Source organism: Primulina tabacum, chromosome 5 (genome assembly GCF_025594145.1).
Source record: "Primulina tabacum isolate GXHZ01 chromosome 5, ASM2559414v2, whole genome shotgun sequence".
NCBI classification, from domain to species: Eukaryota; Viridiplantae; Streptophyta; class Magnoliopsida; order Lamiales; family Gesneriaceae; genus Primulina; species Primulina tabacum.
The window spans coordinates 40,355,921-40,428,009 of NC_134554.1; the positions used below are offsets into that span (position 1 = coordinate 40,355,921).

Here is a 72,089-nt window from a genome sequence, read left to right on the forward strand (position 1 = left end):
CGGAAATTATCAACTCAACTTATCTATATTATCTAGTGGGACCAGTGGGTTTTACCAATCTTGTTTTAACTCCGTCCCGTCCCACCATTTTGTCGTCGGTCGACCCACCTATAATTTTTGACGAGACGATCCGACATGCAAAGCTAATTTTATTTTGACATCTCTATATACTCCGAGTTTGAAATATTATGGAGTAAAGTAACGTAACGTGAGCACTAAAATTTGGCAAAATCATCAAAGTTGCTATTACCTGTTTATGTTTATCCTCTTTTTTTTCTTATTATAAATTTTCCTTTAGATGTTGGTTTCTTTGAGAATTTGTTGTCTGTTTTTTGTTTTGTTTATGAAAGCATGACACTTGAAATTCTTTCAGACTTGGTGTAACCTTCCCATGGCTTTCTTCCAAAACCAGGAAATATATTTTTTAGATTTTGGAGTTCGTCGTGATTGAATCATGTCTTCATGTGTCCGTCTACATAAGAACACAGAGAATTACATAATCCACGAGACTTGGTTCATGCAAGTATCGATAGAACTGAATCAGGGATGCGATTGATGGCGCCATGGTTGAGTTATTGACAAGCTTGGTTGCCATGAACTGCTATTAATAAGTTCAGTAAGTATTAGTCATTTATCTAACCCTTCCATACATGGTAAAATCGAACATTCGTAGTTTTATCAAAAGTTATAGCTAGTGGTATAGATACAGCTCTAATTTGTTCAAACTGTACAATAATATAAGGGTCGTGTTTCCATCTTCCTCCTAGCAGGAGTGATTATTCATTCTTAGCACATGCTATTCCTTTATCAAAACAAGCATGCATTCTGAAAGTTGATTCTCTTCATTCAAGTTAACTTCTATTCATTATATTTTTGCCATTTATGTTCTCATTTTACCACATACAAACACATAGTGCTAATGCAATGTTTTTTGCTTTTTCAAAAAAGTATTTTCATTTTTTAAAAACACAAACAAATATAAATACATCTTTTTTTTATCCATTCCCCAAAAATACATTTCTAATTGCTTCATCCCCAATGCAAAACTATTCAGGATTCAAAATTTCTACCATAATAGGGGAAAAAAAAAACTGACAATCCAGTGTATTATGACATGAAATTGATGTCTACAGTAATAATAAATCTTCCCCTGTTTTTGGAAAATATATACTTCACAAATTTCAATTTATTTTTCGTTTCAAAAAAATAGGAAAATTACAACTTTGGTCGTGTATGTTTGCTTTTTCTTCGCAGTTTTGGTTATCTATGTTATTAAATTTATATCTCGTACATTGTAGCACCGAATGCTTACCGCTTTTACCAAAAACTATAGCTAGTGGTAATGGTGCAACTCAAATTTTTTAAACCGCACAACAGATCAAACACCACGTTTCGATCGCTCCACCAAACAGGACCATTTTTGCACCCAACAATCATATATCTTTCGATTTTTTTTCCAATTTTAATATTTTTATTCTATAATGTTGATATGACTGTAAACATGTCATGGCACATAGCTTTAAATGCCTACATCGGTGCCACATTCAACACCACGTAAAAAAAAATACTAAAATTACTAAAAAAAATCTAAAAATAACAAACAAAATTAGAATTTGACAAAAGAGAGTCAAATTTTCAAAAAGATAAATATAGAATATGTAGAATGCAAGTTTATGACAATGGAAACAGTGAACCAAACCTTATTTGTGATAGAGCCTTGGATTGTTAAAGAAAGCCCAATCACATAAATTGAAATAGGAATGTAAAAACAATTTAAAATATAACATCAAAATTTGGTCAATTATTAGTTTTATTATTACTGGAGTATGGCCATTTTCACTACAACTATTTTATTTTAGGGAAATAAACAGTGTGACATTAATTCCCTCATTTTAAGGTAAAGAAAATAAATTTTTTTTTTTGGGTTAGAGTTGAAATTATTGACATTATATTATATATTCATAATCTAAAAGTGACAGATTATAATTTTATCCAAAGTCGTAATATATCTCCTTGAAATTAGGCTGCATTTCTTGAAATATGCAAATGGTTGACGTCAGCATAATTTGAAGAAACTGCATTTGTTTGAACTTAGTCCAAGAGTCATACCTACATACGTATATAAATGATCATTTATTACTGATTTCAAAAAAAAAAAAATCATTTATTACTCGAAAAAAGAATGATAATTTCATTTAAAATATTACTTTTCAAGCTTCTTGTAAGGCCCGAGAATTTTATCATATTAATCTGAAATGATTTGAGAATAATTGATATGATTATAGACGGAAAGGATCGGACCGGGAAAGACGAGATAATGCATGAAAATGTGCGAGGAACAGTAGCCCTTGCGCATATGCGCGGCACAGACGTGGGCAGAGGACCTCGCGCATATGCGCGAAGTGAGTCGCGCATATGCGCGAGCCTGTACAAGCGAAAGATCCTTCGCGAGGACAGAACACCTCGCGCATATGCGCGAGAAGGGGCGCGCATATGCGCGAGGCAAGTATTTGGGGTGATTGCCGAGACAGTAAGTCTCGCGCATATGCGCGAGACATGACGCGCATATGCGCGAGCAGGTGTATTCAAGAATGCCGAGTCCAGAGAGTTGGGCGCATATGCGCGGAAATGTGTAGCGCATATGCGCCAAAAGTTGGGAAGACACACGCCGAGACTTAAGGTCTCGCGCATATGCGCGAGACGTGTTGCGTAAAGGATGTGCCATTTGCCTTCTTGCATGTTAGTGTATGTATATATATATATATGCACGAATTCTTCAGAAATTTAGGAATGAAGAATCGAGAAAGGGCCGAGGAAAGAGTGAAAAATCCTTACGCCTTTTGTGAGAAATCCGTGTATCTGATTTTGAATCCGACTTCAGTACTGTGTTCCTATCGACGTAGGCTACAACTGGACGTAAGTTTTGCTACGTTTTGATATGTTTTGAAATGATGGTATTGTCAGAATCTGATATGATTCATATATGATGTTATTGTCATGTTAGACATCGTATAATCGAAACCGGACTGAAGAATAGATACCATATGGAATTGTTATGATTTTCAGAGTTAAGTTGATTGAAATTTGATATCAGAATTGAATTATTACCGATTATGATATGTTAGAATTGATATCTGACTGAGATGATAGTGCTAGGTATATTGAGACTATGACGTTGTGCTGTTGAAACAGAATTTGATTGAATTCTGATTATATCCAGTATTGTTTGAGTGGTGTACTGATACCGTACCCTCGATATTGTTATTGTCAGATTGAGTATTGACAGGCTTTGAGTTTGAGACTTCGACAGAGTCAGAGTATCAGAAAGAAAGGTATAAATTAATGTTGAGTTGGGATTGCACAACTCGAGTGAGGTTTGACTCGAGTTTCCCTAAATCACATACTTAGTTTATTGCATTGATATTTGTAATTGATGAGATTGATGTTTGTAGTCTATTTATTTATAGCCACTGCATGTATTGACTACTGATTCGCTAGTCATCGGCTGATTCGCCTAGTTACTGTATGCATGTATTGACTGCTGATTCGCTAGTCATTGGCTGATTTGCCAAGTTACCGGCTGATTCGTCTGGCTATCGGCTGATTCGTCTGGTCCCTGACTGATTCGTCTAATTATTGGCTGATTCGCTTAATCCTTGACTGATTCGTCAATTCTGTGGCTGTTTCGCCCAGACACTGGATATATGAATTATATCGATGCTGTTTAGGGTTGATTCATTCCTATCGACTGAGATTCGATATAATTATCAATATCCAAACATTGGGATCCCTAGGTTAGAGATTGAGTCGAGTCTGAGACGACGCGTTGTTTGAGTCGAGTCTGTGACGACTAGTTGATTTACAGTTTTGATATCATACATGTTTGTTGATTGGCTGCATGTGAATGATATTTGGTATATGCTTTTGTATATGTTTTTATATGATTGCATGTTTACATTGTTTATACTGGGATTTATTCTCACCGGAGTTATCCGGCTGTTGTCTTGTTTTGTATGTGTGCATGACAACAGGTGGGACAGGTTCAGGGTCGAGGAGATGAGGAAAGATCGTGATTAGAGTGGAGGCTCCGGACTTGGATTAGAGATAGGATTGGACACTTGATATTAGCTGTTAAACCTTAGTTGAATAAATGTATGTAGTACAGGACTTGTACTTTTATACTGAGATGTATATATGTTTTATTTCACTACGTTCCGCATTTAAAAAAAAATTTAGATCCCTGTTTTATAATTGATTAATTAGTCCCAATTATGATTAATAACATGATTAGCGTCCGGGATCCCCACACTTCTTTTTTATTTTACATGGAATGAAAAATTAACAAATTTTTTCCCAGAAAATAAGATGATAATAAAATTTCAAGTTATCAGTACCAACTCAACAAATTTCAAAATTTTGAATATTTATCAAGGTTGTTAACAGTGAATTAGGGTTTGTAAATAATTAGTGTTACCCCAATCAATAAAATTCAAAATACAACTACTTCACAATAAAATTCAAAATACAACTACTTCACACTTCATTCAACCCATTTGGGAATAATTTAATAATTTATCAACCAAGCAAACCACTTTAGAATAAAATAAAATTTGGTCAATTTTGATATATTTTTCAATATTTGAATTTAAAAAATACCGGGAATATATGTCTGCAAAAGGTATTAAAAAACAAGCACAGGACAGAATGCTTGAAAATCGGGATAATATTTTTTTTAAAAAAAAATGTTCAAAGAAAATGGAAAAAAGCATAAATGGACACATAAGATTCAGAAGCTATCTGAATTCGTTTGTCAATGCTTTTGGAGGCAACTTAATATTTAAAATAAATTTGGACTTTCAAATTTTGCAGTATATATATATAGACACACACACACACACACACTAATCTAGAGGCTCGTTTTACCATGTTTCTTGTTTACTTTCATTGTTTGAATTATTATTTATTAAAAATCTCTATAATAGATATTACACAAAAAAAAGTTGTGAGACTGATCTCTTAATTGAATCACTTATAAAAAATGTTATTTTTTATGTCAACATTATTACTTAGTATTGTAAATATGAGCAAAGTTGACACATCTCACGAATAAATATTTATCCAATTCGTGAGACGGGTCAACCCTGTTCATATTTTTGGTGAGACGGGCGAACCCAGTTCGTATTTACAATGAAAAAAATAGGGTATACTGTACTATTATTATAAGAACAACAATAATAAATGCTGAAGTCCTAGAAATGTTTGTAAAAAGTTTGGTATGTGGCATGAACATGAATTTGTGCACCTTAAGAAAAGGTTAAATATTTTTTTAATTACAAAAGGATAACTAGTGTTGGATACACTAGAAAAGTGGAACTTTAGATAAAGCACAATGAACCAATTAAAATCTTGAATCATGCACTATATTTGAATATAATGGCCAACCCAAATTTACAACATATGCAAAAAAAAAACTTTAAATGATGGTACAATGAAATTTGAAGTTTTCAATTTAAATATAAATCAAAAAGTTATTTTTTGGGAACTTTTTTTTTTGATAATATTATCAAATTAGGTGGATAATAAAATGTAACAATTTTTCTAACATTCACATGTTTCTCTAGTTTAGATTAGATTCTTCTTCAAATTAGGTGGACAATTAAATTAATGGATAATAATAAACCACATCACAAGGAGACAACTTTAATATTCTTTTAGATTTTATTTAATTTCGAGTAATGGTCAATGTGTTTTCCACATGCCATACCATACCTAATTCTAGCTAAAAAAACTTAAATTTAATGAAAAAAACTATTCTCAATCCACAAAACTATTATGAGATAGTTTCACGGATCAATTTTATGAGATGTATTTACAATTTGATTTGATTCATTAAAAAAAATTACTTTTTATCGCAAAAATATTGTTTTTCATTTTAATTTGGATCGGATTTTTCCATCTCACTAAAAAATATCAACGAGACTATGTTACGAAATATGTACTCTTCTCAATCATCATCATCATTTATTTGTATTTATGTACCCAAACAGTTGATGGGCAATGCATACTTAGGATTTTTTTTTTTAAAAAAGGTAAAATGAATTAAATTATATAATTTAAAATTATTTTCTGGACAACTGTAATTAGTCATTGTCGCCCTCGCGTCCCCCATTTAAGACAAATAAATATATCGAAATATTTTTTTGACGGATTAAATATATCGAAATATTAATGTTAATAGTATATTTAATGTTAATAGTGTATCATCATCAATGGTTTTTTAAAAAATCCTTAAATTATAAATCATGTTCCGGTACGATAATTGTCTATTCTAGCTTTCTAGGAAAGAAATTATCATTTGTATGGAAAAAGTTCATATCGGTACCGTACCGACACCGAAAATTTTGTCGAAATACCGAAAAAATGTCGGTATACCGAAAACATTTTCGGTATACCGAACTTAAATTTAAAAAATAATAATAAAAAAAATTATTTTCGATATTTCGGTATATACCGAAATACCGAAAAAAAAATATTTCATACCGATACCGATACCGAACATTTCGGTATACCCATTTTTTCGATAAGTTCGGTATTTTTTTCGGTACGGTATTTCGGTATTTTTTTCCACCCTCAAGAAAAGAGCCTAAGCTAGTTCAGTTCCATCGCCTTCCTGTGTTTATGTTTGCGATCCAGTTATAGAATTTGCTTCAATGTTCAAATATGTTTTTAGTATCTTGGTGTTTTTGAACTTTTTTAAAAAGCAGAAAATAATTAATTTTACTACAGTCCAAAAGCAGTACTTTTGACTTTTGAATTGTCTTCAGCATTTCAACAGTCTCCTAAAACTACTTCAAAATTGCTTTTAGATATTAGGTCAAGTATATATATGTTTCAAATATTATTTATAAAACTTAATTAATTTCACTTGAAAAGCATGTAGTTAATTACTGGTTGAATACTAGGAATGTCAAAATCAGACACGATCTACTAACTCGACACGGTTCAACCAAAAAAAAATCATCTTTGGGTTTGGGGTTTTCAGATTCGGGTCAGATCTGGTTGGACTCGATAGCTGACTCGAAAAAAATAATCGGGTTATGTTGGGTTGGGTTCGGGTCAACCCGAGTTGACCAGAAAATTTTAATTTTTTTAAAATTATAATAATAAATATTTCCTACATTTTTTATATATTGTATGTCTGAAAAAATATTTATTGTATATTTATATAATAAATTTTCATAATTTAATTTTTATTTTGAATATTTTTTATTTTTTAAACAATTGTTTATTTGATTTAGTAAATATATTTTATTTTTCTACAATTAAACTTTCAAATTTAAATCATATATATGTGGGAGATTTTGTTATTATGTGTTTAAATTAAAATATTATTATATTTTTTTGAATTTTATTTAATTTTCTTTAAAAAAAATTCAAAATCAGGTTAATCGAGTTGATCAGGTTGATTCGGGTTTGGGTTCGGGTTGGCTCGTGTTCGGGTTGAGCAATTTTTGAATAGTACTATTACTCAACCCGACTCAACTCACCCAACCTACTCGAATTGACACCCTTATTGAATACAAAGTTAAAATTGCCTTTGATAATTAGCAAAAATTATTGGCGCGACCCGCACTAATTAATCATGAAGCACCTCTTACACACACACACACACACATATATATATCGAGGGCGACCCTGGTAATGGTATGGTCAAGGAGGTGCTTGTGAAAACTCGAATCAATTTTGTCTTGCATTATTCCATGCATTTTGAATAAATGTACAGAATGTGTTCCCTCCATTTAATCACCATCATTCTAATTTCAATTAGTCGAGTTGTAACAGCACAATAAAAGAGGATTAAAGTCCATTTGATTCATTGTTCAGCATCTTTAAAATACAAGTCATGTAGCCTTCAAAATTGAAAATTTAAATGGACATAAGCAGCTGGTTTGGAGGAGTTGTAACAGCTAATTTAAGGTCCATTAACAGTCATTATTGAGTGGTAACAACTGCTTATTCAGCTGATCATTTCACCTATAAATAGTGACCAAAGGTTGAGGGGAAACACCACCAAAACATCATCAAATCCTTGCAAATTTCGAGCATCAAAGTGTGTTATATTTCAAACAAGAAGTGCTGCTGGAATTACGATATTTCAGCGGTATCTTGAAGCTAAGTTTATTCCATCTTGAAACTTTGCAAAAAACCAAGTTCGAGACAATCCAACAGCTTTCGTGTTTGACTTTTTAGTTATTCTCCCCTCATTTTTTTGAAGATAATAATCAAGTAATTGAGCTTTTGTATTAAGTTTGCACGCTTATATTCTTTTTAAGTGGGAATAAAGTTTTTATAAAAATTCAATTACATATGATTTCGAAAATTCGATTGGCATGACATATCTGTTCCTATTTGATATGCTATCTTTGAAACCCATTTGTTACTTGCTATTAACTATGATATTCGAAACATGTTTGAATTATTTGAAATGCACTGTAAGGAGTCAAGCTAGAAGTGGCAAAAGAAATTTCGATGTTTGATTTGATATGGCCCTGATGCGGCGAGATATAATAAATGTTTATTTGGCCTCGCCCCTTATAGGAGTAACATATAGGAGACTGATAAGTAGACCATGGAAAAAAGAGACGATTTTCAGTGTTATGTTCGTATTTTGTTTGTATTGAATTCAACATGCTTATTATTGAAATAATGATAATTTATTTGTATATGTATCCTTGATAAGTGTTATGCACGATCGACTTCCATTTACTGAGTATTTCTCCAAATACATACCATTTACTTCCTACTATCAGATAAGAACAAAAAACAAATTGAGGAAGAAAAACAAGAATACTTCTGGGGATGGTGAAGATGTCAAGTCATAATAAGACCAGTCATGTTAATTCGTTTTATTATTTTTATGCTTCCACATTCCGTTCAAGTCTTGTAAAGACAATTATATGATTTATGTAATAGACTGACTTTTGGATATTTTATATATTATGTGGTTTGTTGTTATACGATTTTAAATTGTTAAACAACATCGATGACACATCTAAGTTTCGGGGCGTGACAATGCTGCCGCACAAGCCTCCGTTGGAGTTAACAATTTTTCATAAACTATTTTTCAAATAATTAATAGACTGAGTTGTTAATATCAGACACAAACTAAAAGAAAGTTTAATTAAGTTTCACAAATCTAATGTTCTAAAAAGTAATAGGCAGGGTAGCCATTCACCATGTAATTGCTAAAGACTTAGGCAGCCGTCTAGACATTTTTTTACATATATATCTATTTTTTCTTACGTCATATACTAATATCATACTTTCAATATTTTGTACCGATTTTCATATTGAAATTTAAATTTTTCATTAATATCAGTACTTGTTATATATATTTGAATACTCAAAAATCATATATTAGTATCAAACCTGAAATAGTTGATACTCAAATATCATATAATAATACCGATTTTTTTGTATCGATTTTCATCAAATAAAATAGATGTGAGCTCAGAGAATGCAAACATTTTGTTTTTGTGGATCAAATAGTACAGACACGTAATTTTCTGTTAGTGACTGAATGCACATTTAAGTTAGGTTGGGGGGATTTAAAGCAAAATTACTGAATTAATTTCATAACAATGATTTTTTCTTTTTTTATATATAATTACAAAGGGCTCGAATTTTTTTTTCCGCACAGGACCTATAGAACCTAAGATTGGCCCTTATATATATGTATAAAATTTTGATATGTTGTACACTCACTATACATATTTATTTAACCACCGTTGATGTGACATTCACTAATTAATATGCAAATGTTTTATTACATCCAATATGTGAGTGACGCATCATTAATGCTCACATAAATGTGTACTGTGAGTGTATATCATATCAAAACTATATATATACATGTGTGTGTGTGTGTGAAACCTCTATGAATAATAAGGGCTAAAAATCATATGAAAAATGGATATCAAAGTTAACTTATATTTATATAAAAATATATTTAAAAAAGTGTTTATTTACCAAGCTATGCATGGAATTTATGTAAAATAAAATACAATTTCGTTGTATAAAAGATACTGTTAGCAAAATAACTTTTATATACAAAGGTTGTTACAAGGAATTTTGTTTAAGACAAAAACTTGTGTGAGACGGTCTCACTGGTAGTATTTTGTGAGACAGATATCTTATTTGGGTCATTCATGAAAAATATTATTTTTTATGCTAAGAGTATTACTTTTTATTGTGAATATCGGTAGGGTTGACCCGTCTCACAGATAAAGATTCGTGAGATCGTGCCACAAGAAACCTACTCTTTGTTTAATAATCTTGACAACAATGAAATACTATGGTTTTTTTTAAAAAAACTATATATTAATCCTTCGACCTACAAATACATAAATATTATTTTTTAAAATTTTAAAATAATTGGAACTTATGCCCGTCAAATATCTTTTCAAATTATCCGCCCACAGCCACATGAAACTCAATAATTGAATATATGGCTTTGATAAATTATATGAAAAAGGGCCACCTTTCTTTATTTCGTAAAAAGAACTAAAAAAATAATATAGCATAGTTTTTTTTTTGCCAAAAATAATCATTTAACCCTACCCATCAAATATAAATTTTTAAATAAAAAAATTAAAATAAAATTTGATATATATTTTCTATAATTATTTTAAAATTAAAATAATTCCAACTCATGCCCCCTCAAAGTATCTCAAATCTTGGACTTTTTTCATATTGCAATCTTTGTGAAATCATCCTCCCACAAACTCAATAATTGAGTACTCCATTTGGCTTTCAATCCCCAACCAAGAACGCTATGTTTCTACAAAATGGATTTATTTTCCAAACTTTCAAAAATTGAAGAAACATTTACTTTCTTGAAGAGGGATGGGCACAATAAATGCGACCCTTAATCAAATCTATAATTGCAAAATAATATGAATGAATTAACTTGCCTCTATAGAACACAACACCTCATAAAAAGTTAATAAAAAGCTTCTATTCAATTTTGGAAATATACTTTTACTTTCCCAAAATAAAAAATCGTTTTAGTTCCATTTTCGTTTTTTTTTTTTTTTGGAATTATATATTCACCAACTTTCACTGTGTCATGTATAAAAATTAGTATTTTCAATTTAAATTTTCATGGTTCTAAAAAACAATTTTATTGCAAAATTTATTTTCTACCAGCGATTCTGTTTATTTTTAAATAAAAATATATATGTTTATTTTTAAAATCAGACATATCACCCATTGCAAATTGTGTAAATATGCTTTGGTTTTACAACCACACCCATTAATAAGTGGGTTAGGACCGAGGATTGGTTTAGATGAGGTGAATAAATAATCTAAGCAAATTCTCAAAATTTTTCGGTTGAGTTAGCAACACAGGAATGTAATTCTTGTCGATTGAATAATAAATAAGTCAGCAATTTGTCACTGTGCGAAATTTAAGTTTGAACACTAAATGACTAAAGTGTGTGATCATCTAGGTTATTAAAAAGAAAGTTATGGTAGAATAACTGATAAGTAAATAACATAAGTTTGTTTATAGATGTTCACAGACTTCAAAAGTCTTACTTTCAATTACAGAGATTTCTCAAAAGAAATTTTAAGCACATTCGATCCTTAATGATCATATTACTGAATATCATCATGTGCTTATTATGATAAGTTAGGCCCTTGAAAATTACTTTGAACTCGAAAAACTTTTCTTAGACGCACATAAATATTGAAGCGAGAAGGAGAGTTCGTAAGTATGCATGAATGATCTATTTATAGGCATCGCCTGCAACAATCGTATTTTTTAATCTTGAAATCCGTTACAAATACAGACGTCGTTGTGTCATGTCATCGTCCTTTTTAAACATATAACACACTTAGGGTAGTGCGCATGAACTCTGAGATTCAACGGACTGAAAAAGCTGTTACGCGAGATCTTATGCTATTATTAGCTGGCCTCTGCTCTTTAGGAATGATCAACATGTTTAGGGAATGTCCGTTGTTTAGACTAACCGATCTACCGAGCTATACTTTTTCTATCGGTTGTTCTTTGGTCATTCGGCTTTTGTCAGCTACCATCCTTTATATCAATTTGACTTCTATCATTTATCCTTCACCATTGATTAATACACTACCAATTTTGCTTAAACAATCGGCAGTGTTCTGATTAACAATTTTGCTTCCAAAATATATGTACACATGAATAATCAATTTTCTTCTTGAATTCAGTTCGACTAAGGTATGTAATTATCCGTTGGATCAAAAGATTTTCTAAATCTCCAAAACGTAAATGTTCTAACAAGTGTGTTTGATATTTTATAAAACAAAGATGTAAATTCCTATTAGTTTTTTGTATTGAAGATTTTGCTCTCTCTTTTTTTTTTTTTACGAGTTCGTAAAATGATATTTTCCTAACATATATACGTAACAATTATTCTTTTTATTAATCACAAAAAAATACGTATCCACACCACATCACGTGTATGAGAAATAACAAAAGGGTCCCATTATTTATTTGTCTCTGTCTTTCCTTTTTATATGTGCTTTGTTTTTCATGGCGTTAGCTTCCCTGTGGCCCCATGAGGCACGTGAATTTTGTACTTCTTATGCGTAACAGCTCATACATCTTTCAACCTTCAACCCCTTTTATTTATTTTATTTCATTAATATCATATTATATATTTTTATCGTATTATATAATCATCAAAGACAAAAACTTATGTGAAACGATCTCACGAGTCGTATTTTGTGAGACGGATCTCTTATTTGGGTCATCCATGAAAAAACATTACTTTTTATGCTAAGAATATTACATTTTATTGTGAATATCAGTATGATTGACCCGTCTTACAGATAAAGATTCGTGAGACCAGTTCACAAGAGACCTACTCATCGTCAAATTATTCAATATAGGACTGTGTCAAAAATTAATCTATTAATCCTTTTCATAATCTTATAAAGTACTATAAAAAATTTAATTCAGAAAGCGATATTTGGACTAAACATTGTTCGTTTCAAGATCTTTTGCCTCCCTAAACATTATTTGTATAGAAAAATGTATCAAGAAACGCCCCGTCACTTTCACTAACAAATCCCATGTACGCAAACAATGCAAGGTACATATAGGTTTAACCATTTGGTGTATTTTCTAATTTTAATTTTTTGTTGCTTTTGATTTGACCATGAAATTTGCAAGAATCAGGCACGAGGGGGACCTACCATTAAATTTTTTTCCAAGATTAAACGCGGCATAAGTTGATTTATAACCATACTATACAGTGAAATTTTTTCTTTCCATTTCCTCAAATCATATGTTCTTGCAGTCTTTTGGTTTCTGTGCTTGGATTATCTCTATCTTTTGTTATAGAAGAATCAGAGTCTATATTGTGTGTAAAATGGGTAATTTCTTTCTAGTTGTGGGTTGAAAAGATTCGAGTGGTGCAGCTCATGCTCTGGTTCTTTCATGTGAAGGTCGGTAAAGTTTTTTCCTTTGAAACCCATATTTTTTTCCTTCGTGAAATTGCATTTTGAGCTTAAATGATGCGTTTTCTTGATAATAACGACGTTTTAGTTTGTGGGTATGGTTTGAAATTGAGTTTTGTATGGTTTTTTTTTAGTTTTTTCACTGTTTTTGAGGATGGATTGGAAGAAGATTGCTTAAGCCTTAAATCTGGTTCTTTTGGTGAAGAACTTAGTTCACATAAATCGTGATCTATGATGCATGTAATATGATTTTACTGTTGTTTTTTGGTATAAAGTTTGCAACTTTATTGTGGGTTGTGTTTCTTAAATTATCTTATTTAGCTATGTTGACGTATAATTTATGTGATAGTTTCTCCATATTCTTTGGGTTCTTAGTATTCTTCATGGATTAATTTAAGGGAAGTCATATGGTTATTGAAATGATTTAGTCTTTTTTCTTTTGATTTAAAGGAAATTTACTAAAAATATTGGTATTTTGTTGGCAAGATTCTGGATTTAAGCAGGTTTAATTTTGGTGATTAGGTTTGATCTAGATTTTTTTTATTAATCTGTATACAGAATGATTTTCGTTGATAAACAGGAACCTACTGTGGAGAAATTGTCAAAAGTCATTTTCTGTATTTAATTATCTTTTTGTTATCTAAGAGAGGTTATGTTTTTATAAATTTCAAATTGTTTGTCACGCATATAATAATCATTTTCATCAGAAGCAGGTGCATGGAAATTCATCAGCTAGAGTTTATTGACTATATTTTGAAACATGAATCGAGTCCGGTCGCTCTAATCGAGATTCAAACATATTTCTTAGCTGTTTTGTTTTGATTTTCTTTCAAATCGAATAAAACCAACTGATTTTGTTGTTTTGTTTCCAGATTGGTTCAGGGATGAGTAATGTATTAGGTTGCTTGGATCTAAATTTTACATCAGTATATAGTAGAAGCTACGAGTGAAAAGAGCACTTTTTATTTGATTTTGAGTGATTACCTCTCCCTTGAAGCTATAAGACAGAGCATGAGTATCGACCTGAGAGACAATGGGGAAAACGAAGAAAATACTATGATCTGTACTACAGAAGATCTTGAATTAGAAGAAGGGGGGATTCTTGTATCACGAAAATGCTGTAGAAAACCAGAGCCTGAGCAAACTCTGATATTAAACATTCAAAGTTCATGTATATATGCAACACCTAGTAAGTTCTTCTTTCAAAACTTTCATGGATTACATAATAGTATTCCTAAGCATATTACAAACTTTGATGAGAAGTATGCTCTTCGTTGCCTCGAGTCAATACGTAAGTTTGCTGCTTGGAATATCGCCTCAAAAGTGGATACATTGTCCTGTGATGCAAGTAATTTAACCAAAAGTATGAATAGAAGTTCGTGTGAAATGGGTAGATTAACTGTTGAATCTCCGTCTTTTGCGTTTGGGACTGATGTTGTGGCAAACTCAAGTGGTGAATGGACGTTTAACCCTGTTACCCGTAGCTCAAGTATGATCAACATCATGAAAAGCCCTTTGCTTCAACGATTTGGGTCGTTAGATAATGGTGTCGAAGATGGGAAAGTAAGTTTACATGTTGATACTGAATCGGTTAATCCTTATCTACTCGCCTCTACTAATGAAATAAACAACAAATCATCTCATAAAGTAACAGTTCCCGATGACAAATATGTTTCTGAACCTGTGCACAAAAGGGCTGTTTCTACATCAAGCACAAACTCAAGTAGCTCAGATCAGTCGTCTTGTTCCACGTCCGCTACCATGTATCAAGGAATGCTAACATGTGCATGGAAGAATGGGCTACCGCACTATGTTTACACCGTGGATGATAGGCCAGAGGTCTATGTAGCTGACTTGTCCAAGGTCGAATCTTTAGATGATAAAATTTTGGATTGTGTTTACACTTTCCATTCAAGGAAAGGGGGCAAGAAAGGAAACAATTCCTGTGAAATTTATTTGGAAAAAGTTGGCACTATGCGAGTTTCTAATTCAATCACATTATGTTCAGATAACTCGGACGTCATTGAAACTCGGTTTGTTCTTTCTGTTTCCAACCACGATCATCATGGGAAGATACAAACCTCGAATCACACCCTTAAGAAGAACAAGATGCTGGCTAAGAAAGTTGTGGATGTTTTTAGGTCTAGTCGCTCTTATAAGCACAGAACATTCTACAAGAATGAGGCACCTCGTGCTATTCTTGAAGATGCATCTTCAAACCCTTCTCGAGAAACACAGGAAAGTTTCGATCAATACGAGGATGGTGCAGAAAGTAAGCATGTGCAAGATATTGAGTCAGCTGCCATTGTCGTGAAAGATCATGTCTTTGGCAATAGTAAGGTGGCTGATTTTGGAGGATGGGGAATGAAGTTTCTCGAGAAACCCGGAAATAATACGTCTTTAGTGACCTCTTTAGAGAACTCGATGCCCTCCAAATGTACCCAAAATTCTGTGCAACGCTCCACAACAATTGACGTTCTTATTCCTGCTGGTTTTCATGGTGGACCGAGAACAATAAACAGTGGTCCTTCGAGTCTTATCGAGCGGTGGATCAATGGTGGCCGGTGCGACTGTGGGGGATGGGATATTGGCTGCCCGCTAACAATTCTCAACACCAAGTCGAGCTGCACGGATTTATCCCGCTTATATGATGATTCGCAAGAATGCAACTCAACTGATCTCTTCATACAGGTATGCTAACTCTTCCATCTATTATCTTCTTTCATGAAATATCCAAAAAATTTGAATGTTTTTATCATGGACTGAGTTGGTCATTCTTGCAAAACGAAAATAGACGCATAGTATTTCATAGTTAAATTCAGTTAAGCTTCATTTATTTGCTGCTTATCCTACGTATCAAAGAGATACATGATATCAATTTGACTCCGGCTTACCATTGGAGCAAATGGCCCGAGTGAAGAGGTGTAATGGGTTGGTTCAAATATGTAAAGGGGCCCTACATGACATTTTGTTTCTCACCATATTACTTCGGAATCCATGTTGATCTGTATAAGAAGTTCGAATGGCTTCATAAGAAATTTACTATCGACTATGTACCTCATTTATTTTGTTACTTTTTTTGCGAGATTATCACTTTCGTCAACTATTGAGAGTCCTTTAAACGCATCAATCAGCAGTTCTCATGCAGCAACGCACAGAGCTAACCATTCGGCATCCTTTTACAGGGTTCAAAACAGACCATTCCCGTCATGAAAATGGTGAATATTCACGACGGCTTGTTTTACATCAATTTTCAGTCGAATCTCTCAGTTTTGCAGTCGTTCGCCATTGCTGCTGCAATCATTCATTCGCGAAGTCCGGTTCCTCAATCCAAACTGCACAGGAGTTGAAGTGTGTGTTGGCTTGTTTGTTGGAGAATGTATGTATAACCACAGGCGACAAAAAAAAAAGGTTAAAATTCATAGTACAGTATACATTTGTTCCAGGAATATATTCCCTTTGAGTTGGATTTGCCATAGCTTTGCTCACTTGAGCATATTAATTAGGATAAGATATGTTAATTAAAGTACCGATGCATGTTTTTTTACGAAAGTGAATATTATTAGTTTTCTTGGCTTTTTTGCTTATATTATAATATTGAATCGACGCACGTGCTGCATGTACATACATATATATATATATATATATATATATATATATATATTATATTTATAATTAATTTGATTTATATTTAATCATAGGTAATTGTTGGGACATTGAATTCTCGCACCCAAGACGCAGCAGAAGTTTAAAATTTTTCTTGGACGTCGTATGTTTAACAAAATATTCATATGGCGTTAAGCGATTATACCTGCACGTATTAAACGCTGGACTCCAAACTATTCCGATATGAGCGAGATAGTCCTTCTTGTAATTTCGAACGAACAGATCTCCTTTTGTTTGTCTAATCAGGTACATGATTAGAGATTGTTTTTCTCGTTTAGTTTGCACTATAAATCCAAACGATTTATGCGTTAAGACTGTAGCTTCTGAATTTCCAAGATCCGGAGACGGTGCAGCGTCGATAGCGCGGTGGTGGAAAAAATAGGAGGGCCGAAATTTTTGTCTCCAAAAACTTGGAGCGGCCGTGGGTTTTTCTTCCAAGGGAGGGAGAGAATTTGTGTGCAAGATTATCTTTTTAATTACGAGTCCTTGTGTTGTATGTCCAGAGGTTGACTCCTAATCTCATTATAAGTCTCTCTCATAAGGACTCTAATAATTTCATTATATTTAAAACTTTCATATAATTAGTATATAATTTATTTATTAACTTTTAATAAAACATGATATAATAATAATATCATATACACATATTTTATATCATTATATAAAATATATACATGTATATGTAAATCAAATTAAATAACCATTATTTAATTTATAAATTAACTCATTGGTTAATTTAATTCTAGACTCCTCTAAAACATTTATAGGAATTTGTACATGTTAGTAGTCACTACTACAAGCACCAACATTTAATTATTAAATTCCAAATTCACTAAATAAATGATTCCGAGCTCATTATAACCCCGATCGACGATCCGAGAACGTCGATGTACCAAGGATACAAGTTTTGTTCAAATAATGAAAATCGAAAATTTCGAGGAAAATTTCGAATATCAAAATTTTTACTTACCATATCGGGCATCTGCTTAGTGAACTCTAGGGGTGTTCAAACTTCGGATAAAACCGAAAAAAATCGAAAATCCAAACCGAAAAAACTGAACACCGAACCGAACCGAAAGCCGAATTTTATAATTCAGATATAAATGTTAAAACCGAAGTTTATTTGGTTCGGTTTTGGATTATATATCTCAAAACCGAAAAAACCGAAATTTGATTAAATTAATAATTTTTTTATATTATATATTTTTATATGATATTTAGTTAATGCAAAACCATTTCGAACAATTTTTAGTTGATTGTTGTTTGTTTAATTAATTTAGACTTTATATTTAAATATTTTACTAAGAAACATATAGAAAGTTAACATATTATATTTTACAATATATTTATATTATTAATTTAAATAATTATACCAAAACCGAAATAATCGACCAAAATAACCGAACCGTTTTGGTAGAAAATCGAACCGAACCGAAGAAAAATGGTTCGGATTCGGATTATATATTTCTAAAACCGAAAACCGAAAAAACCGAAATTAAAAACCGAAAACCGAACCGAACCGACCGATGAACACCCCTAGTGTACTCTTTCACAAAAAACAGGCAATTTTACTCTTATTTTTTATTTAGCAAACATGCTAACTACAATTTCTTACATCCTATGGAATCAGCTCATAAACTCCTTTATAATCTTCTTTTTTTATTTCCATCAAACTATAATCGCCAAATTTCAACTCCTTGAAATTTGACTATCTCAACGGGAACAAAGAATCCGATACTTGTGTGACTCTCAATGGTTACGGAATACAGCTAGTCGTGGGTTCACATCTCCATGTGATTCAAAATAATATTTATTCTTGTTCGGGTTTATCTTAGTTGACCACATTCTTCTCATCAACTCCTTGATCAAGAATGTCAGAACTCATTTCTGATTGTACCAATCGGATCATGGTAAGAGCGTCTAGTAGCATCGCCCTATGATCCCCTAGGTATCTGTGGGGACCCGGACGCTAATCAGTTCTTAATCGTCATCAGAATCAATTTACTAATCAAGTAATTAGCGTCATAAAATTTTTTTCCTTTTTAATGCGGAATATAGTGAAATCAAACTAATATACAACTCAGTATAAAATAAAGTAAAAGTCCTGTACCGTCTACAAATCAGTAAAAACTAAGGTTCAACATCTAATTATTAAGTGCCAAAACCCTATATACATCAAAGTCCGAAGTCTCCACTCTATCACGATCTCTCCTCATCTCCTGGACTCTGATCCTGTCCCACCTGTTGTCATGTACACATACAAACAAGACAACAATCGGATAATTCCAGTGAGAATATAATCCCAGTATAAATCAACGAAACATGCAATCATATAAACAATATAAAGCATGTAACATATAACAGTAATATGTATCAAAATCTGAAACATAATCAATATCAGACTGTCGACAATACTCGTAACTCTACAATTCAGACTAGACTCAATCCTAGTATAGGGATCCCGGTTTCCAGAAGTTGGCATTCCATATCGATCACCAGTAATAGAAGAAATTCCGATTCTATCCACATCGATATGGTATCGATCACCAGTAATAGAAGAAGCTCTGATTCTATCCACATCGATATGGTATCGATCACCAGTAATAGAAGAAGCTCTGATTCTATCCACATCGACATGATATCGATCATCAGTAATAGAAGAGTTACGATTCTATCCACATCGATACAGTACCGATCACCACTAATAGAAGAAGCCACATTTCTATCCACATCGATAGCCAATCATCCGGTGACAGACTTTGGCACTATCACCAATACACTATCTTGTGACATCGTGCAATGTGCCCGTGGCGATCCCGCCACTATCAGGCACTTCTGTCACAAGATTACTCGTATAATACCTGCTATCTATAAATCAAGAGAACAAGTACATCAATCACATCAATGCAAATATCAATGCAATAAAGTAAAGTATGTGATTTAGGGAAACTCAACTCTAAACCGACTTAAGTCGATCTCCCAATACCACATTGACTTATATATTTCGTTTGTAGTCTCGGTCTGAAGCAATATCAATTCTGAACTCAAGACTGTCTCTGTAAATCTGAAACGACATATTGAGAATCATAATATCAATATTCCATTCTCAATTCAACATTGAATCTGATTAATCTGGATTTAATTCAAATCACGGCATAACGGCACAATCTCAGTATCCACGTCAATACCATATCAACAGACATCAATTACCAATCATAACTCATATCCGATACAATCTATAATCCCGTCATAATTCAAATCTGTCTGGTATAAATCAATATATCCTGAAAATTCATAACAATTCCATAATCGGTCCGTTTATTAATCTGACTTCGATTCTACGATGTCTAGCATGCCAAGAACGTCATATATGAATTCTATTCAATTCTGACAATATCATAATTTCAAGACATGTTAAAACGTAGTAAAACTTACGTCCAGTTGTAGCCTGCATTGATAGGAACACAGTACCGTAGTCAGATTCAAAATCAGACGGACGGATTCTCGCAAAATCCCACTTTAAAATCAAAATATGAAGTTGGCTCCAATTTCTCGATTTCCTCTCTTCTTTCCCGTTTCTGAAGCAATGATATACATATATATATATACCTTGCATGCATTAAGCGACGTGGCCCTTTCCTTCGCAAAACACGTCTCGCGCATATGCGCGACATCACTCGGCGCATATGCGCGAGACACTCTGTCTCCGCGCGTATCATGCACATCGCCTCGCGCATATGCGCGAATCTAAGTCGCGCATGTGCGCCCAACTCTCTGGACCTCTCGCGCATGTGCGCGTTTTGAGGTCGCGCATGTGCGCCCAACTCTCTGGATCTCTCGCGCATGTGCGCGTATTGAGGTCGCGCATGTGCGCCCAACTCTCTGGACCTCTCGTTATGGCTTCCGCACAGCTCGCGCATATGCGCGCCTACTCTTCGCGCATATGCGCGAGACCTTCGGTCCTCGCACATTAATTTTCACACGCGATCTCAATTCGTGTCTCGGTTAGCCCCTCTCATAATCGTCTCGATTAAAATCAACAATCGTAATTTAACACGATATTAAATCTCGGACATTACAGTATCACTGATAGTGCCTGTAAAAATCTTTAGTCATGGTTAGCATACAATATGGTTCCTTCAACACAGATATCCCAATCGAATCTGCAACCATTGATATATCGAGAGTTGCATATGAATTCGATAATGATGTTATTTATCTTTGAGTACTAATAGTGACATGGTATGTGCAACTAGGAAAACACATTTTCCTAAATCGCATTTTTTGTTTTGGCCAGAAACTCCTTGCACTATTAACTCATCAGATCACATATGATATATTCACCTGTAGGCGAACGATGATTCCCCGACTACAATGCATTTTCTCCTACGTATTTCGAAACTACACCCAACCTCGCCATCTGATAATCATCGATTGAGTCGGTAAACAGATCAAAGTACATGCTAGTACGTATAGCCACTACCTTGTCCCGGGTCAAAGGACTAATAATATACAACCATAACTACGGACTATTCCACTTGATAAGTGAGAACCACTTGGACAGTCCGATGGAGGGTTATTCAGTGCATCATCATATGATCACCCATCCGTTTGAATGAATATCTCCATGCCCTTGCCAATGAAACATGACGTTTACATCACAGATGCTAGCCTCGAGCTCACATTTATCCTTGTTTTAGGCGGCTGATTCGAATAGAAACATGTTTAGAATATTCGGTACACTTCCTAATTAGTTTCATAATCTTACGTTGTGACGCAGACCTCATGGTACCTATTGTACATTCAAGAACTTTATCTATGCAGCTTGCATTAATATACAGATAAAGTATGATGTCATAATCGAATAAAATCGTAAAATATTATTATAATAAAGATTGTTTTATATTAGAGTTAATTAAAGCCCGAGTCACAAGTTGGCTTGTCGAACACCTAATCTAATAGTAATATCATAATTGTAAAAAATAATGAAAAACTTTACTATAATTTTGAAATTATTATATTTTAAACTGGTCACACTATAACTGTAAAAATTAATAAGTGATTAATTGTAATTTGAAGCAATGAAATAAGAAAAAAGAAGAAATCACAAAAAAATCAGGACATGGCATTTTTTTTTGTCTGCATCGTAACATTATTCTTAATAATGTGTGTGCACCATAAAATATCATGTAATAAAAATTATTAAAATTATTTGTAAACTCCCCAATCCTGCCATATGATGAAAACAAACTATTTGTGAATGTACCTTTTTTTATATAAATAATGTTAATGTACTAATAATAAATAATTTTGTATTGTTGGATTTATTAGTTATTTATTATTGTTGATTAAATAGCATTAATAGATATTCAATAGTCTTCATGTCCACTTGGTCCATCTTGGACCTTGATCAAGTTTCAAAATTTGGATGAATTGGTTAATTAATGGCATATTGTTTAATTAATTTCGAGATGAATAATCAAACTATTGTTTTTATTTCAATTTTAATTTAATGAAAAGATGAATTGGATGGATGTGTTAAAAGAGCTGCATTGAATGCGTGCTTTAAATATTGTTTTGAAAAACCTCTTTTGAAGAAGTTTACTCTCCACAGAAACAACAATCTTTAGTGCTGTCTATCGTAGACGTGAGAAGTTTGTTATAGCTAGATCTTAAATTCGATGTTTCGTTTCCAATGAGCTCAAACATGTTTTCTCTGTCTTTGGGCCAGTGTTAACCATTAGATTTACATTTTTGCCCGTGAGAAGTTTGTTACAACTGAATTCTAAATTTGATGTTTCGTCTCCAATGAGTTCGAAAATGGTTCCTACGTATTTGGGCCAATGTTGACCATTAGATTTGCACTTTTGCTTATTATAGCATCTCATTAACTCGGTTTCGATTACTGTTTTTTTTTTTATCAGATTTCTTAATTTTAAGAATCTAAGCCAAAGATAAGTAATCGGTTCTTGTTTTAATCTTGCAACCAAAAGCAAATAAAAAATTAAAAAATAAAAAAAATCCCATTTTTGGTTCCAAGAAAAACCGTGGTTGGGCCTAGGAAAGCCCATCAGAAGCCAAAAGCCCATTACTGTCCCCAATGGCCCAATGCTTCAAATTTAAAAACCCTAATTCTTAAACTCTCAGCCACTTCACCTTTATATTCAACACAATCTCCGAATTGTTACTTCTTAAACTCTCTCGCAAGGATTTTGAGGTACTTTCTAGAACTCGATGAATTTTTTAAATTTTTTATTTTTATGTTTCTTCGTTAAATTATGTGCAATTATCTGCTTTTTTGGAGCTTGGATGTTTTTGTTCATATATTGTGACATTCTGATGCTGGTTAAGGAAATTTTTCAATCGGTAGATGAAACGATTGATTCCTCAAACCAGCTACATAAACCTTGGAATCGGATAATTTATCGAGTGGGATCTCCCTTTCGGAATCGCACTTTTCGCAATTCGATACATTGCTCTATCTTTGATATTGGAATCTGTGTATTTATTGGGTTGAACCCATGGAATTCAACGAGGAAGGTGATGTAGGAGTGTAATTTTGAAGCTGAATCTGGAAAATTGTCCAAAAATTTGTTCATTTTTGTTTTTTATCATACAACAAATTAGAAAGCGTCGGGATCTTGCGCGTGTTTTTGAATCGTTACCAGGCATAAGTCATGTATCCGTTTATGTATATATAAAGATGTTGATACAGTTACATGCCTGTGATATCGAAAAAGGGTTCATCGTTACAGATGCGATTGCTTCTTTGTTTGTGCTCACATCTGCTCCATTAGGACCATACATATCAAATTACTCTCAAAATTCTTGTTTGATCAAATTACTCTTTTTGGAAAAACAATGTATTCCCCTGGAAATGAAACCATACATATATGATAAATCATTCACAAATTTCAATTTATTTTTCATCTGAAAAAAATAAGAAAATTGGAATTTTGGTGATGTATGTTTGTTTTTTCGTTTCGGGTTTTGGTTATCTGTGTTATTAAATTTATGTCTCATTCATATATCTTTTTATTTTTTTTCCAATTTTAATATTTTTAATATATAATGTTGATATGACTCTAAACATGTTATGGCTAATAGCTCGAAATGCCTACTTCGGTGCCACACTCAACACCAAGTAAAAAAAATACTAAGATTACTAAAATAAATCTAAAAATAACAAACAAAATTAGAATTTGACAAAAGAGATAATCAAATTTTCGAAAAGATAAATATAGAATATGTAAAATGCAAGTTTATGACAATTTAAACAGTGAACCAAGCCATATTTGTGATAGAGCCTTGGATTGTTAAAGAAGTCTAGTCACATAAATTGGGTATGAATTTGGATTAAATAGGTTAACATTATATCAACAGTCTATATATATATATACACTAGTGTATCGATGCATGCAATATATTTTATAATTCATTTGATTTATATTTAAATGAGGATCAAAATAAAATTATAAAAAATAGTGAGAGACTACAAAGTATTTTTGATATATAAATTAAAAAATAAATTGAAAAATAAAAGAATAAAAAAAAGACTTCAGTAAGAATTGAATCTATAACCTAAACACCAAGTAACAATGATTCTATCCACTAAACTATATATAACTTACATTAAAATTTTAACATTTTATTAATATATATAATTAATGAAACAGATCATGACGCCAAAGTTAGTTACTCTAAGTGCCTCAAACTTAATAAAGTAGTATAGATTATGTCATAATTGATATCGAACTCAAAATCTGATAAGAGATTTGGAATTTTTTGATATAAAATGAGCTACAAAGCTCTTCAAACTTCAATGATATTTTAAAATGCTAAGTAAGAATCTCTTATTTTTCAATACAAAATCTCAACAAAAATCTACAAGGATAAATTGTTTAAGTTTATCTATCAATTTGCAATAGAATGAAAATATTATTTTTTATGTCAAATATATTAATTTTTATTGTAAATATGGACATGATTGATTCGTCTCACGAATAAAGATTTTTGAGACTATCTTATGAAAGACCTACTCTAAAATGAAATTTCTATCAATTTATCTAAACAATTTCACATGATATTTTTTTTTTCTAAATTCAATTTTTTCCATTACATATTTATATTTAATTTCACTATTATATCCTTGCTATTTTCAAGTCAAATTATATAACTAAAATATTTTGTTTTTGATTTTATAAAATAAAATAAAACTCAAACAAAAAGTTCGAATCATAAGAAAATATATATATATACTATCATTCATCTTTAATATATGAAAAAAACCACATTTTATACTAAAAATAATGTATTTTTTCATGCATCGAATGAGAAGATTCACAGATATATGATAAATATATATGGTGCTAGTGCTACTGATCACACTATTCAATTATATAAATGATCATTTATTACTCGAAAAAAAGAAGATAATTTCATTTAAAATATTACTTTTCAAGTTTTTTTTTTTTTTTTTACATGGAATGAAAAAGTAACAATATTTTTTCCAGAAAATAATATGATAATAAAAATTTCAAATTATCAGTCCCAACTCAACAAATTTCAAAATTTTGAATATTTATTAACGTTGTTAATTAGGGGTTGTAAATAATTAATGTTATCCCAATCAATAAAATTCAAAATACAATTACTTCACACTTCATTCAGCCCAATTGGGAATAATTTAATAATTTATCAACCAAGCAAACCAATTTAGAATAAAATAAAATTTGGTCCAATTTTAATGTATTTTTCAATTTTTGATTGTCAATATAAAAAACTCTTGTGATGCGGATCAATTTTGTGAGATGAATTTAAAATCTGATATGATTTATGACAAATATTAATTTTATGCTAAAATTATTATTTTTCATTTTAATTATAGATCGAGTTTTCTCGTCTCACTGAAAAAAATACATGAGACAGTGTCAAAAGATAGATACTCTTCTCAATCACCATCATCGTTTAGTTGTATTTATGTACCCAAACAGTTGATGAGCAATGCATACTTAGGATTTAAAAAAAGGTAAAATGAAATAAAAATAATAATTAAATTTATATTTTAAATAAAAATGAATTTGATGAAAATATATTAATATCAATATATTTTCAAATTACTTTCTAGACAACTGTAGTTAGTTGTTATCGCCATCGCGTCCCCCGTTTAAGACAGCTACAGATATCTAAAAATTAATGTTAATAGGTATCTTTGATTCGTGTCACAAGACAAATAGTATGAACATAAGTAATATTTTTTAATAATAAAATATATAAAAATGATAGTTAATATAATGTTTGATTTGTCTGATTAATTTGATTAAATTTAAGATAATGTGATATTATCGTTTTGTTTTTTTGAGAATATTAATACATTATTTATAATATTATTTATTAAGGGTAATATTGTAATTTCAATTCAATGATCTGATTGATGAGATAAATGATTGATAATTTGATTGAGGTAAGATAAATGATTGGTAGATGAATAAATAATATGGTACACCAAACATGATATTAGATTGAATAAAAATATGGATAAATAATACAACGAACAATACCATAGTGTATCATCATCAATTGTTTTTTTTAAATACTTTAGTTATAAATCTTGTTCGGTATAATAATTGTCTATTCCAGCCTTCTAAGAATCAAATTATCATTTGATGTTTGGATTACTATACCGTTTAAAATTTTGAGTTGCATTATTATCATTAGCTATAATTTTTTATAAAACAACAAACTTTCAATCTTTCAATTAAGATCAAAGTAATGGTCAAGAGTTACATTTTCATGTATTACAAAGAGTGCAATTGTAAATTTTGTTAAAACGATGAAAACAAACCATTTGTGAGATATATAATTATTTTCTCTACTCAAATATTAATAGCGTTTGAATGAGAAAGTACCGTTAGGGAAAAATCTTAAGCTAGTTCAGTTCCATCGACCTCCGGTGTTTATGTTTGCGATCCAGTTATAGAACTTGCTTCAATGTATTTTAAAAATATAATTTTCAAATATATTTTTTTAGTATCTTGGTATTTTTGAACTTTTTTAAAAAAGCAGAAAATAATTAATTTTACCAAAGTCCAAAAGCAGTACTTTTGACTTTTGAATTGTCTTCAGCATTTCAACTTCTCCAAACACTACTTCAAATTGCTTTTAGATATTAAGTCAAATATAAATATGTTTCAAATATTATTTATAAAACTTAATTAATTTAAAACCATGTAATTAATTACTGGTTGAATACAAAGTTAAAATGGCATTTGATAATTAACAAAAATTATTGGTGCGAGCCGCATTAATTAATCATGAAGCACCTCTTACACACATATATATACATATATATAGAGGGCGACCCTGGGACGCTTAAGGCGGTGCCGCCGCACAGGGCCTCCGCCGGAGTAAACAGTTTTTCATAAACTATTTCTCAAATAATTAATAGACTGAGTTGTTAATATCACACAAACTAAAACAAAGTTTAATTAAGTTTCACAAATCTAATGTTCTAAAAGTGATAGGTGGAGCCTGGAGGTAGTCACTCACCACTTAACTGCGAAGGACTTAGGCAGATGTCTATGCATTTTTTTTTTATACATAAATATATTTTTTCTTGCATCATATATTAGTATCATATTTTCAATGTTTTATAACGATTTTTGTATTAAAAGATAATTTTGTCATTAATATCAATACTTGTTATATATATTTGAATACTCAAAAATCACATATTAGTATCAAATCTGAAACATTTTGTACTCAAATATCATATAATAATACCGATTATTTTGTATTGATTTTCATCAAATTAAAGGAATGTGGGCTTAAAGAATGCAAACTTTTTTTTTGTGTGGATTAAATAGCGCAAACACGTAATTTTTCTGTTAGTGACCGAATGCACATGTAAGTTAATTTATGGGGATTTAAAGTAAATTTACTTGATTAATTTTTATAACATCGATTTTAGTATTATTTGTATATAATTACAAAGGGCTCAATTTTTTTTCACATGGGACCCCCTAAGACCAGCCCTTGTATATATGTATAAAGTTTAGTTATGTTGTACCCCCACTATGCACATTTATTTAAGTATCGTTGATGTGACGACATTCACCTATTAAATATATAATTTTTTTATGTTTTATCACATCCAATATGTGAGTGACGCATCATTAATGATCACATAAATATGTATTGTGGATGTACATCATATCAAAACTATACATATATGTGAAGCCTCTAGGCTAAAAATCATATGAAAAATGGATATCAAAGTTAACTTATATTTATATAAAAATAATACCGAGCTTTGGGGCTTTAATCAGCCTGCAGGGTTATGAGTCTTATCTGTTGGTTGTTCAGCAAAACTGATCGGAAGACAAGGTTTCAGCTGCAAAGCCTACCAGGTCAGCTGTTCAACAGACAAAATATAGCTATGTTCAGATGTTGGATGATTAAAGTGAAGCTTAATCATCAGTAGTATATCGCTGCTTCATTGTCATATCAGATCAAAGTTGATGATCAATGCGGTTCAAAATCAGTTGAGTCCAGTTTGAGTCAGCTCGACCAGTTTAGCAGCACAGAGATCATGACCAAGGCAGCTAGCTGTTCTTCTGGCTAAGAGACTCAAGATCGTTGCAGCACTTCAAGAGTTCAAGGCAACCAGTTGTTAGTATATCCAGTTCTGTCATACATAAACTGATCGATATTTGATGTTTAAAATGTGCTATTGTAGTAGCAATTTCATTTATAACTGTTGATGTACTTAAATGTATAATACAAGGGAGATCTATTTGATTAAATAAACATCATGCTTATCCAGTTATGTTTTCTAAGTGATTGAACTGATATATTCAAGATTTCTTACTTAAACTGCTTGAATGATTAAAAGCTATTAAATTTTGGCTTAGATCATATTTTTTAAAAGAGGAGATTTTAATTCAGTTCTTACGGGGGAGTTTTTTTACCCTCGAACTGAAATTGTTTTTAAAACTCATTTGTTTTTAATTCAGCTCTTGAGGGGGGGTTTTCTTAACCTCGAACTGAAAATGTTTTAAAACTCATTTGTTTTTAATTCAGTTTTTGAGGGATAAATTTCTTATCCCTCGAAGTGAATCACTCTTTTATTTACTTTAAATATTTTTGATTCTCACAAAAGGGGAGAATCAGTTAAAATTTAAATTTTTTAAAAATCGCTTTATTTGCTCAAGCTTTGTGATCATTAAAAAGGGGAGATTGTTGGAACATTTCATGTTAGTAATCTTGATTTTGATGTTAACAAAACTTGTTCTTTTGTTTCTAATGATTTATCTAAGTGAGCAGAAAAGTTAAAACTGATCAGGCTTCAAACTGATCAGTTACCGAGCCAAAACTGAAGTTATCGAGACGCAAACTGAAAGTGCCAACTGATTGCCCAAACTGAATCTGTGCAATTGAAATACCAAAGACCAGTTCCACTGATTGTTCAGTTGATAGGTAGTTCAGCAGAAGACCTTCAGAAACCCGGCCAGCTGATGAAGAACCCAACTGACCAGTTCAACTGAAGCAGTGAAACCAGTTCAGATGACGGGCCAACTGATTTCACCAAACCAGTTCAATACCAGTTCAACTGACCAGTTCAGTACATCAGATAGGAATCAATCAGTTTGCATAACACGACAAGCTTATCAAAGGTGGAATTCAGCTGCGTGCATTAAGGAAAAGCTTTTGTCCAGTCAAAGGACAATAATGGACGTTGCAGCAGAGCTTAAAGACAAAACGTTTCAGAATAACTGTCAGAAAGGACAAAGCAAATATCGAGGAATGAATTCAACTGCAACAGACATATTTGATGAGTCTTGGTGTATGATCGCCTTGCTGCTATAAATACAGACCAAGATCATCATCAAACTGTGTGTGAAATAGAAGAAAGAGCATGCTCAATTCATATCAGCTTACAAGAAGCAATCTGTCCAGAGGGAACACTTCAACGTATTATCAGCTTAAATCAGAAGCACAACTCCCTCAGTGTATGAAAACACTTTCGTGTTATATTCAGAGATAGGTTCTCACACACACACACACACCATCACTCACCTATATAGAGAAAAGAGCTTATCGATTAGCTGAGTGAGTCTTGCACAAAGACGTAAAACTTTTGTATGTAGTTTTTAACACATAGACGTTAAACAAGTGTTGGCCGAAAGATGCTGCCTTCAGTTTAGGTTAGGAGTTCAGTTGAGGCTATAGAGTAAGTCCTAAGTTGAGTGGGTTTGTACAAAGTGTTGTATAAATCAAAGTCTTCTACTGGATCCTACCTGAGGAGGTAGAAGGGGTGACATAGGAGTAGTTGAAGTCTCCGAACATCCATAAACATATCTTGTGTGCTTAACTGTTTAATTATCGTTTTCAAACTGATTTGATCAGTTCGAGCTGTTATCAGTTCAGTTCTCATCATAACTAAACTGATATATGCTAGAACTGATTCACCTTTATTCAATTATTCAGTTCACACAAGTTAAAATGCTTTCAAATATAATAGATTTCTTAACGAAGATTACTTCGAATATTTTCCGCTTGATTTTATACCAAACTCGATTTAATTTATCGGTGTTTACATTCTTATAACACGATATATTGCAGTTCATGAAGTTTGAAGCACCTTCGCAGGTGTTAGAACCGATCCATCATTACTGAATATCAGCATGTGCTTATTATGATAAGTTGGGCTCTTGAAAATTACTTTGAACTCGAAAAACTTTTCTTAGACACACATAAATATTGAAGCGATAAGGAGAGTTCGTAATATGCATGAATGATCTATTTACAGGCATCGCCTGCAACAGTCATCTTTTTAAACTTGAAATCCGTGACAAATACAGACGTCGTTGTGCCATGTCATCGTCCTTTTTAGACATATAATACACTTAGGGTAGTGCGCATGAACTGTGAGATTCAATGGACTGAAAAAGCTGTTACGCGAGATCTTATGCTATCATTAGCTGGGCTCTGCTCTTTAGGAATGATCAACATATGGTCAGGGAATGTCCGTTGTTTAGACTAACTAATCTACCAAGGTATACTTTTCTATCAGTTGTTCTTTGATCAGCTCAACTTTTGTTAGCGACCATCCTTTATATCAATTTGACTTCTATCATTTATCCTTCGCCATTGATTAATACACTAACAATTTTGCTTAGACAATCGGTAGGGTTCTGATTAACAATTTGCTTCCGAAGCATATGTACACATGAATAATCAATTTTTTTCTTGAATTCAGTTCGACTAAGGTATATAATTATCTATTGGATCAACAGATTTTTTAAATTTCCAAAACGTAAATGTTCTAACAAAGTGTCATTGATATTTTATAAAACAAAGATGTAAAAGCCTATTATAAAACAAAGATGTAAAAGCCTTGGTTTTTTTATTCAAACATACCAAATATTATTACATAGTAACCTCCTGTAGAGGAGGAGAAACTTGTTTAGCTACTTATAGCAGCCGAAGTTAAAACACACATAAACTAGAAAGAGAAATATTACAATGTTTTCTGAAAGAAAATGAAGAGGTTGAATGATACCTTCATCTTCTTTCTGTTTTCTTATTTATAGAAGCCCTTGCAGATTTGTTTTTTCGGATTTCAAACTCTTGCCATAAGTTTTCTTTACTGCCATCCGGCTGTGTTTGGCACTATCTCTTGAGTGGGTTGAGTGGATGGTTGAATGGTCCCTCAACCTTTTCTTTATTTGTTCTTTTCTAGATCATTATTGTAGAAATAGCTTGTTCTTCTGATTTTATCTCCTGACATAACCAGTAGATATGTGTTTGTATCATATCAGCTGAGATCTCGTTCCCTTCTTTTTCTTACAGTTTGTAGAGATCTTTAAAATTTACCAGCTGCTTTCTTAATGATTTAATCCGCCTTTTGTAAACCTTAATATATGTAGCATACATTTTTCTTTTGTTCCGAATTTCAGTTTAAATCTTGTGCGATTTTTTTGTTCCCATCAACTCTTTTATTTATAGTTTTTTGGGTTCAAATTTTCTTGGTTATTTAGAGGGTTTATCACATGTTCACTAACTCCTGTCAGGGAATCTTTTAACATTTGTTATCCCCGATGAAAAGTAATGGTAGTCACATGTCCACTTATTTTATCGAGGAATCTTAAACTTTTGGTGTCCCCGAGGAAAAAGTGGTTGTGGTCCTTCACCACTTGGACCTGTCTCTACAAGATGCTTCCTATCTGACCGAGGTCTGAAGCCCTTGCCAAATTCGAGCTCCTTTTGATTTGGGCATTTTGGGCAGATCTGTTCTGACCATTTTCCCACATGAGCCATGTTGCAGAATTTTCGACGAGTTTCTTTACTCCCCGGCAGCTTCCTATTCCATAGAAGATTTCTTTTCTTTTCAAGTAGATATTCTGCAAATCTTCATGTCATAATATTTAACAGGATTGATCCGTTTACCGAATTATGGTAAAATTTAAACGAAAACTTGAGTTTGTCCATATCAGTTAGACAGACCCATAAACCTCATTCTCTTCTGGTAAAAATGTCATATTCAGTTATTGAACTAAGAAGGGGGGGTTTCTTCTATCGGAGGATCTTTGATGAATTTTTGAACATTAACATCTGGCCTCCTTAACTTGATGAAATGAAAGGCTTCCTGAGAGCCTTTTCCTGCTGGTTCGGGTGCTGTACTGCAGAAGTATAGCTCCAGAATGTCTCCTCTGGACAAAATAATCATTATTTGCCCATGTCTCATGAACTGTTTCCTGAATCCATTTAGATAGTTGTAAGGACCGTGTATCGTATTATCGTAAATCCTATATGATTATCGATAATTCATGAATTTGATATGTGATTATACACTTGATGTATATTATGACAATGAAATTGAGAAATGAATATTGAATATGAATTGACGTTGTAAGAGCTCGAGTGGAGAAGCCGGACGCCAATATAGTACAAAAGTTAACATTTGTACAGAATGTGTGGCGCCCGGGCGGTAGAAAATGACAACCCGAGCGCCAGGGTATGTTAAATGAGTATGCGGGTAGAACGTGCCGCGCCCGAGCGGTAGTTTGTGACCGCCCGAGCGCGGTACTAGTGAAAGCCGGGGGCAAAATGTCTCGCGCTCGGGCGCGAGAATTCTACCGCCCGAGCGCGAGAGGCGGTGGGATAAGAATAAATTCTTCTCTTTCCTTCCTTCGTCAATAATTTCAACAATTTCGAGGGAGTTTGAGAGATTTTGATTTTCTTTTGTCCGAATCGACTTCGAAACACTGTCTGAACGCGAAATAAATTATATATTTGTAATCGTCGCGTCGAGGGCTTCTGACTGAGGTAATTTTCTTCTAGTTCCAGCAGCTCTAAATATCAAAGTGCTGAAATAGCATGTATTTGAAGTTGAATTTCTGATATGTAGTAGAATAACCGACAAGAAACTCATATTCGAAGTCGGAATTGAATTATGATATGATTTGGATTTGATATGAATTTTTGAAGTTTCAAATGATATTTGAAACTCATATTAATGATTTTGGAGTATGTTATTGATTGGAATGGGTATGTTATTGATGTAGATAAAGTGTAATATCGATATCTTCAGGCTACATCAACTGGAAACGAAGAATTGAGGTATGTTGCGACTGGGTAATATACGACAGGTAATCTGTATTATATGATATATGTCGGATTGATTTGATTGATTGGAATGAGATTATGTGTCTATATGCCTTATTTGTTGATTGATGTGACATACATGACATTGAGATTGAGATATCGATGTATAAAATAAATGTTTTGTTAACACACATCATTTTATGCATACATCGATACATGACATGCACGTTGAGCTATGATCCTTGGATACCCTGATATGATTTGATTGGATTACGGGGTTTGTGAACACAATCGCTATGCCGGTATTATATGACCCTTAAAGCATAGACAATTGTGGCCCCATATGATTGGATATGAGATTTGGGATTTGATGGCGCTTTGCCGACGCTATCATACGAGTATCCCATATTGGCCGGTGTGCCAGCTCGAGCATTGATTTGATAGCGATTCGATTGATTCTGACATGTGCTCAGTGGATGGGCATTTGACCTGATACCTCCACGACATACATGCATTGCATACCATATATCATTGTTTAGATACTTGTGGTATATATGATTGGTTGTTCCATACGGAGCTTTGCTCACCCCCAAGGGGGGCTGTTGTTGTCTTTGTGTGTGGACAATGGCAGGTACTCCAGGATATCAGGAGACCGGAGAGGGTACTTCTGGAGGGAGCCACAGCTTGGGCTGAGATTTTATGTTTATGTCTTGTTCCCAGTATATATGTATATGTATCTATATACCGGGGCATGTCCCAAGGATATGAGTTGTTTGTATGTGATTGGTTTTGATTACGTGTGGACATGTTTTATGATTTGAGATGAAATACTATTTTCAGTATTTAAGTTATAGAAGAGATATTTTGGGCTCATTGTAAAGAAAATTTAAACTCGTTTTCCGCTGTAATTAGTTAACCCTAATCAGATTGCATTGTAATAACGATTAGGAGCTAAGGGCCCCACAATAGTTATGAAATTTCAGGGAAGCTAGGTGATGTAGTATAAACCGAGGCAAGAGCCCCGAATTCATACCGGGCTTTTACTTTCTTTGGATATGAATTAGGTTTCATCCATACCCTAGGATATTTTCCTGAAACATCAACCCTGATTGTAGCTAAGTTAATTCCTACTCTTGTTTTTAATTTCTCCCAGTTTTGTTGGTATACCTGAAATGGAGAAATTGTAGTTTCATTAGTATCAACCTTAGATCTACCCTTGTCAGTATTAGGTCTAAGGTTGATCTTTTTCTCCTCAATCCTCGAGGTGAAGGGTTGACGTGAAGACTCGAGATAAAGATCTGGAGTATCAATTTTTGTTTCAGCCGACTCATCTGGATATGATCCCACTTAACACTTGTGCTAGGGATATTTGAATCCCATGCTCCAGGTATAGAGTCTTGTACTCGAAAACTCTCCATTTGGGAAACCAGTGGCTTCTCAATGCCTTGGAGGATAAGCCTTTGTATTACCGACCATAACTGAGTACAGGCCTGTAAACATCATGTGATTCGATCAGAGACAATTCTCTTATCATCTTGTTGAAGCCTTCCCGCAACTTCTGCATTCAGAGCTAGCTTGTTAAACTCGTTTTTAAGCATTTCAAGGTGTTCCCTCAAATGACTTTGCATTTTTATGATGACATCGATACCACCGCTGTCCATCTCTTGTTAAAAAATCTGCAAAAATATTTTCATGAGATTTTATAATCACAATATCAAAAATATAATTTTGACATAACGTTTGTCATCTTAATAATCTGGCTTTCTCAGGTTTAGACTCTATTCTATTCCTCAAGAAAGCTTTCACCTGTGTATTGTCAACGTTTAAAATAAATTTTCCTTGCAAATAAAAATAATGATCATTTTTCAAAAGCCATTTTTACTGCATATAATTCTTTTTCTTTGATATGTAATCTTATGGCTTTTGCATCTGAGAAGAGTCCACTGCAATATCTGCATGGTTGTTCTCCTTCTGGTATGAGCTTGATTAAAACTGCCGCCCACCAATGGTCACTGGCATCTGTTATAATATTAGATCATCTTCATTCTGGGGAATAGCCATTTTCGAAAATTTTTTACAAATCTCCTTTAGTTGACTCAATCCCTGTTTGTGTTCTTTCGTCCATTTAAATTTTGCATCTTTTTTAAGTAATTGACTAAACAATTTCCTGTGTTTTAATAGGTTTTTAATAAACATCCCAACAAAATTAACAACTCCTATAAAACTTTGAAATGGTTTCTTTTCTTTTAGCTCGTTTGGAAAATTTTGCACATTTTCTACTATATGATCCTGCAAAATTATTCCAGACTCAACGATTTCTATTCCGAGGAATTCGATATTTTTTGTGGCAATGACTGCTTTCTTTTCTGATAGAACAAGTCCTTTTTTTAAAAAAACATTAGATAAAATCTCTAAATGCTTAATATGTTCCTCCATATTTCTAGATGCGTTTAAAACATCATCAATATAGACAAACATAAATTTGAAATAATATTTAAATAGATTATTCATTTTCTTTTGAAATATTTGAGGTGAATTAGCCAATCTCATCGGTAATACTTCCCAGATATAATGTTCTTGTAGTGTGGAGAAAGCTGTGAATTTCTTGCTTTCTTCCCGCATCCGAATCTGATAAAAATCAGACTTACAATCGAATTTAGAGAATATTTGCATTGCGTATGTAACTAATTAGATGTTTTCTACTAGGTATGAAGTACCCATCGAACTCCAGAATTTTATTAATTTCTTGGTAATTAATTACTAGTCTGAGTTTGTTCTTTTTTATTTCACCATGATTTTTACCAGAAATCTTGGGCTGCCGTATGGTGAAATTCCTACTTCGATTAAACCAAGGTCCATATGTTTCTTGATTATAATTTGCATATCCCTTTGATCAATTATATTCATTGGGATATGCTTGCATCGGAAAAATTCATACTATTTTCCTTCCTTAATTTTAAGGCAAACTTTATATGTTCCTTGATTATAATCTGCATATCCCTTTGATCAATTATATTCATTGGGATATGCTTGCATCGGAAAAATTCATACTATTTTCCTTCCTTAACTTTAAGGCAAACTTTGAGTTGATTTTTATCCCACCATGCCAAGAGACCTTCATTGTCATTTTCTTTAATCATTTTCTTGACATCCTCAAATGATATATTTGATTCAAACTCTACCTCATTCTGACGTAGAGATATCTTGAGGCATTCTATTTCTTCTGGTTGGAGAGGTTTATCTGCTCTTAATTGGGGCATTGTTTCTCCAAAGTGTCTAGAATCCTTCATTTTTGGTTTAGAAGTTTTCTTTCATCATCACGCTTGCTGCGAAACTGAATTGACAATTTTCGGTAGAATGCCTCTCTGAGTTGTTGAACTATGATTTTGTGATCACAAGGTGTTGTAAATACTAATCTTCTAGTCTCATTTTCTTGAGTATAGGACTTAAACATTTGTAGAAAATTATTTTGTATCAAAATTTCAGCTCCTGTATCATGAAAATAAATCAGTGGTGTTTTTACCTTATACAAAGGCGTTTGTCCAGCACCTCCGATCACGATTTCCGTCATCTTAATCCCCTTACATAAGATTAAGATTCTTTTGGAAAAATCTCTTCCAGCAATCTTTGGTAATTCTTCTTCCAAATTATTTGGAAAAACTCTTCTTTTTGTTGTACAGATTCCAACACCTGAGTCAATATAAGCAGCAAAGTATTCTGCTTTATATTGTTCATGTAACATCCCTACTGAAATGTATATCGAGAATGAACTTGTGGTCATTGGATTTTCCACATCCTATCTTCCGCCATAAACTCAATTCCATATTCTAGACATTTCCAAGGTTTATGTTCCTCGAGAAACTCTAGTCCAAGAACCAATCACTCTGGTTCTTTCCCTGGAATACCTTTGATATGAACTTCCAATTCTCCGATATTGATTATTCCTTGGTAAGTTCCTATCATAGGTGGTTCTAAATAGTATATGGTATTACAAGGAAATTGATTCCTTTGTTTCGTAATATCAAATACTATTTCTACTTCCTTCCACCATTCTGGGCATCTGAACTTTCCTATTGTGGAAAAGCTTTTTGGCTCCTGTTGGATTTCTTGGACATGTGCTTTTCCCCACCTGTAACTTGTAATTTTATCTCCCTTAAAATATAGTCTTCTTGATTCCAATCCAAGACTTTGATTCCTCCGTAGAATCGGTTTGTCTTGTATTTGGATGTCTATTTACTGTATTAAGGGAAACTCAACTCGGTATTTAAATGAACTCATTTCTAATAAACAATTCTGAATGATGTGTATTAGATAGATCATATGAAATTTGATAGGTAATAGAATATGGTCTATTACATTCTTTCATCGGCCTTTTTTCTTTGAAATTCTGATGTAATGTCAAGGCTCGACTGAAATCTCGATCTGCCAAGTTGTTGGCAATTCTCGAATATATTACTCCTACAATCTTTCATGCGCAGAAATTTCCCGAGATAGTTATCAGTACTGAATTTTGAAGGTTTTTCATTCGTTTATTGCATATAGCAATGTCAATGGGTGAATCTATTCTTTCTTTGAAAGTAGTTTTTATCATAATTTGGATTGCTCCGTTATGAATCCAGGACATGGTCCGTGCTACTTCTATCTTGAGTTTTTGTAATTCTTCCTTAATTTTTTCAGAAGGAATTAATTGCATCTCCGTTCTATCTCATGTAAGTTCCATTGGGATTGTCATTTCCCTTCTGAAAATTTTATAGATTATATGATGCTTTCTGTTTCTTAGGTCAAGACTTCCGAAGAACTTTTCTACCCGTCCTGCTGAGAATCCTTGATATCTCTGTAGACTAGAATTTTCTTTCATGATCCTTTGGACCATGTTATGGGATATTGTTGTCTGGCTAAAGAAACCAGACAAATCTTCATGTGTTTCATGCGAAACACCTCGTCTTCATTCAGATTTCGACTCTGTTCCATCAGATTCTTCCCGACTTAAGATTTCTTATTCTTCATATATACTTTCATCTGAGGCAATATCCTCAAACTGATATACTTGAATAAGATCCTTGTAATAAACTGTTTCTTCTATATCCGAGGTTGGATCAAAGCGTTTAATACCTTTTTTTTATTTTCTGGACAATTGATTGAGATATGGCCTCTTGCTCCACATCTCCAGCAATTACAATCTTTAAAACTTTAATTAGCTCGAATATGAGCTCTTCTTATTGTTTTCTTTGTAGGTGTCCTTCCCGTGCTTCGAGATGTACTCGATGCTTGGAATGATATTCTACTTCTTGATGGTCCACTTCTTTGACTAGATTTGTAAAATCTGGCTTTCTGTCTGGACCATACTGTTCTTGGTTTCCAGAACTTCTTACACTTCTAGCATAAGGATGAGTTCTAAAACTTTTCCTCTTATGCCTCTGTGGTTTACTTCCAATAATTGTTGGAAGATCATTTTCCATACAACACAAAGGAGCACATTTGTTAGTACTCCTTAATCGTTTATAATTCTTTTATAATGCTGCCAGATGACACCATTCCGCCAATTTTTCTTTGAGAAAAGAGGCTCTTCGTGCCAATGTATCTGGATTTCCAGTGACATATTCCCTTATTAACATTTCTCTCCAGGGATTGGACATTTTGGCGTAGAAAAGTTTCATTGATATATCTTCTTCGATCCCTGAATTCCATCTATATTTAGTGAGTAACATAATATATTCATCCACTAAACATATGTCATGTAATTCAAGATTTTACAAAACTTGAGTATATATTTTTTTTTCTTTTATGTATCTTTACTGTTAAAATAATATACCATTATAAATTGTGTTTTAAAAAGGGTCGCTGTTCTTCCGGATATCTCGCTAAGAGATTATCTGGCTAGGACTGATTCTTTGATTTCTACTGAAGTCATGTCCCAAGAGAATTTAACTGATCCCATAAGACTCATTTTCAGAAGTTTAATGAATCATTCGCTATTGAGATCAAGTGTTCCTGCTGCGATTCTCATAGAAAATGTCCAATCATCTATGAGATATTCTCTGTTTTTGAAATATAATACATCTAGGTTAAGCATAACCACATAAAGATGTATATGTCTAAAACAGATTTTTCATAGGATATTGGTGCAAAGGAATTTGATTCTTCCTTGAACTTGTTCCCACTAGGTGCGATTCTCCACCAGTATAAAAGTCTGGTTGGGATTCTCTCATATTTATATTCTGAGATCCCACACTTTCTCTTGGTGGTTCCTGCGAAGATGACAAGGTTATGGTAAGTTGTTCACCCCCAATTGTGTTCATCTTTAGATCTACTATCTTGAGATTTGCAAAAGATTCTGCAAGCTCTTGAAGATCCTCTAGACAAATCTTTTCTAAAGTTGTCATCAGATTAATTTTTTTTTCTGAGACTGTTTTAATTAGATTGATCATTTTTTCTTCTTCAGTTAAAGGTTTTGATATCACTTTGGCCTTCTCTTTTTGATGTAATAAGGGCTCAATATCAAATGATGGTGGTAACCTTCCTTCTGAAGTCCTTCTACTAGAACTTGGTCGTTGTTCTATATTTTGAAGTCTTGTTTGCATATCCTTTAATATTCTAAGAATTTCTTCATGGTTTCAAGGATTTTTTCCACATTTTGTGGTACATAATACATCATGGTGCCATAATTTTGTGCTGTCTTTTGAATTTATCTAAGATCTCCAGAGAGTTTAGAGGAATTCGGTATTATTTCTAGGAACCTATTATTTTGAATCATAAGTTTATCTTAAGACTCATATAAGTTCCTTCTTGATATCTAACATTGGTTAGATCTTCCTGCTTCGAATATTCCAAGGATTTGGAATATATCCTGTAAATACTTAATCTCAAACCTAGGTTCGGATTCATGTTAATTGAGAAAATTCTCCTCCTCAAACATTTAATTATTTTATAATAATAATTTTGTATATTTGAAATAATTTTACCTCGACTCTAATATCATTTTCGCCCAGAAAAATCAATCATTATAACTATAGGGGTGTTTTTGTCAATTTTATCTTTTTAGGGAATTTGAGCAAAGTTTTTTAGGTGTAGATAATTACCGTGTGTTTGGTTCTTTCAAAATATGGATTTGGATTTGGAATTGGGTTTGAAAATTCAAGTATTTGAAATTCCATTTGGTGTTTGGTTTAAAATTTAAAAATGGTGTTTACAAATCCATTTCTTGTTTGGAGAAAAAAGAATTCGAATTTGAAATTTTAAAATTTTACTAAGCTACCCTTACAAATCATCTAAACATAAATAACCCAAAAAATTTAGAAATTAATAATTCTTCTCTATTATTTGTGTACGTAAATTCAAAAATTAATTATTATTTATTAATCATAGTGCACATAAAATAATAATTAAAAAAATCATCAAACAAATTCAAAATATGAAAATTTAAATACAGAAAATTATCAATAAAGAAACCAAAAAAATCTAAAACATTAATAAATTCATCAACGAATCTAATGCATAATCAAATTCATATTTTATCCAAAGATGAGTTATTCATTTTCCAATTCAACCAGCGAAGACGAGCATGATGTGGAATCCCCAAGAAAAAATCAGCTGCAGTTGGATTTGACATAAGATAATCACTTGCTGCAAAAACGAAATCTTCATCTACTCCATTAAGTTTTTTCAGTTCAGTGTATACCTCTTCACATCGACGTTTGCTCTGTTCATTGATATCCATCGCCTTAGCCATTTGTGAAATTGTTTTTCTATGCTGCTGTAAACCGTATTTTTGAGGAAATTTTTCTCTTGTAATAGTGTAACAAATTTCATAAATGTTGTTGTCCCATACAAAGCACCCACGAATTCTTTCATCAATTTCAATACGATACATTAACACCTTCCTAACTATATCTTTTTTTGAATCTTTTTCTGATATGATGCTACTTATTTATCTCTTATTTTTATGAAATAACATATTCAAGTAAGCAACACAAGCTACTATTGCTACAACCGCAATATGTGATCGTCGAGTTGATTTTTTTGACTCCATCTATCTATAAAATAAATTTTTTTATACAAAATGAAAGAACTATTGCAAAAATCCAACATGTATCATAATCAGAAATAATAATATAGTAGCACACAAAAGCATGATATACTTTTGTTAACAAAAATATAACAAAAACAAAAAAAATAATTACCACTGTAAAGATCAAACAACAAAAATTGATTTTGGACATCAACATGCACTATATTTCATTTGTTTTAATCATAATCAAATTTCACCAGAGGTCAAATGCATGAAGGTGATGAAAGTTGTAGTCAAACTTCAAGCTTTAACATGAAATTATGTATTAAAAGTAAAAAGAGGCTTTGATAATTACTATAATTTTTATTATATTAATCAGTAAATAATACACGAAACTTGTAAAATTTAAACGAAAGCTTTCACCTTCTAAAAAAATTTAAAAGGAAAAAAAAGTCTAACCATGTAGAAACTTTTGGTGGAGAAAGTTGACCGATGAGAATGATGCGTTGGTGAAGAATGATGAAGAGAGGAAACAAGATTTCTATATAAGTTCTCAAAAATAAAAACGAAAACATAATATATATATATATATATATTATTTTAAAAATATTAAAATTTGGAATCAGAAGGTTTCTTGAATTTTCCAAAAAAAAAAAAAACGAGAGAGATGCCTGGTGGTGGAGCAAAGAAGCATATTAACAAAAGCACCGAAAGTGAAGTGGAGTTAGCGTGAATCATGCTGACTTCCCCAAATCAATTTTATTTGGATAAAAAAATAATTGTATGTTTTTAAAATCCAAATCCCACACAATCTTATCAAATTTGATGAGATTTGAATATACTAATTGAAATTCCATAAAATTCTAAACAAATCCGATTTTTTTTTTTGAATTACTTTGTCAAACAGTAAAAATAAGATTTTGAAATCCAAATCCCATAAAATCCTCCTAAATCCTGATTGCGAAATACACTGGTAAGATAAATATAAGTTTGGGTTCGTGGATTTAAAATCAATTTACCCTAGGTTTAACCATTTGGTGTATTTTCTCATTTAATTTTTTTTGCTTTGGATTTGACCATGAAATTTGCAAGAATCAGGCACGAGGGGGACCTACCATTAAATTTTTTTCCAAGATTAAACGCGGCATAAGTTGATTTATAACCATATTATTCAGTGAAATTTTTTCTGTCCATTTCCTCAAATCATATGTTCTTGCAGTATTTTGGTTTCTGTGCTTGGATTTTCTCTCTCTTTTGTTTATAGAAGAATCAGAGTCTATATTCTGTGTAAAATCAGTAATTTCTTTCTAGTTGTGGGTTGAAAAGATTCGAGTGGTGCAACTCATGCTCTGGTTCTTTCATGTGAAGGTCGGTAAAGTTTTTTCCTTTGAACCCATATTTTTCGGTAAAGTTTTTTCCTTTGAAACCCATATTTTTTGCCTTCGTGAAATTGCATTTTGAGCTTAAATGATGCGTTTTCTTGATAATAATGACGTTTTAGTTTGTGGGTATGGTTTGAGATTGAGTTTTGCATGGTTTTTGTTTAGTTTTTTTCACTGTTTTTGAGGATGGATTGGAAGAAGATTGCTTAAGCCTTAAATAGTTCTTTTGGTGAAGAAATTAGTTCACATGAATCGTGATCTATGATGCGTGTAATATGATTTTACTGTTGTTTTTTGGTATAAAGTTTGCAACTTTATTGTGGGTTGTGTTTCTTAAATTATCTTATTTAGCTATGTTGACATATAATTTATGTGATAGTTTCTCCATATTCTTTGGGTTCTTAGTATTATTCATGGATTAATTTAAGGGAAGTCATATGGTTATTGAAATGATTTAGTCTTTTTTCTTTTGATTTAAAGGAAATTTACTAAAAATATTGGTATTTTGTTGGCAAGATTCTGGATTTAAGCTGGTTTAATTTTGGTGATTAGGTTTGATCTAGATTTGTTTTATTAATCTGTATACAGAATGATTCTCGTTGATAAACAGTTACCTACTGGAGAGAAATTTGTCAAAAGACAGTTTCTGTATTTAATTATCTTTTTGTTATCTAAGATAGGTTATGTTTTTATAAATTTCAAACTTTTTTCGATCGGGTATAGATGATCAAACAAGAATTTTGAAAGTAATTTGATATGTATGGGGTCCTAATGGAGCAGATGTGAGCACAAAGAAGCAATCACATCTGTAACGATGAACCCTTTTTCGATATCCCAGGCATGTAACTGTATCAACATCTTTATATATACATAAACGGATACATGACTTATGCCTGGTAACGATTCAAAAACACGCAAGACCCCGACGCTTTCTAATTTGTTGTATGATAAAAACAAAAATGAAGTGTATAATCGAAGGCACGTTATACATAAATGCCTGGCAATGATTCAAAAACACGCAAGACCCCGACGCCTTCGATTATACACTTATGCCTGGTAACGATTCAATTGCCTAATCTCACCTCATTATTGTATATGACGACAACCACCATAACAGAACTTCCTAACAACATATCAGCTTTTCTCTTATTTGTATCCACTTTGCATAATGTATGTATGCTCGTATTTTGTATATTATTTTTATTATTGAGTTTATACGAAAGAGCAGAGTAACTCACTAGAAAATGGAAGAACTTTCGCTAACCTACTGTTTCGACTTCAGTTTTGAAAAGACAGTATTTTTCCAATAAGCCAAAGCAAATAATGAACTCTTGGTTATCTTCAAAGTGAGTAGAGATAACAATTATATTTATATTGTGGGAGAAAAAAATAAAACAGGCATGATTACCAGTGAACAATTTTTGTAGAAATGAAAGATAAGACGTGCTATGTTATGGTATTCCTAGCCTGAAATAGCTATCTCCAAGTTAAGGAATATGATATCAACTGATCTATGTTTCTCAGATTATAATGAAAACAAGTGAGTTGTATTAAACACTTTATAAATTGTTTTAAATAACTTATAAGCTAGTCCTAACATGCTCGTAGTCTCGTTAATTTAAATTTGTACATAGTAATGCATTCATGGTTATCATAGTAATGCATTCATGTGTGTTCGTTCGATTACTTGAACTGATTTGCATCCCGCTCGTTTCATCTCCAAACTGCTTTGTGCATTTGCGTTTGTGCGATAGATGGATCAACCCTGCTAACCTCAAAGCGATCAGAACATATGATGGAGCAAGAAACAACTCTCCAGCTTCTGAAGAACATCGTGCCAGCAGCGCAAAACAACATAAGCACCAAATTCATTGTCTTGGACAAAGGAACAGTGGTACTGGAAGGACAGCAAAAGACTTGCCTTGCCCTGGTAGCAGACGAAACAGCTTCAGTGCACTTCCAGTTTTGGGGAGACGAGTGCGATGCTTTTGAGGGAGGCGACATCCTAATCCTTGTGAATGGCATCTTTTCATACAGTCGGAACAATCTGGTGTTGAGGGCTGGTAAGAGAGGGAAGGTGGAGAAAGTGGGGGAGTTCACCATGGCTTACGTGGAGACACCCAATATGAGCGAGATACAGTGGGTGCCTTGTCCCCATGATCCGAAGAGATACGTGCAGCAAGCCATCATCTCTTCTCATTCCCGTTTGTTCCCTCCGCCACGTTGAACAGCATTGTCCCCTTGTACCTTTTTTTTTTCATATGAGAATCCAACAATTTGTCTTGGTGCATGCGGTTGGTTATTTGTTAACATTTGAATTTACGTGTCTCTGTTGCTGTGATCAACATACCAGTTTTTTTTGTATTTTAGGAGTTAGTCCTGTGTATTTGTAGTTTAGACGAGAATCACTGATTATAAAATGAGACAAATATTCTATTGATCTCTCTACATTTGGTTGCTGAGTTTATGATGTTATTACATAGCCAAAGGGAGGAATGAAATTCGAAATCTATACAACTTTACTTGCATCTGCATTCTTTTCTGATCTCGTCTTTATTTGAACATACAAAGAAGGCGAATTCACTAAGCAGCAAGCATTATAATTTTGTGACAGATTGTGAGATTTAGTATATGTCAAGAATTTGATCCATGAATCGGGCTTTCGTTTAACAGTTGTTCTGGAATTAAGTTCGAAATTAATAAATAAGTCGCTTAAACTCTAAATTGAATCGAAACTTTTTGAATTTTACAATCATGTGGAACTTTGAGTTGCTTCAACAAGAGCTTAAACTCGAAGATGGAAATATAAGCAGTGCATTTTAGTTCCACAACTAATTATGAATGTCAAACAAAACAAATTCAATCAATCAAATATTCCTTGTTTGTTAATTATATTGATGTTGCTGAAATCGGTGATGCTAACTAGGAGGTCGGATCTTCACTGGTGGAGCTCGGATAACACTCTAGGAGGGTGGCTTGGAGGTCGGATATTCACCTTGGGAGCTCGGATCAGACACCTCGAAATCAAGAAACACAAACAAGAGTGTTAGAAGGGGGCCGGAAGGTTGTTCGGGCGTAGCCCCTCCGACGCTCAAGTCAGATAATAGAAAACTGAGAGAGTAATGTGCGTGTTGAGAGAATGTGAATATATGAATGAATTAAAACAATGAACGGAACCTGGTATTTATAGAAGAACAACAGAGTCCTAGTTTGGTAGATTTAGATCCTCAGAATCTTCGGAAGATTTGATTAGATATTGCACCGGATTTGGTTTAGATATTGTGCCAGATTTGATTAGATCTTTAATGGGCTTTACCTTTCTGGGCTTTGATCTTTGTGGGCTACGCACCTAACGTCTGAGTAAGAGCTCTCGTAGGTATGAGCCCGCCTGCCGCCAGGACCTTATGGGAGCTCGGCTCGGGAGATCGGCCGAGACGTCTCCAATCGTCTCGACTTCACCGTCTTGGAGGTCGGCTCGGCTCCATTTGGGGAGGTCGGCGAGGGAGATCGGCCAAACTTTCTGATCGACGGAACTGCTGATATGGGAGGTCGGCTTGGATGACCTCCCAGATGACCTCCCCCGCTCTTCTGAGTATTGGGCTTCCAACGAAACGAGCCATCGAGAGCGGGCCGAGCCCATCCTCCATCCGGGGGTATCACGAGTCCCCCCCTCAAGTGGAGCTGACGTTGAAAACCAGAAGCTCGTAGTTGTATGAGCTCTCGGTGGCCTATGATTACTTTGAGCTCAAAACCATTGAACCGTGCTGAGATTAAGATGTTCCGAGTGACTGGGTGAGCTGACGTTACAAACCAGAGGCTCGTGGTTGCGTGAGCTTTCGGTGGCCCTTGGCTATACTGAGCTTAGAAGTTTTTAGGCTGTGCTGATCTTTCGTGATAACGTGCTGGTTGTCCTGATGTGAGGGGCAAAAACTCTAGCCGAGCTGAGTCTTTGGCTTCTTTGACTGTTCTGGGCTGTCAAATGAATTTCCTAACTGAACCGTTCTGCTAGGTAAGGCTCTTTGCTGTGCTGAGTTGACACATTTCTGTTTGAGCTGAGCTGAGACCCGCGGTCCCTAGCCACATTGGATTAGTCATTCTATGACCTGTTCTGAGCTTTGTGAAGGGCTGAGGTGCGCCATTTTTAGCCCTGTAGGCTCCCGACCTAAATATGAACCGTCACTGCCACTTGTCAAGCCAACGGCTAGTTGCACGTTTCTCGAGAAGATCCAAGCCGTCCACGTCGCCCGAAATCGATGGTCCGATCTTCTCAAGGTCCCTCTATAAATACCATCCAAATCCCACTCGATCAAACTTTATATTTCGATCCCCTCACCTCGGCTCTGACCCCCCAAAGGAATTCTCCTTTTCCCACTCCTTATTCTAGCTCTCCCAATCCTCAATAGGTATTTTTATTATGGTCTCCCCTAATCGTTCTTCCCTGTCGACCTCCGAGGGGATCTTCCGAGAGGTGGATAAGTATGATCCCCACACGGAGGTCGTCTCGGGGTCAGGTGCGTGTCCCGAGGCTCCGGGGGTCAACCCCCGGTTTGTTACTGGTGATGATGGCGCAGCCCTGAACCAGCTCAGTCTCAGCCACCCCATGGAGCCGATCAGGGCGTCTGATCCCTGGTTCGAGCTCCACCCTTCGTGGCTGGATGCCTCGGATGAGCCTCGTATCCGAGCTCTCTCTTATGCCCCCTCTGATTATAATTTTATATTCCCTCACTCCGAGGAGAGGGCGAACAACCCCCCTCCTGGCTATTACACTTTCTATCAGGACCAACTAGAGGGTGGACTTCGATTCCCTCTACCCCCTTTCTTCCAACAGCTCAGCCAATTCTACCAAATTCACCTCGGCCAGTTTACCCCCAACGCCTTCCGTACCTTGTGTAATTATGTAGTTCTTTTCAAAGCCTTAGGTTTCGAAGTTGACCCTATTTCCTTCTCCCACTTCTACCTCCCTAAGAGGTCAGAAGAGGGTCCCTTCTACTTCTCAGCTCGGCCAAACTGTCAGTTCTTTGAGGGGGCCCCGAGTTCTGACAAATATTGGAAGAACCACTTCTTCTTTGTTCAACCCTCCGATCAGTAGGACATCTGTTCCCAATGGAGGGTTGCTCTCCCTGAGCTCCCCTGTCCCATCTCGGGCTTCCGTAAGAGTGAGGCTTTTCCGGGGCCCTTCGGGGCCATCCAGGGTTGGCGTTTCCATACCCCCACCCTTCTAGCTGAGGACCTCTTGAGCTACTATGGGCTCAGCTCGGCCAAAGTCACTCCCAAGGGCGATGAGGGTATGGAACTCAGCTTGTCCTAACACTCGCAAAATTTTTTTTTTTTTGACACGTATATTTATGATAGATCTGACCTCCCCTTTATTTTTTACTTGTGTTAGCAAGTAGAGTCATGAATGCCCTGATCCAAAAGGTTGCAGCCCGCAAGAGGCAACAGGCCAGCTCGGATGCTGCGAGCAAAGGCAAGGCTGTGGTTGCCGAGGCTAGTACTGAGGAGGTCACTGTGGTGGCCGTTACCGAGGCTCTGGAGGCCTCTCAGAGTGCACCCTCCAGGAAGCGCCGTGCCCCGGGCACCCCTGGCCCAGTGGGTCAGTCCGGCAGCAGCGGGGAGCTCGGGCCTTTTCAGAATGAGGCTGTGCCCCTGTGTCAGTTCAGGCCGGACCCTCGCTCCAAGGTCCTCCGTTGCAGATCCAACCTCTACGACATGTACCGGGATGACCTCCGGATAATAGGGTCGGGGCCCACTTCCCTGGCTGGAGCCATGCTGCGGGACATCGTCTCGCAGGCTGATGCCGACTTCCTTGAAGAGCTCAATTGGTCGGAGCTCGTCTCTAGGTCAACTTCTGCTAGCGCTGAGGTGATTATCTCTCTTCTCTCTCTCCTTTTTTTTTTTGACCGCTCCCTTTGTTCAGACTGCCTTACTGAATGCCGAGGTGGCCTTCCGGGCCACCAATTTCCGGAAGCAATCCTCCAAGGATACGAGGGCCTTCCAGACCACCTCAGCCGAGCTAAAGAAAAAGCTGGCTGACCTTACGGAGGCCCTTGAGAAGGAAAAGGCCAATTCGAAGAGGCGGGAGGACGACATGCGCCAGGGCTTTGCAGCGGAGGCCCTGAAATTAAAGAATGAGCTACGAGTGGCGGAGGTCCGACTCGAGGCGTCTCAGGAGGAGATCAAAGCTGCTCAGGAGGTTGCCAAGGTCGCTCTTGCCGACCTAGAAAAGGGGTCTGAGGCTTTCAAGGAGGACTTCCTGAAGTCCGAAGAATTTGCCCTTACCGTTGCTGAGAAGGCCCTTGGCTTCATATACGTGGGTTTTGATGGTGCTGTAGCTCAGTTCAGGAGGCTGGTTACCCTCCGGAGGGGTCCTCAGCTGATTTTCTTGATGCTCAAAAGATTGTGGATAACCTCCCCCCGGAAGTCTGAGTAGCTAGGCTCCCCACCCCAGGTCCTTTTCATTTTTATTCCCTTTATCCTTGTACTGAATATTAATGAAGACTCATTTCACTATTTCGTCTCTTGTGAGGTCAGCAAAACGCTTAGGGAACAATAACCCGATGACGCCCTGATAGAGATCGGCCGTGCTTTTGGAGCTCGGCCTAGAACTTGATAAAATAAATTTAATGAAATCACTCTGGGCCCTAAGAGCTCGGCCCATAACTCAATAAACTAATAAACCAGTGAGGTCACGCTGAGAGAGGTCGGCTGGGCTCCTGGAGCTCGGCCAATCACTTGATAAAATAGTAAACCAATGAGGTCACGCTGAGAGAGGTCGGCTGGGCTCCTGGAGCTCGGCCCAACACTTCAATAAGATAATGAACCGTAAATTTCTGCCGAGCTGAGGTGAGCTCTGAGACTCCTGAACTAACTTAGGGTGCAAACCCTTGTAAACTTGGCGTAACCAAGATGAGGTGAGCTCTGGGCTCCTGAACTGTCTGAGGGTGAAAACCCTTTGAAACTTGGCGTAGCCAAGATGAGGTGAGCTCTGGTCTCCTGAACTGTCTGAGGGTGAAAACCCTTTGAAACTTGGCGTAGCCAAGATGAGGTGAGCTCTGGGCTCCTGAACTGTCTCAGGGTGAAAACCCTTTGAAACTCGGCGTAGCCAAGATGAGGTGAGCTCTGGGCTCCTGAACTGACTGAGGGTGAAAACCCTTTGAAACTCGGCGTAGCCAAGATGAGGTGAGCTCTGGGCTCCTGAACTGTCTGAGGGTGAAAACCCTTTGAAACTTGGCGTAGCCAAGATGAGGTGAGCTCTGGGCTCCTGAACTGTCTGAGGGTGAAAACCCTTTGAAACTCGGCGTAGCCAAGATGAGGTGAGCTCTGGGCTCCTGAACTGTCTGAGGGTGAAAACCCTTTCAGACTCGGCGTAGCCAAGATGAGGTGAGCTCTGGGCTCCTGAACTGACTGAGGGTGAAAACCCTTTGAAACTCGGCGTAGCCAAGATGAGGTGAGCTCTGGGCTCCTGAACTGACTGAGGGTGAAAGCCCTTTGAAACTCGGCGTAGCCAAGATGAGGTGAGCTCTGGGCTCCTGAACTGACTGAGGGTGAAAGCCCTTTGAAACTCGGCGTAGCCAAGATGAGGTGAGCTCTGGGCTCCTGAACTGTCTGAGGGTGAAAACCCTTTGAAACTTGGCGTAGCCAAGATGAGGTGAGCTCTGGGCTCCTGAACTGTCTGAGGGTGAAAACCCTTTGAAACTCGGCGTAGCCAAGATGGGGTGAGCTCTGGGCTCCTGAACTGACTGAGGGTGAAAACCCTTTGAAACTCGGCGTAGCCAAGATGGGGTGAGCTCTGGGCTCCTGAACTGACTGAGGGTGAAAACCCTTTGAAACTCGGCGTAGCCAAGATGAGGTGAGCTCTGGGCTCCTGAACTGTCTGAGGGTGAAAACCCTTTAAAACTTGGCGTAGCCAAGATGAGGTGAGCTCTGGGCTCCTGAACTAACTGAGGGTGAAAACCCTTATCTGCAATAATCTTTAACAAAAATGCAAGATTTTTATTAACAAATCCGAACAAGGTATTAAAACATGGTGTCCTTCCAACAAAAGTAACTGACATAATAAAATAAACTAAAGCTCTAACAATATCTAAGCATAATATTTGCGGAGGTGAAAAGCATTCCAAGGCCTCTTCAATTTCTTCCCCGCCAGGTCTTCTAAGTAATAGGCACCTGAGCTGAGCTTCTCTACCACTTTGAACGGTCCTTCCCATCTTGGATCTAGCTTTCCGACCTCCACTTCTTGAATCTTCTTCCAAACCAGATCTCCAACCTGGAAGCTCCTTTGAATGACCCTCTTATTGTAGGTTTGCGCTATGCGTCTCTTGTAAGCTTCCATCCTTATGGCCGCGGCTTCCCTCTTTTCTTCCACGAAATCTAGGTCTGTTGCTCGCCTCTCTTTGTTCTGCTCATCATAGAATATTATTCGGGAGGTTTCTTCGCCGATCTCAGCCGGAAACACTGCCTCATTCCCATAAACCAGGCTGAAAGGTGTCTCCCCGGTGCCAATCTTTGGAGTAGTTCGATATGACCAAAGCACACTGGGGAGTTCCTCCACCCATTTTTCTTTTGCATTCCCAAGTCGGGTTTTAAGGCTTTGCACTAAGGACCTGTTGGTGACCTCCACTTGGCCATTGCACTGAGGATAAGCCACGGACGTGAAGTGCTGCTGAATTTTCATCTCCTTACACCAAGCTTGGATCTGGTTTCCCTGGAACTGCCTTCCATTGTCAGATATCAACTTTCTCGGGACCCCAAACCTGCACACAATGTTCTTCCAGAGAAATTTGAGGACCTCGCTCTCAGTGATCTTAGCCAAAGCCTCAGCCTCCACCCACTTCGAAAAATAATCAATGGCGACAAGCAAGAATTTTTTCTGCGCTGGGGCTATGAGAAAAGGTCCCACAATATCGATTCCCCACCGGTCAAACGGGCAAGCCGCCACAATACTCTTCATTAGTGCGGCTAGTTGATGTTGGAGCTTAGCATGACGTTGGCAACTGTAACATGAGCTGACGACGGCTAGGGCGTCCTTTAGCATAGTTGGCCAGAAGTAACCGGCCAGGAGTGCCTTCCGTGCCAGGAAATAAGATCCCAAGTGATTTCCGCAACAGCCTTCATGAATCTCCCTCAGCACATAGCTGGATTGTTTGGGGCCTAGGCACTTGAGCAGAGGTTGAGAGAATGATCTCTTGTAGAGAACTCCGTCGATAAGTATAAACCGAAGGCTCCTCCGTTTCATCCTATATGCCTTTTTCGGATCTCTTGGAAGCTCCCCATGTTTCATATATCCCAATAATTCAGCACGCCAGTCATTGTCTTCGGGTTCGAGGGATGGGGAGTCGAGAGACGGACTTAGTTCCACTTGGACTACCACATCTCTCGTCTTCCAGCTGTGAAGCGAGCTTGCCATTTTAGCAAGGGAGTCAGCTCCCTCATTTTCTTCCCTCGGGATTTGCTTGAAAACCAGTTCCGTGAAAAACTCTCTAGCCGCTTCCACCGCTTTTACGTATTCCACCAGTCTTTCATTCCTGACATCGTAAGATCCATTCATTTGATGGGCCACCAACTGAGAATCGGAGAAGATGTGAACCCGAGCAGCCCCAACCTGTCGAGCTGCCCTTAGACCTGCTAAGACTGCTTCATATTCTGCCTCATTGTTGGATGCCCTGAAGTCTAGCCGCACAGCCAACTTTAGTTCATCCCCTTTTGGAGAGATCAATAATACTCCAACTCCGCTGCCTTAGCTGGTGGATGAGCCATCCACATAGAATTTCCAAAGGTCTTCTACCTCGACATGCAAAGTCTCAGCCAGGAAATCGGCCAAGGCCTGTGCTTTGATTGCGGTCCGAGGTCCATACTGAATGTCATATTCTCCCAATTCAGTGGTCCATTTCACTAACCTTCCGGATATATCAGCATGCGTCATTATTTTCCCGAGAGGGCTATTAGTGAGGACGGTAATGGGGTGAGAGAGGAAGTATGGCCTCAGTCTTCGAGCCGTCGTGACTAAAGCTAGTGCAAGTTTTTCTACCACAGTATATCTGAGCTCTGCTCCTTTGAGTGCGTGGGAGATGTAATATACGGGACTCTGTTCGGTGCCTCTCTGCTTGATCAAGACTGAGCTTACGGCCACGTCGGTGGCCGAGAGATAAACATATAACTGCTCCTCAGGAGCTGGCTTGGCTAGTGTAGGGAGCTCAGCCAAATATTCCTTCAAATCATTGAATGCCTTGATGCATTCCTCATCCACTCAAACTTCTTAGCTTTCCTAAGGACACGGAAGAAAGGCAAACTTCGATGCGCTGCTCTCGAAATGAATCGTGATAAAGCGGCGATTCTCCCGGCGAGCTTCTGGACCTCCTGGAGATTCCCAGGAGGTGACATAGATTGGATGGCCTTTACTTTCTCGGGATTAGCCTCAATTCCTCTTTCTGTTACCATGTATCCCAGGAACTTCCCGCTCCTTACTCCAAATGTGCATTTTTGTGGATTAAGCTTCAACCCATAAGATCTCAAGGTGGCAAAGGTCTCGCGGAGGTCGGCTATGAGGCCTGCCGAATTTTTGGTCTTTATCAGAATATCATCCACATAGACCTCCACATTTCTTCCGACCTGAGCCGAGAAAACTTTGTCCATGAGCCTCTGGTAGGTGGCTCCAGCATTCTTTAACCCGAAAGGCATTACCACATAACATAATGTCCCCTCGGAAGTGACGAAGCTCACTTTGTCTTGGTCTTCCTCTGCTAGGGGGATCTGATGATATCCCTTATAAGCATCAATTAAACATAGGTACTGGTGACCTGCAGTGGAGTCAACCAGTTGATCTATCCTTGGTAAGGGGTAACAATCTTTTGGGCAGGCTTTGTTAAGATCTCTGAAATCAACGCACATTCTCCACTTTCCAGAGCTTTTTGGGACCAGGACAACATTTGATAGCCATGTCGGGAAAAAGACCTCCCTTATGTTCCCTGCCCTAAGTAACTCATCCACTTGTTCCTTTATTACCTTGTCCTTCTCGGGACCGAAATGCCTTTTCTTCTGTTTGATGGGCCGAGCTTCAGGAAGTATATTGAGGCGGTGTTCTATGACCCTGGGGCTGACCCCTCGGAGCTCTTGTGAGGACCATGCAAATATATCAAGGTTAGCCTTCAAGCAAGCCAGCAGGTCATGCTTAGTTTCGAGATCAAGATCAGCCGCCACTCTGACGCTTTGTTGGGCCCCTATTTCTATTGTTTCCGGCTCTTCTTCTGATGCGAGCTGAACTTCTTTTCTTGAGACCACTTTTGTTTGGGTCACAATCATCCCCACCTCGGTCCGAGATCTTTTGACTTCCACTTTTACCTCTTCTACATAACAACGTCGTGAGGACTTTTGGTCTCCCCCGACGACTCCCACTTCACTCCGTGCAGGGTATTTCAGCTTTTGATGATAAGTAGAGCTCACAGCTCGGAAGTCAGCAAGGGCCGGTCGGCCAAGTATACCATTGTAAGAAGAAGGGGCATCCACCACAGTAAAGCACGTCATTTTGGTGATGCGGTGCGGTCCCGCCCCTAAAGACAAGGGGAGCATGATTTGTCCAATGGTCTGGACCGCATGTCCGGTAAAGCCAAATAAAGGCGTAGAGACAGGATCAAACTCGAAGCCTTCCACCTTCATTTGATCAAGGGTTCTCTTGAAGAGATTATTAACTAAGCTTCCGGTGTCGACAAAGATTCTTGCGACGTCATAGTTGGCGACAGTAAGGGTGACTAATAAGGCATCGTTATGAGGTGCCACAATACCTTTTAAATCATCCGGCCCGAAGCTAATAATAGGGTCAGCTTTGGGAGCGAGGTCTAGCCCCAGGCTTTCTAATCTTCGACCATGAGCTTTGCGAGCTCTGCCTGAATCCCCGTCGGTGGCGCCCCCCGTTATCATATGAATTATACCTCGTGTCGGATCATTAGTTATCTGCTGGACCTGAGGCCCTTGCTGTCGTGGGGGGTCATTCCGACCACCCTGGTTGGGTCGGTTCTCCGTGGGTTGTGGTCTCTGGTTCACCCCGGGAGGTCCTCGGCCTCTTCTATTATCTTGGCCCCTTATTTCCGATCGGGCTAAGAGGTTCTTCATGTGAGGGTCTCTCTGCATGATCCTTTGGACCTCTTCACCCAATCTTTGGCAATCGTTCGTAAGGTGACCGTATTCTTGATGGAACTCACAGAACTTATCTGAGGGAGGTAGGCGTGGTCCCTTCTCGGCTTGTTTCGGGCGCTCTAACTTTCTTCTTTCTTCACAAATTGCCATGGCTCTTTCCAGGCTCATGGCCAATGGGGCATAGGGGAAGGGTCCAGGGCCTCGGCCTCTTTCCTCTGTTCATTCTGCAGGTCTCTTCCTGCTGGGCTCCACTTTCTCCTTTCCCTTATCCTTATCACCGGGTCGGACATCCACTCGCCTTTGCCTCTTTGCGTCCTCCAGGTTCACATATTTTTCAGCCCGGCTCAGGAGCTCATCATAACTTTGGGGGGGTTTTTTCACCAAGGAATTGAAAAACTGTCCCCCTCGGAGCCCCTGTGTGAAAGCATTTACCAAGGTTTCTGTTGCTGCAGCAGGGACCTCTAAGGCTGCACTGTTGAATCGCCTAATGAAGTCCCTCAGTGAATCTGCATCTCCTTGTTTCAAACTGAATAAACCCAATGACGTCTTCAAATATCTCTTGCTTGTAGCATACTGGTTTATGAAAAGGGTGCTAAATTCTCGGAAGCTGGTAATGGGATGCGGTGGGAGCAAATCGAACCACCTCTGAGCGGGCCCTACCAGGGTGGTAAGGAAGACCCGGCATTTGACCCCATCTGAGTATCGGTGGAGCAGCGCGGAATTATTAAACCTCCCGAGGTGTTCTTCAGGGTCAGTACTCCCATCATAATCCTTAACAGTTGGCTGGCGGAAGTTAACGGGGAGGTCCTCATTCAGTATTTCAGGAGAGAGGGGGCTTTCCCTGTCTAGCATAGGAGGTCGGCCTCCCATCTGCCTGCCCAACCTTCTGACTTCCTCCCATATGGCTTCTAGATGTTCAGAAGGAGGAGGAGGAGGAGGATTGGGAGGTTGTTGTGGTGGTGGTGACGGGGGTCGATTTCGACGGAGGGCCTCATCCACAGACCTGTTAATCAAATGGGCCAGTTGATCTAAGCTAAGATCAACCACTCCTCTCCTTTGACCCTCCCGGTGGCCTTGTTGACCATCTTCAGGACCTCGGTTGCCCCCTGCAGGGCCATGGTTTCCGCCTGCAAGACCTCGGTTGCCGCCGGCAGGGCCTGTTCTTCTACCTGTTCGTCCCCACATGTCTACGTCTTCTCAGTATAGTTCCCACAGACGGCGCCAATTGATGTTGCTGAAATCGGTGATGCTAACTAGGAGGTCGGATCTTCAATGGTGGAGCTCGGATAACACTCTAGGAGGGTGGCTTGGAGGTCGGATATTCACCTTGGGAGCTCGGATCGGACACCTCGAAATCAAGAAACACAAACAAGAGTGTTATAAGGGGGCCGAAAGGTTGTTCCGGCGTAGCCCCTCCGACGCTCAAGTCAGAGAATAGAAAACTGAGAGAATAATGTGCGTGTTGAGAGAATGTGAATATATGAATGAATTAAAACAATGAACGGAACCTGGTATTTATAGGAGAACAACAGAGTCCTAGTTTGGTAGATTTAGATCCTCAGAATCTTCGGAAGATTTGATTAGATATTGCACCGGATTTGGTTTAGATATTGTGCCAGATTTGATTAGATCTTTAATGGGCTTTACCTTTCTGGGCTTTGATCTTTGTGGGCTACGCACCTAACGTCTGAGTAAGAGCTCTCGTAGGTATGAGCCCGCCTGCCGCCAGGACCTTATGGGAGCTCGACTCGGGAGATCGGCCGAGACGTCTCCAGTCGTCTCGACTTCACCGTCTTGGAGGTCGGCTCGGCTCCATTTGGGGAGGTCGGCGAGGGAGATCGGCCAAACTTTCTGATCGACGGAACTGCTGATATGGGAGGTCGGCTGGGATGACCTCCCAGATGACCTCCCCCGCTCTTCTGAGTACTGGGCTTCCAACGAAATGGGCCATCGAGAACGGGCCGAGCCCATCCTCCATCCGTGGGTATCATATACAATTGACAATTGCTGTATCAAAATCTGCAGTCCTGATCCAAATGAAAGACACACATGCGTACAAAAGTTTGGTTAAATCAAACTGATCAAATAAAATAATTTATTCCAAGAGACAATCTAATTATTTCAATAAATAAGTTATTTCGGGGGAAGCTCTGATTGCGCCTACGGCTATGCGTGCGTGCGATAATACAAGTCAACCGTTCACCCACCCTCCAACAATTCGAAGTTCTTCAAGGGATCAAATTGAACATGGATTCATTCAATTCCCTCTGAAAATGGTCTCAATTCCTCGATCGAAACTTTTTTAGCTTTAGCTTTGTACGAGGAAAACAAACAGTCTCAAGAAAATGGCATCCATGGCAACCCATTTCACAGCAGCGCTCTTCTTTTGCCCACTGGGAATACGCCGTTTACTCTGTTCTTCGTCTCTTTATCTTAACAACCCATCGCTCTACAGATCTCGAATTTGGTATTTTGCAGAAGCCAGGTGGAAGAATCTTGATTTGTACGCTCTTCTTGTAGCCCTCCCAATTGCCTCTTTATCTCAAATTTTCATCTTTTTAGCATTTTCAGGCAGCTCCACTTTTAGATTCTCGTTCTTGCAGCAGTCTTTCGTGATTTTCATCTTTTGGGCTCTCTTGGGTTTGATCATTCTGAGAGAAATATCGGATCTTTATTCAGTTCCTGAGGATTTTGTCTTTTTATATGCTGCCATTGCATTTCTTATTGAGTTTTACATGAATGGTAGGGGGATCGTTGGCCTCGGAGGTGTGATGTATGGAATTTTGGGTGGTTTGACTATTTTTTGTGCTGGATGTTTCATTTATTTGTTTGTCAATCCCACTGCTTTTTTTGCTGAGTTTTTGCTGTCCTGTTGCTTGGTTTTGAAGGGGAGTTGGGTTTTGCAAGTGGGACTATCATTGTACACTGATGTGTTTTCTGTAAAAGGGTGTGCCAAGATTTCGGGGGTAGCATTGCCCGATGGGGGTATTGATGTAAAATGTGAACTCGAGGATGATCGGTTGAGGGGCGTCGCATTGGTGAATTCGTTATTCGTTGGGCATGTAATTGTTATAATGATCTTTAGCATGGTGTTGTTTAGCTGGTTGCATCGATGTAGAAACATGAGGTGCGGTGAGGCAGGTGGATCTTTGCTTCATGAGCTGAGATCGGAATCAATGCTGATGCATCCGCTTCCTGAATTTGAGATTGAGTGAGTGGTTTTGGTTGTTTTCCTGTTCAAGTTCTGACACTAAACTTTGATGTTTGATCCTTGTAAGTTTGAGTAACAAAGACAAGAGTTTTATTTCTACTGCAGGTAGATACTGTTAGTTTTTTGTGGTTGCAGATTAGAGAATTTAGCTTAGCGTTTTTTCTGGAGTGAAATGAAGTTCTTTTTATTCTTTCTTGGCACCATGTTGCTAAACGACTTCATCCTTGTCAGCTTTAAGTAACACAGAAAAGTGTTGTTTTTCTGCTGCGTGAAGATAGTGTTATTGTTTTTTTTGCTGAATAGGGAATTTAGCTTAATATATTTCCTAGTGTAAAACAAAGTTCATATTATTGTTCTGTCTTGGAATCATGTTGCGAAATCACTTCATATATCATCATTGGTAAGCACAATTGCATTATGAATTTTTTATCGGTGATCGATCACTTCAACATGTTGCAAGCCTTTTCAGGGGACTAGGATCAGGGTAAGACTTACAAGAGTGGGGTGCAAGTTTCCAACTACAGAAAACACATTAAATTGCCATTGTAAATCCTTGAGTCGTTTCTGATTGGAACTCTGATCTAGTTTCGAAATTCCAATCTCATCACACCAGTCCCACCTCTTGTATGGTATTCTGGAGTAACTACAAAACAATAACCTTGAAAACTCGGTTGTGTTTTAGCCTGGACATGTAATGACTTAGCAGTATACCGTACTTTCTAATTCTAACGTTTGGGGAGGAAATTTCAAGTGGATTGGTCACCGTAATCTGAAGGGAAACTGTATGCTTTTGAGTTTGAGGTTCATCAGTTTCTTCTACTAAAGTCTTTCAGGAGATTCAATGTAATATGCGGGGGGGGGGCAATTCTACTTTTTAATTCTTATAGGGTTGAATAAAGAACCGATTCACCTTTTGATATAATTGCTACGCATAGTGTGTGACTCGTTGGTTAGAGTTAGGATTATTGTCACATATCAGTTTTAACTAACCATTTTTAGAACCTCAGACCCAGAGAGTATGCTGCTTGAACTTAATGTTTTGTAATTCATTGTCTGTAGCGTTATGCATCACATCGTTATATTAATAGTCTCCTAGAAATTTGGTGGAACTGTTGCTCAACAAGCCAAGTTGTGGTCATTGGATTTATGTCATCATTATGTGAAACATCCTTCATTCAATTAGAGAGAATTTTGTTTTGACACTTTTTTTCCTGTGTATACATATTGTATAGATAAAAGACCACAAGGTTGTTATAATTTATGTGAGATATGAGTGTATATTGGTTGAAAAACCATGAAATACATTTCTTAGTGCCTATAGTTTTTAAATTATGTTTCTCCTAATCGATATGTTGTCTAATGATATTTATGCAGTGAAAATAATATTTTAGATATAAGAGATAATAATTTTCATGCAGCGAGTCGAAGATCTGTTTCGTATGAATTTTTGCGCTAAGAAAAATTAAAACATGTGAGATGGTTTCATAAGAGTTTCTCTAAAGAGAAATGATAAGTGATTTGCAAGAAAATCAATATATGCTATGTTTTGTTATAAATTTATGAAATAGCATAATTGTAATTTCATACCAGGCTTCACCAAATTAGCTGTCAAGGCACTTTCTATAGTGTGCTCTAATATAATAAAATAATATGTATGTATGTATGTATGTACATAAACATTAATACATTAGGTATAAAATTAGACATTCTATGTGAAGATATGTATGTATTAGGTATAAAATTAGACATTCTATGTGAAGATATGTATGTATTAATGTTTATGTATTTATGTATATATGTATGTATCTATGTATGTATATATATACACACAAACATTAATATGTATATATGTATGTATCTATGTATGTATATATATACACACAAACATTAATACATCTATATATATAAAAGCAGAGTTTTTGCCAAAAATAGTAATTTTTCGCCAAAATGTCATTTCTAAAAAAGGAAAATTTTATTATGAATATTGATAAATGTGTACTGCAATAAATGATCACTTCAATTATTGTTTGCATTGATTATATCAATTCATTTAATTCAATTTTGAATTTAATTAATTTTTATATTAATTCAAATGTATTTTATGTTTTTTTATTTTTTTACTCAAATTAAAACTAAACTATATTGAAAACATAAATTATATTAAAAATTTTGCATTGATTATATCAATCAGTTTAATTAAAAACTGTATAAATAAATTTAAAATACAAATGATTGCAATGTTCAGTATCACTCATTAGGTAAATTATTCAAAAATAAATTTTTCTATTTTAAATAATTTCTGCTCAAATTACTTACTAAAAAAGAAATGCAATATTTAATTAGTTTATTTAATTTTTCTAAAAATAAAATTGGTTGAGTGTTAAAAGTTAACACTACAACAAGATTTTCCAATGAACATTAATTTACCATTTAATAATCATAAAATATGTGTACTGCAATAAATGATCACTTCAATTATTGTTTGCATTGATTATATCAATTCATTTAATTCAATTTTGAATTTAATTAATTTTTATATTAATTCAAATGTAATTTATGTATTATATGTTTTTTTATTTTTTTACTCAAATTAAAAATAAACTCTATTGAAAACATAAATTATATTAAAAATTTTGCATTGATTATATCAATCAATTTAATTTAAAACTGTATAAATAAATTTAAAATACAAATAATTGCAATGTTCAATATCACTCATTAGGTAAATTATTCAAAAATAAATTTTTCTATTTTAAGTAGTTTATGCTCAAATTACTTACTAAAAAAGAAATACAATATTTAATTAGTTTATTTAATTTTTCTAAAAATAAAATTAGTTGAGTGTTAAAAGTCATCACTATAACAAGGTTTTCCAATGAACATTAAATTACAATTTAATAATCATAAATTTTTTTATCTCAAAGACATATTATTTCGAAATTACCTTAATTTGAAAGAATTAATGCGTTGTAATTTTCTTCCAAAACCATATGTATATTGTATATCTTGAATTGTCTTCTTAAAAATTCACATAAGAGAGCACAAAAAAATTAAAAAGATAGATTCAAAAGAGTTTCAAATGTACATTAAATTACTCTCAATAAACATGTATATTACCCTCAATAATAAAAAAAATTTGACACTCAATGCATGCAATTCGAGATTTTCATAATTTGAAAGAGTTAATGTATGATATAATTCTGTCAAAAGAATCAAATATATAATTATCGTCCCTTGGGATGTCATATTTGAATTTAAAATTATAAATAATGCAATATTGCATATTATATTATAAACCAATTTTATTCTATTTATCTTACTAAATTTATCTACTCCAAAATTGAATTTTTAAATGACTTCTCTTTTCAGCACCATATATGAGTTGAATCATTTCAAGATGTAATGTTCGTTTAAATTTAGATTTGTTTGTTGTTATGAACTACCTACATATGGAAACAACGAGAATAACAAGACACTTTGAAATTTGTCTTTCATAATCGAGAAGTAAAAAAATATTATTCATCTATCTGTACAAAATTTTAATTATTACGTATTACTAATGTGATAATTTTCTTATATATTACAAAGTTCACGGATACATGATAGTATAAAATTTCCCGTAATGGAAATGATTACACCAATTCTAAAGAAAGTAAACAACTTATTAGAAAACACCATATAAAATTTATTGACATTATTTTGGAATACACATAATAAATATTAATTAAATAACTGTTCTGATTTATACATAATTTACTTATGATCACGTGTTTCGTTTTTCTTTCGGAATAATAGGCTGTTGTGTTTATTATAAAAAGATTTTGTAAATAAAATCCTAACCCAGTTGGATAAAGATATTGATGAAACAATTATTGTTATCATTCAAATATGTCAAACACATGTCATGTCACAAAATTCTTTATGAGTATGTATTTAGACGAAATTACTGAAATTTTTAAAAAATATTTCTCATTAATTTTATTGAATGTGATTTAAAAATATTTTTTTATCACATGTTAAAAAAAAATAATATATAGCTTCTCGAAAATTAAAGAATTAAATATGTATTAAGGTTGGTGGTCGACATCAATACACTAAACACGATAGGCATCATGTCATTGCCTTAGGCTAACACAATCTAAAATTTTGAGATATGATAGTGATTATTAACAAAAAAAATTAATCGACATGCGTAGTATTTAATAAAGTTTTTTAAAATTACCGAAAATAGTTTTTATTTTTATTTTTTATAATTATATTATTTTTTCGATTTAAATATTTATTCATTTTCACTAATTTTTAATAATATTATCCCGTGCATGTCACGGGTGAAATACTAGTTAGGTATAAAATTAGACATTCTATGCGAAGGTAAAGCTCGAGACCAAATCAAACGAATCAAACGTTATAATATATATAATATTAAAAGATATATACAATATCTTCAACGAGAACGACATTAACTAATCGAAGCTGACTATCAGATTTCAGCCGTTGGATTTCATAACATGCGTTAACGCCAATCTTAAATCAATGCGTCTTAAATGCATGTCTTCATCGATAAAGAAACTCTGTTCTTCAAATCAAATCCCTCGATTTCAGGGTTTTTTTTTTCCCATTATGAGAAAAAATTACCAGTGCCTTACCAAAAATTGCCTAAGCAATCCATAATCCACCATCCCTTTTCAGAGGAAAAAAGCCCACAATTTTTTATGCGATTATCCTGTTATATTTGTTGGTATTCTTGCAATCTCAGGGTCTTTACTCTTTTCGTTTCAAGAATCGTTTTCATTGTTGGTCATCGAAAGCTAAGGAATTTCCACCCTTCGTATTGACCGATAAGCTGTATTGGCATCTTGTTGTTGCCTTGGTTAAAACCACGCGTTGAGCTTTTTTGGTTTAGTGGGAACAGCCAATTGTTTTCCTGCAATTCTGCTGGAAAGATCAGATTTTTTTGTTAATTGGGACGCTGAATTACTGTTTTTTGACGATTGGGTTTCGATAAATTTTGTGAATCTGTAATTGTTCGGCCATAAAATCTCTCTCTAATATATGCATTGAAATCTTTGGGATTTCGATAGTGTAGTTCTTTTTTCCTCAATGGACGTGAATCTTAAAGGTGTGGAGAGTGAATCAAATGGCAAGATCTTGAGTAGTTTGGAGTGTCCAAAGGCTGTTTTGAATGGGGCGGAGTGTGACGTGGATGACGAAACTCAGACATTGTTGCCATCTAAGAAATGTGAAAAGCCTAGGAGGAAAGTTCAGTGGCTAGATAGGAATGGATCCAAACTTGCAGAAATCTTTGTGTTTCAACCAAGGTAATATGGTCTTTCTGCCCTTTTCGAGTCGTACGATTGTGAAATTTGTTGCATTTTGATTGTCATGGTTGAATTTATTGCTGTGGTCATGTTGTCATATTCATACATAAAATTGTGTTGTGATGCGTGTTGTGGGCTTTAGGAGGCATGAGGTCTTGGCCTAGTCCCCTCCCTTGTATATCGCTATCGCTTTCAATAAAAATATGCTGCATGCGATCTTTTTAAATCCGAAATCTTCTAATTGTTCAATGACTCATTTTCTTCTAAGCAGTTATGTTAGTTTATTCAATATTGTTATTCACAATTGGTAGTTGAATTCTATTTAGGAATGCGTTAGATGTGTCATTTGACTAAATAGGTCCTCATCCAGGGAGCTTGTATCCGAAGAACAATTGGACATGCTAGAAGCCTAGAATGTAGACTGATTATTTGTTCTGTTGGGAGGGAGTATAATACCCTACTCTGTTTTATATGATATTTAGTTTCGGAGTTTTTATGTAATTAGGGGGTTTATTGTTGAAAACCGAATCACGACCAGTGCAAATACCCCTCCTTAAACTGAAGATAAGTCCCACCCCTATGGTTAACCTCATTGCATTGAACGTTAGACATTTGTAAACATGTGTTGCTGAATGGTGCTAGTTTCAACTTTCAATACAACTATGCACTTGAAACTGCAGTTACATGGTTTATGAGGGCATGGTTTAATCTCCAGCTCACATAAATTGATGAAAGGCTTCAATCAAGGATTCTGAATTCTTGGAGTTTTATTTAAAAGATGACACCAATGCAACTTAGATGAACTAAATCAAAGACATGTAAAGAATATGTTCTTCTTTCGCATCCAACGAGCCACAGTTTGCACAAACTGGGACTAGACAAGAAATTCCTGCCCTTATCGATAATTTCTGAAAATTTTGATCTTGCTGGTTCAAATGAATGAAAAATTTGTGGACTGCGTGGATCTTTAAATGTTCCTCTTGTTTTGTTTTTCCTTAAAAGAAACAATGTTTGGATCTGATGTTAAACTGTTGGAACCGAGGTTCTGCAGATTGTCGAGTGTTAATAATAATTTATGCTAGTGTCATATGTGCTGCAATTCAATTTTCCTCTGACACATCAAAATATTTCTTATTAGTGACAATTTGCTAGAGTTGGTGAATAATAATCGACTGAATAGCTCTCAGCCAGACTTTTAGTATATTTAATCTTCTAATGTAGTAGATCTTTGCTTCTTGCAGTGACACGAGCGACTCGGATGAGGAAGAATTCGATACATGCATATGTAGAATAATGTGAATCACATTCATCAGACCATTTAACACTACATTTATGTTGAATCAATGAAAGGTTAATTCTCTTACACTGGAGCCCATATTTCCCCAAGACTTACTGCTTCTTCGACCCTCCATGTCTTCTGCAAATAGTCACATCTTTGAGGAATCTTCTGAAAGATCTTGTGGCTATAAATGATATCATCGATCTCATTCTTGTACAAAAATCGTGTCGATTGTTTTCTGCATAAAAATTTGATGACTCAGTTGCCATTTTTTTGTAGAAATGGTATTCTTTAGTGGTTCAACCGTATTGTACAGAGTAGTTACTTACAACAGTGTTTTACTCATCCTTTTCAGGTTACTCAGGGTTCATCCAGTGACTTACAATATGCCATGTATGATTTTTCATGTTGCACAATGCATAACACCACATGAAAAATGAGACATGGCCCATTGTATGTAATTGGATGAACATTAGAGCATCACCCTAAGAGTAGCATCGAATTTACCATCTTTTCATTTCTTTTTACGAGAGCATGATAGTATGCATAGGATTAAATTTCTTCAGCTCCCTCTTTCTTTCATGCCTTGTTCAACTCAGAAAAATTAGGACCTGAGACAGGTCATGTTGACCATCAAATGATAGGTGAAAATTGGACGAGCAATTTTAACACGTGTAAGTTAATACAAATTTAATTTATTTGCTTCTTCAAGCAGTGTTCAAGCAGTGTTCTAGAAAAATCTTGTAAACATACTTACGCATTCTTAATGCTCGATTAAGTATCCACGTTTTATTTTCGATGATGAAGCCATGGTAAAATTGGGTGACTCGACTCGGGTGGACAATTTTCTGGGCAGAGAAATGTTTCTTCTCTATGAGTGCTAGCGGCCGGGTGGAGGGAGCCTGAGCTTGATGATTCGCACACTTGAAAAACAAGGAACGGTAGTGGAGCATTGCCATTCCGACGTTCAAGTCAGTCAAGTACTCACTCAAAAGAAAGAAGAGTGCTATATAATGAGTATATAGTGTGTGCTAGTGAATCATGAAAAATGAATTATGTGATTTTATCTCGACTCGGATATTTATAGTGTACTAGAGTCGGTGTACACTCCGAGATGCTCGGATAGTGGCCACGATGTGAGGATATGGCCCATGTTTTGGCTTCACCTACCTGACCCGACTTTTCATCTTCTTGGATGACCTGGTTCAACTTCCGAGATACATTTTGTCCATCCATCTATCCCGATATCGACGGTCCAGGTTACTTTTTCCACACCTATAAATATCGACCGCCTTCCTCCCTTCCACAGTTTTGCACGCTTAGCTTTCTGTTCTTCTCCTGCAATTCCGACATACCGTGCTTTCTCCGGCGAGTTTACTCCGACCTACTTATTACTTTTCTCCATTCTTGTAAGTTTTTTCGTCTTTTTTTACTTTGAAACATGTCCTTCTCTTCTTCTTCCACCTTCTGAGCAAATGCCGGTGACTCGTCAAAGTATGAGTCCGCGATGCTGCAGTCTGATTACTCTCCTGTTAAAAAATCCGTTGCCACCTCCAAAAATCTATTTCTCACCATTTCTCCCCGGGAACCAGCTCAAAACTTCCCCAAAAAATTCAAAAAGACCAAAACTGTTCACCAGGCTGTCGATCCTTCCAGTGCCAGGAGAAAGGTAAGGGCAAAGTCCGAACTGCCACCAAAGCAAGTACCAAGGCCCCAGGTGCCCCATGGTTCTCCACCATGGCTAGTACCCCATGACCTGGGGCCGACGAGGACCTCCGAGTCCTTGGGTCCATCTTTTCTACCTATTCCTTTATCATTCCTGGTCCCTCGGACTGGACTGATCAGCCCCAAAAAGGATTCTATACTTTCTTCCGAGAACAAGTCTGTAGTGGTCTCCGGTTCCCCATTCCTTCTTTATACATCAAGGTGACTCGCTTTCTCGGGGTCCCTCTAAACCAACTTCACTCTAACTCTTTTCGCCTAATGGCTTCGACCTTAGTACTATTTAAAATGAACATCCTCTTGATTAACCACCTCATTCTCTACGAATACCTTCGTCTGTCGTTTTAACGATAGTGCCTTCTCTCCGACTGATCGAGTTAACAACTGGTTCCTTGATGAACCGGTACTTTTTAATTAGCCTCCCATCTTCTCCCAATTGCCCGATTGGCTTTCTGTCCAAGCTACTTGCCTAGCCCGAGCTCCCTGACAAATATAAGACCAAGAACCCTATGTTCGGAGCCCACGAGCTCGTGGAAGGGCATAAATTCTCTTATTCCTTTTTGATTTCATAGGAGAATTTAGTAGCTTACAGGTTGAGTACCCGGAATGAAGATCCCGTGAACCGACTGATTGACGAGTTTGATGCCTCAGATTCTAAACCCGGTTCATCTTCCTCTCACGCCCCTTTTCTCTTATTTCCCCTTAATTCTTTACATGTTGCTTTTGACACTTGTCTATATCTTTGCAGATAATCCCGAGATTAAATAAGCTTTTCTTGAGAGGCAGAGGTCTGAGAAGGCAGCCAAGGAAAAGAAACATGTAACTCAGAAGGCTATTAAAAAACTTGGTGAAGAAGGCGGCTGAGGAAGCCAGGGCAATTGCTAAGGCCGGGGAGCCCAAAGAGGAGTTGGCTGTAGAGGCCTGAGAAAGGGCCAATGCTGAGCAGGTGACGGGGGAAGGGATGACCATGACCCGAGTTGAGGAACGGAGCCCCGGAAACCAACCTTTCCTTGAGGAGTCAGAAGATCAGGTCCCCCTTCATTCGTCGAAAGAGGAAATCCATATTGACCCCGAGACGGTTCTCCTGAGTTATACCGATGAGGGGGCTCAGGATTCTACCCACGAAGCTGTCCTATCTCCTCCTCCAAACTGGCTATCGCGGAACCAAACCAGTCCAATCCCTCATCAGTCTGTGGCAATATTTTCCTGGATGGGGTTCCTCGGCTGGGGTTCGGCTCGTTAAGAGCTTGACTAACCCCGGCGAGGAGATTCATCTTCTGGGCCGGTAACCTAATAATAATTTATTTGAAGGCACCACCCAGACTTTCTCAGTAAGTCTTCTTGCCTTGCATCTTATTCATATTTTCAACAAAAATTTCTCTAACATTTTTTTTATTTATGTAGGGCCTCCGATTGAGGCTTCAGAGGCGTGGGTCTGAGCAATGACCGAGGAAGCAGATACTTCACGAGCCCGGGCTGCTGAAGCAGTAGCTGGCCCGAAGGCCTGACAGTAGTCCGAGGAAGAGTGGCAGGCTTCCTTTCTCCTGTCTTCGGAGTTCAAACATGTCGTGTATGATAGGCCTATTCTTACTTCGTGACCGGCTTCGAGAAATGTCAAGAACAGTTTGAAGAGCCAGTCTCCTTCCAGAGGGCAGGAAGAACATTCCGGATTAAACAGGGCCATTGCTTCCCTCCTAGCCGAAATGGAAGAGAAGGCATGGGAGGAGAATACTAATGACGAGGGGCCGAAATATATTAGGTTTAATATAGATTTTTGTATTCCCGGTTTCTGACCTTGACTTGTTTTTTTTTTTTTTTTTTTTTTTTTGTATTAATGGAACCATTATTCGTTTATCATGCTTTTCTTTCCTTTGCTTCTTTTGATTTAACATGATAAGTAGATCGGGCTAAACCAGACATCTCCTCATAAGTAAAAAATATATTCTAAGTGTTAGGAAGTAATCAGGCTTTCACGGTTGAGCTAATATAATCCGGGCACTTGATCAATGAATGAATATTCAGACAACTTTACAAACTTGTAAAAATTTCTAATCCAACCTGGCTTATTCTGAACACTTGGTAAGAACTAACCACAAAATCTTACGCTTGGTGACCCGGCTAGGCAGAATTCCCGGAACTCGGATCTAGGATAAGGATGGCCTTTGGGTCCAGATAAGACGTCGATGCCTTGTATCTCCCAGACTTAGATAGGATGAAGTGTCGGGACCTCGTATCTCCCAAACTTAGATAGGAAGTCAAGACCTCTTGCCTCCCGGGCCTAGAGAAGATAAGGTGTCGAGGTCTCGTACCTCCCGAGCTTAGATAGGGAGTCAGAACCTCATGTCTCTCGAGTCTGACAAGATAAATAGCAAAGGTCTCGTACTTCCCGGGCTTATATAAGAAATCAGAACCTCATGACGCCTTGTCCTAGATGAGATAATGTGTCAGGACCTCGTATCTCTCGGCTTAGATTGAAAGACGGGGTCTCACGCCTCTCGGCCTAGACAAAAGACCAGGACTTCGTGCCGCTCGGGCTTAGACAAGATAAGCTGCCAGAGACTCGTACCTTCTGAACCTAAATAAGATGAACACACATATTATAAGAAATGAATTTTATTTCATGGTCGAATAGTAAATACAACCTAAGTGTAATATTTCATTAAATGAAAAGGCTCCAGGGCCTTTTGAGAGCCCAACCCTAGTCATCCTCAAGATCTAAAGCTCCGAGCTGATTTTTCATTCCATCTTATACTGACCTTCCCTCCGTGATTCTAGCTTTCCACGTCTCCTGCTGAATTAGTTTTATTTAGGATCGAGTCATCGACCTGAAAATCCCGAAGTCAGATCCACTTGTTTTACGCCCGCATGACCCAGTCTCGATTTGTTTCCATTCGAATAGTAGTTTTTTTTTCTTCCACAAGGTCCAACTCTTGAGCATGAGCTTCATTATTTCCTTCTTGATAGGCTTCTACCCGGGCTGAAGTTTTCCCTATCTCGGTCGGTAACAAAACATCAGAACTATATACCAAGCTAAAAGTTATTTTTACAATTGCAGTTCGAAGAGTAGTTCAATAGGCCCACAGAACACTTGGTATTTCTTCTACCCAGTATTTCCCGATTCCTTACTTTATCAAGATTGACCTCAATCCCCCTCTTGGTCAACATGAAATCGAGAAACTTTCTACTCTTAACTTCGAAAGTACACTTAGTCGGATTCATTTTCAACATTACTCTCCAAGAGTTGGCAATATCTCATCAATATCTGAGATGAAGCAGGATTGAATTCTCCTGAAACTTAATAAGAATGTCATCCACTTACACTTCAATATTCCTCCCGAATTTTTCCTATCTTTTCCATCAAATGCTGATAAATGGCTCCCACATTCTTCAAGCCGAAAGACATAACCACATAACAAGATATACCACCGAGGTGACGAAGCTAACCTTATCTTGATCTTCTTAGGCCAGGAGAATTTGGTTGTATCACTGGTAAGAGTCCATGGAACATAACTTCTCATACCCCGAGGTGTAGTCCACCAGTCGATCAATTCGAGGAGAGTGGTAGAAATCATTGGAACAAGTTTGTCTAAGTCTCTAAAGTCTACACACATCCTTCATCTACTCAGTGGCCTTGGGGACTAGGAACACATTCAAGAGCCCAGCAGGGAACTGGAATTCTTGAACCTGGCCAGACTTTAGCAACTCTTACACTTATTCAGCTATCACCCTTTCGTTTTCGGGCCCAAAATGCCTCTTCTTCTACTTCACGGGTCAGGAACCTGGGATGATGTTTAGTTTATGCTCAGCAACATGAGCGGTGATTCCGACCAGCTTTGAGGAGGACCAAGCAAGATATCGGCATTCTTCTTTAGACATGTCAGCAAGTTGGCCCGAGTATATGGTTCAAGATCTCAGGCCACCTTGGTTACTTTCCCGGGGTCCCTTGGGACTATGTACACCTATTCCTGCTCCTCTTCCATCATCGTCTGCACCTCTCCAATCGAGTGCACTTCCCTTCCCTGGCCTTCTATTATCTTTTTCCCTCATTGTTATATAGTTTTCTACACGTACTGTATCGACATAAAATTTCCGAGATGATGGCCGATCTCTCCTTACTTCTCCAACCGTGATTTCATTGGGAATTTAATTTTATGATGGTACGTCGAGGCGAAGACCATCAAGGCATTGATGACTGGCCTTTCCAAAATGATGTTATATGAAAAAGGAGCGATGATTTTTGTGAATGTTGTCATGACCGTCTTTATCAAATCCTCGGTCCCCACTGTTGAGGGAAACACCTACTTCCCCTCTTGGGTACATTGTATGACGAGCGAAACCAAAGAGAGTCGTCTTTACTGGCTCCAACTTGCAACCATTCAAGTCCATTTGGTCAAGAAGCTTCCTGGAATATGACATTGACAGAGCTCTCGGAGTCCACAAATACTCATCTTACATTATAATTTAAAAATTTGGCTTGGATGACTAAGACATCATTGTGAGGTAAGTTCATGCCTTGTAGATTTTGGGGACCAAAACTAATCACTGGCCCATCTCCCCTGGTTAAATTATCCACTCCCAAGATTTCTCGTCTCGTCGGCTCCAGGCCTTCTAAGCCTGATTAAAATCTCTGTCTGTAGATATGCCCGAAATCATTTTAATCACGTCCAAGGTGGGAAAGCCTTCCTGTGCCTTTTCTTCTCGAGATCGGTTTCCTCATGAGGAACTATCCCGACCTCCCAGCCAGGGGCTGAAAGCCCTGGGTGCTAGAAGGTATGATGAAATCTGAATCCTTTGGATTTCACGAAAGTCCCCAGACTCTTTTTACAGATGTGTCGACTTCAGTCGGGTTCGGCAAAGAACAAGCTCGCTTCAGTTGCCTGCACTCACTAGTATATCAGGAATGTGCAAAATTTGATAGCCATCCACTGACCTTGTAGGGGCTACGACAGCTGTCGTACAACCTTGTCCTCATCGCAAATATGCACTGCCCGATCTTCGGAAACCTTCAAGGGAGTTTCTTGAGAAAAACTTCCCAACGGGTTTCGCTTTTCTATCTCTGAACCTTCTTCATGTCAATATATTTTTCTGATCGAGTGAGTAGATCCTCAAAATCCAGGGGCAACCTTTTCACTTGGGACCAAAAGAAACCTTTACGTATGTAATATAAAATTTATGGTGCTTTTATTATTATTATTATTATATATATCTAGCGTTTAACTTAAAATAATTAAATTATGTTAAAACTTAAAAAGAAATTTATGTT

At 36.2% G+C, this 72,089-nt stretch overlaps 2 protein-coding genes and 1 long non-coding RNA gene across 9 annotated transcripts; all 3 read left to right on the top strand.

Moving 5' to 3' along the window:
• Nucleotides 1-13,145: 13,145 nt before the first annotated feature.
• LOC142547670 (uncharacterized) lies at nucleotides 13,146-45,632 on the top strand. Of its 7 annotated transcripts, none has more exons than XM_075656060.1 (3): nucleotides 13,179-13,495; nucleotides 14,376-16,194; nucleotides 16,689-17,073. In XM_075656060.1, exons 2-3 carry the CDS (start codon nucleotides 14,515-14,517, stop codon nucleotides 16,851-16,853), a joined length of 1,845 nt encoding a protein of 614 aa, XP_075512175.1. In that variant the 5' UTR covers nucleotides 13,179-13,495; nucleotides 14,376-14,514; the 3' UTR covers nucleotides 16,854-17,073. The 7 variants fall into 7 exon arrangements, with proteins under 7 accessions (XP_075512179.1, XP_075512177.1, XP_075512175.1 ...); XM_075656059.1 differs by having other exon boundaries at nucleotides 13,181-13,491; XM_075656064.1 differs by lacking the exons at nucleotides 14,376-16,194; nucleotides 16,689-17,073 and adding an exon at nucleotides 44,955-45,632 and having other exon boundaries at nucleotides 13,146-13,491.
• Nucleotides 45,633-48,543: 2,911 nt separating this feature from the next.
• LOC142544469 (uncharacterized) lies at nucleotides 48,544-49,597 on the top strand. The gene is made up of 2 exons (XM_075651514.1): nucleotides 48,544-49,029; nucleotides 49,085-49,597. The coding sequence occupies exons 1-2, from the start codon at nucleotides 48,565-48,567 to the stop codon at nucleotides 49,595-49,597; spliced, it is 978 nt and encodes a 325-aa protein (XP_075507629.1). The 5' UTR covers nucleotides 48,544-48,564.
• A 13,300-nt stretch (nucleotides 49,598-62,897) lies between these two features.
• On the top strand, nucleotides 62,898-68,624 carry LOC142547671 (uncharacterized). Its single transcript, XR_012820710.1, has 3 exons — nucleotides 62,898-63,825; nucleotides 65,067-68,157; nucleotides 68,231-68,624. It is a non-coding gene; the product is annotated as an uncharacterized LOC142547671 (long non-coding RNA).
• The last annotated feature ends 3,465 nt before the right edge of the window (nucleotides 68,625-72,089 follow it).

Coding starts and splice junctions, on each gene's coding strand:
- LOC142547670 (XM_075656060.1), top strand. CDS start 14,515: ATGAGTATCGACCTGAGAGACAATGGGGAAAACGAAGAAAATACTATG. Junction 16,195..16,688: donor CAACTGATCTCTTCATACAG/GTATGCTAACTC, acceptor ATCCTTTTACAG/GGTTCAAAACAGACCATTCC.
- LOC142544469 (XM_075651514.1), top strand. CDS start 48,565: ATGAATGCCCTGATCCAAAAGGTTGCAGCCCGCAAGAGGCAACAGGCC. Junction 49,030..49,084: donor CAACTTCTGCTAGCGCTGAG/GTGATTATCTCT, acceptor CCCTTTGTTCAG/ACTGCCTTACTGAATGCCGA.